This window comes from Sciurus vulgaris, assembly GCF_902686455.1.
Source record: "Sciurus vulgaris genome assembly, chromosome: 3".
Taxonomy (NCBI): domain Eukaryota; kingdom Metazoa; phylum Chordata; class Mammalia; order Rodentia; family Sciuridae; genus Sciurus; species Sciurus vulgaris.
In genome coordinates, this window is record NC_136463.1 from 58,789,022 (window position 1) to 58,860,474 (window position 71,453).

Sequence of the window (71,453 nt, forward strand, 5' to 3'; positions counted from 1 at the left end):
GAAGGAGCAGAGCTGGAGGTAAAGGCTGAGGAGAAGACAACTATCCCTCAAGTGACCCTTCCTGTGCCCTCAGGACACCTAGGATGGGGAAAGGCATAGGTAAAAATGAGCCTGCCCTAGTGTACCAGGTATGCTTCTGGCAATCTTTCAGCAGCATATCTGAACTTGACCCTGCAGTTTCTTTCAACTGCTAGCCATCTGCCAGCACCAATTCTAAAAGAATTTCTTCCATGACAGCTTCTACTCTTGCCTGCCTTTCCTTGGGATGTTGACCAACTCTTCCTCCCTGGAGGTCAGCCAATGGGCCTCACCCCCTGAGAGACAGCATCTGTAGTCACATAATGCCACCAACTTCAAGAACTCCTCTAGTTTGGGATGTCTGATGATTCTTGAGACTGTCAAAGTCATGAAAAGCAAGGGAAAAGTGAGAAACCATCACAGCCTAGAAGAGACTTAAGAAGACAAGACAACTCAGTGCAGTATGCAGCCCTGCCTGGGATTCTAGGACAGAAGGAAGACATTAGTAGAAAACCTGGTGAAATCCAAATAAAGTGTAGAGTGTAGTCAACAGCAGTGTACCAAGGTCAACCAATGTTTTGGTTTTGACACAAGTATCATAAAATGTTGGCCATGGGGAAAACCAATGAGTGGTATATGAGAATTTTGTTCTCTTTGCAACTTGTCCACAAACTTAAGTTTATACCAAGGTGAAAAGTTTATTGAAGTGAACCCCTGTCCTTTTGTATCAATGCTACGTGTATACTTGAGTTGCTTCAGTAGCTTGATTTAAATGACTTTCAAGTTCAAGGCTTTGGGTGAGTGACTTACAGAGAAATTCATAAAAATGGGGCAAAGACGAGGTGCTTCCTCCACTCGGCATCAGTGTCTGCCAGCTGGTGCACACCAGGTAGCAGGGGAAACAGAGCAGGGGCCACTTCTGCCATCCCCCTGCATCATGGCTTTCTTGCTACTCTTACCCCTTTCAGCTGATGACTAATTCCATTGGCTTCACATCTACCCCAACCCATTTTTGCACACTTGGCAGTCCTTCAGAGTTTTCTGCTCCTCAGTCCCAGCCAGTTGCCAGGTTGGTGCCAATGACAGTGGGGGGATTGGGCAGTTACAATTCCCAATATAACACCCCTTATCCAGCCACCTGCCATGTCAGACCCTATGCCAGGACTAGAAGTTAGAGCTAGAGGGATGATCACAGCTATCATTTATTAAATATATACTCTGTGCTAGAAACAATACCCTGGAAATGAAGCACTTTCCCTATTTTGCAGGGATGTAAAAAACTAAATCTTAGTATTTTACCCACAGTAGAACTTCCTTTGAAACCAGAGTCAATCCGCTCAAACCCCGCTTTATCGGCTGAGCTTATGTAACATCCTAAATCCTTCGTTGTCATTTCAATAACGTTCACAGCATCCACCAGAGTAGGTTCCGTCTCAAGAAACCACTTTCTTTGCTCATCCCTAAGAAGCAGCTCCTCGTCTGTTCAAATTTTATCATGAGATTGCAGCAATTCAGTCACACCTTCTAATTCTAATGCTCTTGCTATTTCCACCACATCTGCAGTTACTTCCTCCACTGAAGTCTTGAACTATTCTCAATGTCACCCAGGAGGGTTGGAATCAACTTCTTCCAAACTCTTGTTAATGCTAATATTTTGACCTTCTCTTCAATCACAAACGTTCTTTGTGACACCTAGAAGAGCAAATCCATTCCAGAAGGTTTTCAATTCACTTTGCCCAGATCCATCCGAGGAATCTCTATCTATGGTGGTTATAGTCTTACAAAAAGTGTTTCTTAAATAATAAGACTTGAAAGTTGAACCTTGATTCACAGATTGCAGAACGAACCTTATATTAGCGGGCATGAAAGCAAAACAAAACAAAGCAAAGCACCCCAAAACCAAACAAACAAACAAAAAAACCACCTCTGGGAGAAATGGCATAATTCGTCCAACTAGAGAAACAGACTGGGCCCCCAAAGCATTCTCTTCTTATTCTCCTGCTTCCCTTAATGAAGCTCTTCAATAGTAATCAACTGACCATTACAGTGAAGCAAACCAGGACTCAGATAAGTAAGTTTTGCATGAGACCACACAGCCTAGCCAGATCTGGTCAAAAAGGAACTCAGATTTTCTCACTGTCTCTTTCTTCCTTCCTCCCTTCCTCCCTTCCTTTCTCCCTCCCTCCCTTCCTTCTTTCCTTCCTCCCTCCCTACCTTCCTTCCTTCCTTCCTTCCTTCCTTCTCTCTCTCTCTCCTCTGCATTCCTAAAACTTTCTGAGTACCTCTGGTTCGTGCTTCTGGAGTCCAGCTGCTCCCAGATCAGTCCAGTGCTCAGGGAGGTTCTTCTACCCCAGGTAGATACAAATTCTTTGCTCTGCCTCACACCCCCCACCAGTCCCGTGTCTGCAGACCCAGCTCAGCAGGGGGTGCATTACCATCTGTGTCACTGGCATCTTTACAGAGGCATATTTAAGTCGCTGCAGCACTCACAGGAGAGAGCAAGTAAGTACACAGCCCAGCAAAGTGCTGAACCCGCCTCAGGTCTGACTGCATGGAGCAGACATCAAAGAGTTCATATGGAAAAAATGCAAAGGAAGAAAGAGGAAACTGCATCTCCCCTTCTGAGATGCTGCCAAAGGTTCTCTTAGTCTCTGAATCATGGATGCTCAGATGACACACAGAGCAAATGGCAACCTCCCAGAATATTCTAGAATGGTCAAGTCTATGTTACCCTGCAAGCCAGGGTAGTGGAGGAGCAACAGCCAAGAGCTGTGCAGGTAGAGATGGAGATGCTCAAATGCAGACCCTCCCCCCCACACACACATGCTGATGTGGTAGGCCACCTGCTTCTTCATCCCACCACAAGTCCTGGGCAGGGAGATGCATTGCAGTGAGCCCCACATTCTCCCTTGCGGTCCCTGGTGGCTGACAGAATCCTGTGGACAATAAGATGGCTCTTATTGTGACTAGAGTAAGAGCAAGCAGACTTTGGAGTTCTTGAAAAGAAACATGGTGTCCATTGGGAACCCGCCTGGGTTCATTAAAAATATTTCATGCCAGACACACTGCATCTTAAAAATCAATTATTTATTTAACAAATGTTTAGTGAGCATGCCTATGTGCCAAGAATTAAGCTTAGCACTAAGGATATAGCTCTAAATGAGATGGTAAGTTCCCTGGCTATGTGGAGGCTCAGATTTTAGTTGTGGAGGCTGTGAGGGCTGAGGAGGAGAAAACAGACAGTAAACCAGTATATGCACAAGGTGATGGTGGGTGACAAGTGCTAAGAGGACTGAGAACTGGACAGCATGGTGGAATGTCAGGGCAGACCCCTGGGGGAGGTGGCAGTTAGAGGAAGAGAAGGTATCACAAGCCTGGTAGATCAGAACGTGGTGTATGCAATGTCTGGATTTCAGAAAAGCCTTTAGAAAAATCCCTACATGTAATATTTACTAAAATAGGTGCTTGTTCTGTGGCAGATGCTGTTTTATTTATGTACTCATCAGCTCAGACTTTATTTCTGTTTTCTTGACCAGTTCTCCACACTGGGAACTCCTTACGGGTTCTGGTTCTTCTTATCAAGCATCTCCAGGGTTCACTTCAAAATCTGACACACAGTGGGTGCTTGCTCAGTGAACAGATGGGAAGATGACTGGAATAAAGGAAGGAGGGATGGAAGCAAAAAGAGAAGAAAGGAAGGAAGCAACAAGGGAGGGCAGGAAGACAGGCAGGCCAGCAGATGACCCGAAGTTAGGAGGCAGTGTAAATTCTTGGGATCCAACAATCAAGGTCCACAAAGAGAGGAAATGACAAAGTATAGAACCAAATGAAGAGATGAGAGTGAGGTAAGATCAGATCTGTCTGATTCTTAGACCCAGACTTGCAGGGAAGGCAGTGAGGGATGCATCACCCATCTATAACTGGATATAAGTCAGCACCATGGTGGGACCATTATAGAAGCCCCTGTGACATTAGAATCTCTTCCCACAACTGCTTTGGGGATATGGACAGGGGTAATATGCAAATGACCCCAATAGTCCTGGCTATGTATAGAAGAGGTGGGGTCAGGGAGATGGTGTGGTTTGGGAGCAAATCTGTTATCAGGCATGGCCCAGGTAGCCTCCTCACACCCTCTTACCTATCACCATTGCTAGGGAAGAGGGCTTCATCCCAATGCTGAAATGCTCCTGACCATTTTGACACCTACGCTGCCTTTTCCAAGCCCTTCTCAGCTAACCCATGGGTTCCTTCATGTGTTTTCTCTCTCCACATCCCTCCTTACAGTCAGCAGGTATGCCTACCTGTCTCCCACACAGAGGTCTGTGCAGGTGCTTTCCTGGAGGAATGTGTAATGCAGGTGCAGTGGGACATCAGGTTCTGTCCTTGATGCTCCTCTCCTTCCCTGGTGGCAACCCTAGGAACTCCTCAGCCTGAGTCCTCGGTCCCAGGGAGCTACTCAAGGTGACCTCCTCTCCCAAGTAACAGCGGTGGCAGCTGCACCTGGCCTCCCAGAGGAACTGGGCTTGAGTTTCCCTGGGCTTCTTTGGTGCAAGCCTTGGACTATCATCTACCGTTGGGTGTCAGGAGTTTCATCTGATAAGTTCACCAAGGAAGCTAATTGTGAGTTTTAAGTGGGACAATAGGTATAAAATGGTAGGGCTGGCTTCACAGGCATGGGACTATGCAAGGCACAGAAGTCTGTACTTGGAAGGACACAGCACTTGGTTTCATGTCCTGCCTTCATCTCTTGAAATTCTTGATAATTTTTCCATGTGGAGCCCACGTTTTTATTTGCACTGGGCCCTGAAAATTATGTAGTTGGTCCTAGAGATTTGAATACCCAAAAAGCATTGTGAAGCACAGTTAGTGTTGTTGATAACAATGATACAGATGTATCTGTAAGGATATGTATAATTATGGCGGGGGAGGGTGTGCTTTTCTGCAAGTCTGAAATGTTGGGATAGCATAGAATTTGTCTCTTGCTCACTGTGTCCTCACCCAGGTCCTCCAGGACTCCAGAAAGCTCAACATTCATTCCCAGGCTGTGCTCTAATTCTGGATTTGGATTGATTAGCTGTGCAAACTTAAGCAGTCTCTTCCCCCTCTGAATGTCACTGACCTGCACCAAGCCAGCTCCCACTGGTGCCCAGCTAATCCTCTCCCTTCTTCTCTGCACCTGTTGAAAGCCAGCTCTGAACCTGGCTGAGCAGCTCTGCCCCTAGTGGTAGTCGGAGGCATGAAACTCCCTTTCAGGAAGTGGGAGTTAGAGCCACCACCACCTGCTTCTGCACCTCTACTGTTTGTCCCCAGATTATGGAAACATCTTAACAGCCCGTCCTGGGTGAGATCTGGGCCCACTAATATAGCTGGCAGGGCAGGGTAGATGCTGTGACTTGATGGTTTTGGGGAGCAGAGGTGGGGCTCCTCATTGGAGGATATTCCTGAGGGTTGGATCTAGCCTTTATTTGAAGAGGAGGTTGTCTACAGAACTGTGTGAATGTTCCACATCTGTCAGTGTGTGTGTATGTGTGTGTGGGGGGGGGGGGGCAATGCCCCGTATGCAGTATGTCCCTTTATACAAGTGTGTCTGTTAATGGACTCCATCCAGTATGTGGCATTGCTTCTGTGGGTGACAATATCAAGGAGTGAGTTGGTCTGTCACTGTGTGTCAGTGTGGAGCAGTGTAATAATAAGCTGATTGCAGAGCCCTGAATGTGTATGGAGATGGTGTCAGTGATTTGTCTATGGGGCTATGATTCTGTGTGGGGCTGTTTCAGATCTTGTGGATGGGTGTGTTGTAACATGTGCTTGTTTCTGAGTTGGTGTGTGGCAGAATGTTCATATGTGTCTATGCGGGTGTCTATGCCTGAAGATGTGGTTATCAGTGTCCAGCTCTGCATGGGACAGTGATCCAGCTTGTGCCTGACTCTGTGTATTTGTATGGAAGTGCTACAAACTGCATAATTCTATGTGTGTGTGCATGCCTGTTACAGTGTCCTAGCTTTTTTCTGTGAGTGGAGCACAGCCCAGAGTGTGTGCGTATGTGTGAGTGTGGGTGTCAGTGTATCTGCCTGTGAAGCCGTGATTCAGTGTGTATTTGTATCAGACGGTGTGTGTCTGTCACCGTGTCTGCATCTGAGTGAGTTGTGGGGGTGTGCTCTTCTGTGCGACGGAGGACAGTGTGTTTGTGTGCGTGTCCTGTGAGCACCATGGTGTGTGTATTAGAGCCAACAGAGGCTCCGACACAAGGCTGTGACTGACTGAAAACGTGTATCAGTGAGTGTCACTGTCCTTGCTTGGCAGTGGCGTGTGTGGCTCGCCGCCTGTGCGTGTCTCGCAGGGCCAGGGCATGTGTGGGCCCTCGCCCGCGAAACCCAGACCCCTCCCGCAAGCTGAGCGACGGGCTTACGCGCCGGCGCCTCTAGGACCCGGCGGCGGCCCGCTGCTGTCCCCGGGCCGCGCGAGTGAGCATGTGCAGAGCCGGGTGCCCGCTCGCCCGCTCACCGCCCGCCGCCCGCTCCGCGCCCGCCACCGGCTCTGCGCCCGCAAGCCCGCTCCGTCGCCCGCTCCGCGGCGGCTTAGCCCGGACGTCCACAGCCCCAGGTTGCTGGGCGGCGGCGCCGTGCCGGGGCTAGTCAGTCAGCTTGCGGCGGGCGCCGGGGGCGTGCGGGCTCCAAGGGCGCCTCTGCTCCGGGCACTGCGGGGCTGCGGGCTCCGCGCCCCGGGAGGAGGGCGCGTGGCCGCCGGTGCGGACGCCCCAGCCGGCCGCGATCGCGGGGTGAGTCCTGTCTCTCGGGTGCCTCAGTCGGGACCCTCGCGCGGGCTGCAAGTCGGATTTTCCCCCGCCGTGGGCAAACAAGTTTGTGTAGCTGGGACAGGGAGCGCGCCGGGGCTGCACCTGCTCCGGTTTCGGGGCGGGTTTGCGTGGGGCGCCTTCCCGCGGGGTTGGGGCCGCTCGGCCGGGGAAGGAGAGCCGGAGCGTGTGCGTGTGGGGAGCGCTTCGCAACAGTCAGATTGGGGCGGTGGTGCGTTAGCCGGTTGCACAAGCCGTCCCCGCCAGGGTCTAGAGAGACCGTCCGTCTTCCAGGAGGGCGCCGCGGTCCGGGCACAGGGAGAGGGGCAAGGGCAGGATTTGGGGTGCGTACTGTCTCCCTTCTAGTCGGAGACGTTCACCAGGAGCAGCTCCCTCTCGTTCCGCTACCAAGCCAGGCTTCCGGTCAGCGGAGGGTCCCCCCCCCCACCCCCGTTTCTTGGTGAACTTGAATGGAGACCGAGGCAAATTCAATGGAAACGTAAGTATTGTTGTCCGAAAAATTACCTGGTTTGGAGCTTTGCATCTTCCTAGGTGTGGACGGAGACTCATGGCTGGACACTGTTTATTGCGTTTTTTCTTTGATACTCAGAAGCATCCCTGGCTGGGTCCCCTGTCTCAGAATAGCCCCAGTGACTGCTCTACTTGAGCATATGTACCCCGAGCTGACTCACCCGCGGGGAGGTGGGGGCAGGGAGTGGGACCTCTGTCCCTTCTTCTGACTGGACTGCTGTAGGGATTTCAGCCCCACAGCCCTGCCCTGTGATCCAGTCCCTGGCCATTCTTGCTGTCCCAGATGCTCCCGAATGAACAGACTCAAGACTCCACTGTACTTTTGTAACCCTAGATCTCTCAGCCCTCCTGTTGCTGGAAGAGGGAAGCATTTGGGCTATCTCATGTTGGGATCAGGAGTGGGGGCCTTTTCTCCAGTGAATTACTAGGTTTCCAGACACAGGAAGTGAGGGCTAGTGGGCAGTTCAAGAATTAGAGGAAACCTCAAGCTGGCAGGCCCTGCTCTGTCTGCAGCATCCCCCTTCTGGTGGTTGCAAGTGCTGGACAGAGGGCAAGAGGGGGTTTCCTTGGGGTAGGAAGAAGTTTATTTCTCCTAAGAATACTCCCCTGCAACCCCACCACCACACAGTTAGCTTGACCCTTGGTGTTCACATGGAGAAGATGTTTTTACAGAGTCCAGGGTTTCTGTAAAGAAGAGCAGGACCTTTCCAGAGCACAGTGATTGAAGGTAGCTTGGCAGGCCACTGGGCTGGTGGGCTGAGCCTGACTGTCCCATCTTCCCCACCAGAAGCCACCTCCTTCATCTGTATGCACCCTTCAGGTCTCAACAGGATGGTTCCCACAGCAACTCTGGAAGACATTGTTTTGGGGTGAGGGGGGTCCTTCTTTTCAGTGGGCAGTGGAGCCCTTGGTGTTATCATGCAGCCTGCTGCTCTTCTAGTCAGAAGTGAAGAGAGCCCGGATTGAGCAGAAGGCTGGAATCACCAAGCAGAGGGGTTATTATGGGTCACTAGTTGGCCTCCTGATAAGACTGAGCCTCCAGCCTAGCTGGTTCAGCCCAAGTACTGTAGAGCAATTCAGCAATTAGCAGAGCAGGATACCTTGTAGTGTCAGCTTGAACATGTGCCTCAGAACCTCCAAATTCGGAGCCTCCAGGCCCAGACGGAGTTGGGCATCTCAGGAAGGTATGTTTTTCTTTGTAGACACTCCCATCTTGCTTAGTCTTGTTGAGACCAGATCCTCCTGCTGCAGCTTCAAAGAGTTCAAGGCCAAGGACTTTGGGCCGTCCAGTATTTATATCTTCAGAGGTTTTATTCATAAGATGACAGTGATAATCATAAGAAACAGAAGGGGAAGAGCTGGGTCCTAATGTCTGAGACCAGGTTGGGTTGGAAGCTGTCCCTGCTCATTTGGGGAATGAATAGGTGAACATGGCCTTCCACTACTTCCTCCCTGGGCCTCACAGACATGCTTTCTCTCTGCTTCCTCTAATCTCTCCTCACCTCAGCTTTAATAGTCACCATGTAGATTCATGGCCTGTAAAAATATCACAAGTGTGCCACTTTGGGGGGAATATGGTCAGGGATGAGCTCTACTTATGCTCCATCTCCCTGTGTGAATGTGAGAAGTGGATGAAGAATGGGCTGGGTTTATTTTGTAAGTGAGACAATGTGGTGCACCTCTTGGTAGGTGTTAAGATTCTTTCCCTCCATTTTGCTTCCTTTCCCTTAGAAAGTCCTGGGGATGTGAACCCCTTGCATGAGGGGAATAGGGGATTTCTGAGGAAAAGAATGCCCAGCATTTCTTGGCCCCCCTCCCATAGCACAAGTCTCTATTCCAGGGGTGGGAATGGAGCCTGAGGAGGGCAAGGCTGACTTTGACTTGGTGCTCCACTCCCTGGCCCAGATTGATCCAAGTCACTCAAATACCTACTTACCTACTATACTCTGAACCAGAACCAAGACAGCCTTCAAGGTTCACCACCAGGTGGAAGAGACACAAATGAATAAATTAGAATACTAGTAAAGGAATAGTCCAGCAATATTCAGAAGAGATCATGATTGGCAGTTTTAAGAATGGACTGGACTCCAAAATCAATCAACTGAAAAGGGGAAATGCCAGCCCCCTCCCCCACAACTTTTGTCTTTCTTTGCAGCCCCTGCCCCTATTACAGTGCTTGGAAGGATCCCCATCTGGTATTGAGCAAATGAAGGCCCTGTGATATGGCAGATCGTACCAGACACTTGGAATCGGAAAACTTGAGTTCAGTCTAGCAATAGCTGTTTCTTTGTTCAGGTTAATTGGTTTGCTTTCTGTTTCAAATTCTGCATCTATAAAATGGGGATACTAATTTATATATTAACTGCATACTATTCATTTATTCTGCTCATTCATTCAACACACTTGATAGTACATGAAAATGCTTTGCACTTTTTAGTGTGGTATAAAAATTTTATTATTTATATGAACTTCAGCAGTAGGTTTACTGAAAGGGTTTTCCAATTTTTCATTAAATGTTTTGGCCTTCCTGTAATTTATATTTGTTTTTATTATTTGTGATTGACAAAGCATAATTATATGCACTAAGGGGGTGCAATTTGATGTTTAATATATGAGGAGTGATTACACTAATTGACTATGATGTTTTGCACCTTTTTAGTGACATTTTAAAATTTTTTGAACCCTTTCTACTAAGTTTTGAAGTTCAAAAGATCAAAGAATTGTCTCTTCAAAGACAGGGACCCCATACCATTTCCGTTTCCTAGAACTTGTTCTTTCCCAGGACCCTGCAGGTTTATGTTTAGTAGGTTCCTTGCTCCTTTTCTCAGCCTCTAAGACCCAGGGGTGTGGACCTAGAGTGAGGGCTGCATACACAGAGGAGAACAGAGGCACCACTGTGCCTGCAAGGGGCTGGCAGGCTGGGGAGGAAGTTGGGATGACAGCAGGTAGCCTAACTCAAGGGAGAACACAAAACCCTGGCATAGGACAGTATCCAGCCTTGCCAATAGCACTGGGGAATGGCTCTGCTCTGGGGACCAGGGGAGCTTCATGGAAGAGGTGGTATTGGGGCTGAGCCAAATAGAAAGCATTTTAGAGCTCTGAGATGAGGCACAGTCAGAGCTGGCTATAGGAAGAGCGTACTTAAGAGGACTTGAAGCATCTCAGGGAGGGAGCAGGAGCCTACAGCAGGTGGGACTCAGAAAACATGGGTCCCAGGGAGGAGGAGATTGCAGGAGGCAGTTGGTACCTGGACAATGTGAACAACACTGGTTGAGACACAGGGTTCTAGAAGGAATAGTCAGGGAAGGCTACTGAATACTGGACTAAGGAGCTTGGATTTGTTTATTCAAACCCTGGGGATCTAGTGGAGGCAATAGCATTATGATCTTTATATTAGAAAGATAATTTTCTTAGGCTGCTAGAAGGGGACAGTCTCTTGGGAGACAAGGTCTGATGACAGGCAGTGAGCTTGAGCAGGCACTGAGGCAGAGGTTGGAGATCCCTGAGCCCAGCTGGAGGCTCCCATATAGGACTTTACTGAGGTTCCAAGGCTGAAGACTCCCTGACTACTGGTCATGGAGGCTGGGGCTCTGAGCTATTGGGACATGGGTGCCTGTTTTCTTGTGTGGACAGCAACAGGTTGGGCCAAGTTCTTTGTCTTCAGAGTTCCTGTCCTGATCAGAGCTCATAGCTCTGAGTCTTATGAGGTTCAGAGCTATTATTGCAGTGGCCACAATGGCTGAGATCCTTCTGGGGGGCATGTCAGGAATGTTATCTCTGGCCAGGCAGTAGGGGAGTAGTCACATGCCTGAACTCTGATGGCCACTGGTCATCCAGCTGCAGAGACTGGCTCTTGTGCTGTCCTCTCTTCTCTTCCTGCTGCAACTGCTCAGTCTCAGTCCCCTCAGCTTGACTTGGAAGTAGGCATCACCAACTGCCATACCCCACCTCCTTCCTGGGGCTCAGGTTTTCTGAGACCCACTTGATCTAGGCTCCAGCTCACTCCTGAGACTTCCAGAAACTCCTCCATTTGATTATTCTTTCATGCCTGAGAGGGAACTCAGGGTCTCCCTCCTTAGGCACTGCTCTGCTCTAGAGTAACCTGAGGCCTCTACAAGGCACTAAGTGGGGTGGCAAGTGTGCATTTTTGTCCATCTTGGATGTCCCTTCCCAAAAGGACAAAGCCTCAGGCAGGGGGTACTGGGGAGAGTCCACCAACCTCCCACTGAAGCACTTTGCATGGTTCCAAGATGGGATTGCACCTGGAGAAGAATGATAGAGACTTCCAGAAGAGGGGGGGACTCTGAGACTGCCTCCCAGCCAAGCCAGAAGACTGGCACACTTACCCACACAGCAGTGTCTGGAAGATTTGGCTCTAGAGATGCCATGTGTAGCATCATCTCCAGGAGATTTGGCCTGGCATGATTTCAAAAAGGTGCTTATGGAGACACAATAAACTCCTTTCAAGAATAAATCTTGCCTGTGCAAAGCCAGACCCGAGGGGAGAAGACAGGTAGGAAGCTTAGTGGAACCAGGTAGGTTCTGGGAGCAGGTGTTCTGGGCCTGAATGCTGGCCCTGAATGTCTGACCTTAGGCATTGAGCTTCACCCAGTTGACATTCAGGGACAGATCTCAGCTCTCAAATGTGGAGAAGCAGAGCCTCTGCCTTGGCAAGCTGCAGGGAGGAAACGAGATGGTGCCGGTGAAGTACACAACCCATGTAACCTATTTATTAATGCTGCAAGGGCTTAATAAGTGATGACATCGAGAAATAAAGCAGTTGCTAACGGCAGTCTTAGTGTGAGATCAGCATCAAGCAAGAGTGGGATATTGGGCCCATCTCAGGGAGTAGGGGGGCTGAGAAGGAGTCTGCTGCTTGAGACTGATTCTACCAGTGACGGAGCTGCTGTAGGCCTGTCATCAAGCTGCTCCTTGTTTGCCTCTTTTGCATTCATAACCAGAACATGATATAGTCTGTAGGTGACAAAAGTGTCACATACACTCCCTGCTTCAGTCCCATAGTAATGCCATTTACCCCCATTTAACAGGTGAGAAGCCTGAGGTCCTGCCCTGGGCAATGATTTGCCCATGATGGATTTTCTCTCCTGGAGGGCCTACTGGCTCTGGGGTGCATTGGGCTCAGCTGATAGCCTCTTAGGCCCAATGCAGATAGGCAGTGGCTAGATACCTGCCCAGATATCAGCTGGTTCTGCTGTGGCTCACCTGTGAGCCCCTGTGCAGATGTTCTGAGTCTTCCAGGCCACCTGCAGCCTCTTTGGGATTCAGTCACTCAACAAACATTTCCCATCACTGTCCTGCTAGTTGTGTGCTGGGGTTTGGGGGCATTGGGGGCCCTAAGGGTGCTGTTATCCTTGTGGAGAGGTGAGCGTATGGAAAGTGGGGAACCATTGGCAAATATTGTTGGTCGAGGATGGCTAAAGTCCAGAGCAAGGGGCAAGTGTCTGACACTTTGGGTGGAACATCTTCCCAGCCCACCCTTAGCAAGTGTTCTGGCCTCAGACTCGGATTTGCAGTTTTAGAAGTTGAGAAAGGCAGTCCCAACCTCTTGGACTGTGGAACTCTGGCCTACAAGTGGCTGTCCACTCAGTACCCAGAAGCCCCTTCCCCAAGCCAGGGAAAAACCCTGTGGGATGGAGGAGTGCCAGGGAGGACTCTGTACATCGTGGGGAACTGGGTGAGAGTGACTCCTGATTGGTTCAACCTGGCAACCCCTGCTCCACAGCACCCCAGTCCTACTCAGTGTCCTGTATCCAAATTCTGTCTCTAAAATGCACGTGTAGGGCTGGGGTTGTGGCTCAGTGGTAGAGTGCTTACCTAGCATGTGTAAAGCACTGGGTTTGATTCTCAGCACTGCATATAAATAAGTAAAATAAAGGTCCATTGACAGAACAACAAATAAAAATAAATAAAATAAATAAAACATACGTGCACTGCACACCATACCTGGCCTTCAAAATTTTGACCCATTGCCCATTTTTCTGCTTCGTCTCCCCAGAAACTTGGTCTCCACTGCAAAAGTGCCACCTCCCACCTTTTATTTTAGTTGTGTGGGATTTTTCACTGATAGAATCCCAACCTCCTTTCACCAGAACCCTTTTGCAAACACATCTGGAAACACCTCTCTGTGAAATTATAGCACACAAAAGAACCGGGTACTCTTGTTAATATGCATGTAACCTCAACTCTGCAAAGCTGTATCCTTCGATGGCCCACACAACATTCCATCTCTCCCACTATGCAGCATTCACCCCTGGCTCTGGATGGGTGGAATGTGAGATTTGACTTCTCTAGGATCCTACAGGAACAAGTTTCTGGTAGGCTATCCATTCATCTAGCCTCTAGTTTATTTGCAAAAGTATATTCATAAACAAGATCACTGAACAGTTACACTGTGCCAGCCTTCCGGCTGGGGACCAGAGTTACAAAAATAAAGAGGAGATGGCTTCTAAACTTGCCATCCCTGAGGCTGATGGAAAGACAGATGAACAATGCTAATTGTCATGGGATGGTGAGTGCTAGGATAGAGATCAGCCCAGGCTAGGGGAACACCAAAGAATCTATGCCAGTGGCTGGGTGATGGGCAGGAAAGCTGCTTGGAGGGGGTGACACCTGGGGTGCACCCTGGGGGATATACAGGGATTCTACAAAGAGGGAGGAAAAGACAAGCAGCATGTGCAAAGGCACCGGGGCTCAGTGTGCTGTGGCTACAGTGACTCTGCTGGAAGGTGATTGTGTGTGTGTGTGTGTGTGTGTGTGTGTGTGTGTGTGTGTGTGTGGTGGGGAAGCAGAAGGAAAAGGCTTGGCAGAAGATGAGGCTGGGCAGGCTGAATCACGAAGGGGGTCTTGTATGTCATGCTAAGGAGCTTGGAGTTTATCCCCAAAGCCTCAGGGAGCTATTGAAAGGGGTTTTAAGCAGGGGAGTGCCATGATGAGATTTGTGAGTTAGGAGGATCACCCTGGTGGCCTTGTGGAAGATGGATTGGAGGGGACAAAGCTGGAGGCAGAGAGATCAGTCAGGATTTGGGGGGATTTTCTCTCTGGTTTTACAAATCTGAGGCGACTGGGTGGGGCGGGCCTAGCAGATATACCAGCTTACAGAGAAAAGAAAGGTTCTGGGGCCATCAGAATGGCTTCCTGACTCAGGGCCGATTCCACCTCCATTTGCTGGTTTGCTGCTTACCCCGCCCTCAGCACTCCATCAGGAAGGGCCATGCTGGTCTGGGGCCCTTTGAAGTTTCCCTGAACCTCCAGCCTCTCAGGGCCTGGAATGCCAGCCTCGGAGCCCAGACATTGTCTCTCTGCTCACACCGGCCAACTGTCCCAGGCACACAGATAGGCCATTGAGTGGTTGTGCGGACCTGGCAGGAGTCCCAGGCCATGTTAGTTATGGGCAGTGGCTTAGTCACGCTTCTAGGGGCCTTTCTTCTGGGACAAGCCTGTCCTTGTGCTGAGGGCCTTCCTCACACTGCAGCCCGACTTGGCAGCTGCAGAGCCCTCTGCCAACCCTAACAGTGCACTTCAGAGGTGCCGCCAAGGGGAATCAAAGCCCTTTGGGAGCGCTGTGTCCCTGGGAGTGGAAGGCACCTTGGAGGGCTGCTCAAAGGCCCCTCCACCTTCTCCACACCCAGTGCCCTGGCCTCTGGCTCTGTCCCCGCCCTTTGGCCCTGGCAGGAAGCTGACAAATCCACTCCCTCCTCTGAGCCCCCTTCTTCATGAGAGGCAATGACCAGCCTCTGCAGGAGCTCCTTCCAGAAAATAGCTCCTAGTCCCAACACACCCCTGGAAATCAGCTGAGTGCATGCATGTATTGAGTACTCACTGTATACACCTACCCAGGCTAGGTGCACTTGTATATGATGGTGTCTCATCACAGGCTGGACCATGTAGTAGTTGAGAGGGTAGGATCTGATTAGAGACTGATGTAAAGCTTGGCTCTTATGTTTGCCAACTGTGTGACTTTATGAAAATAGTTTTGCTTCCTATTGCCCATTTCCTTACCTGTAAAGTGGGGATGTAACAGTGTCTCCTCTATTGGATTGATGTGAGGTTAAATGAGATAATGCACAATGCACTTTGCTGAGTGCTTGGCACATAAGGACTCAGTGAAAAGCTGCCGTTATGTTTCCTCATGGTGTTTATCACTACTGCTATTATCACTGGATATTCACTGCTCCTCAAGAGCAGAGTGTATCCACACTTTATAGAGGAGGAAACTGAGGCCCGGAGAGGTTAAACAACGTGCCCAGCATCACACAGCTGGCCAGTGGCAGAGCTGAGATCTGAACCCAGCCCACTGTCCAGGGTGTCTGCAATACCAACAGCCCTTTTGATAAATCAGTCCTAGGGTTGGGAATACCCTGGACCCCAGAGAGGGTGGTGGCAGACATTCCTATTGCAACTAAGTACCCTTTCTCCACTCCACTTTTTCAGGTTTCCAAGCCAGGAGAGGAGGGTTGGTGGAGCTCTGGGATGGGGAAGATGGTGACACCCAGGCAGAAGCTACAACCTCAGGGCCCCGTGGCTGCCGGAGATAAGTGATGGCGCCATTTGAACGCCTGCTGGAAATGGTGCAGAAATAGTAGCCCCAGGAGAGCACCGGCAGGTACTGGGAGCTGGGATGCGAGGATGACGCCTCCGGGGGCCCCAGCCTCCCTCCTGCTCGGGCGCTAGGAGCCGTCCCCAGGCCCCAGCCGGGAGCCCAGCTGCCCAGGGGCATGGCCAAACCTTTCTTCCGACTCCAGAAGTTTCTCCGCAGAACGCAGTTCCTGCTCTTCTTCCTCACGGCCGCCTACTTGATGACCGGCAGCCTGCTGCTCCTGCAGCGGGTCCGAGTGGCCCTCCCACAGGGCCCCCGGGCGCCCGGCACCCTGCAGGCCTTGCCCGTGGCCACCGTGGCGCTGGGCGTGGGCCTGCTAGACAGCAGAGACTTGCGTGACCCCCGTGTCAGCCCGGACCCGCTGCTCGACGTGGATGCGCTGCGGAGCCCCCTGGCTCGGTTGCCCGCGGGACCCCTGCGCTGGCCCCGGAGGAACCGCAACTCAGAGCTGCGTCAGCTGCGGCGCCGCTGGTTCCACCACCAGGGGTCGCCCACCCTGGGCCCTGAGGCCCCTAGGCCAGCCGCCCTCAGCCGAGGTAGGTGCTCAGCTGCATCTCAGGGAGCTGCTCCCAGGAGCCCTGCTCTCAGGTTCACAAGTTTGATGTTGCCTTTATCTGGCCCGGTGGCAGCTGGAGAAATAGGCCCTATAGGCGCATAGCCTTCGCAGAATGTTCCTTCTCTCCTGCTCTGCGGGAGACAGCAAGGGGCTGTGATGTGAAGTCCTTTAGCATTTTGCTCACTTACCTGCTGGGATTTCATGTGGCTCAAAGTTGAGGTGTGAACCTAAGGCTCCAGCTTTGGGTTTGGACAAATCTTGTCTTAAATACTGGCTCAGCAGCAATCTTGCTGGGCGACCTTGGGCATAGCGCTTAACTTCTCTGGGTACCTCTGAAATGAAGATAGAGACACGCACCCCAGGTTTACTGTGAGGATTAAGTGTTTTAGTATAGAGTAGTGTGTCCCACACCGGCAGCCTCAAGCACCTGAAAACTTGTTACCAGGGCAGACTTTCAGGGTCTCCCATTCTCAGTGAGGCTGGAACTCTGGCATAGTAGCAGCCAGTCATCCGTGTATCAGCACTCTCTCCGGGGTTATTCTAATGCACGTTTAAACCAAGAGCCACTAAGAGAGGAGACCGAGTATATCATTTGGCACTCTAACTAGCAATTATTGCTGTTTAGTAAAACTAATTCATATAGCATTTTCTTGTGCATCTGTAAACCTACTATGTACAAGTACTGGCATTATTATTTCCAAATATTCTGGTGAAGAAATTGAGGCAAGGGAAGTTAAGTCACCAAAGTCATTCTCTTTGAGTTTCCTGGAAGCAAACCCTGAGACTAGGATTCAGATGCACACAGTAGATTTGGGGTGCCATCCCAGCAAACTTTGGGAGGGGAGTGGGAAAAAGACCAAGAAGAAAAACAGCCATAAAGGTGCATTATTGAGCAGGTTGCTACTGGCCAACCAGAACTTGACCAGAGTGGAAGCGTTTGGAGTCAGAATAGAATGCACAGCTTGTGGTGACCTGGAAGCAGCAGGCCTAGGAGACAGGGGAAGCACAGCAGGATTGGCCATGGTTACAGGGCTGGGTTTCCCTCATGGGGACATTAAGGTATGCAGACTCTCTGTGCAGGGCTCAGTCAATTATTTGGTGCTTACTGGTGAGTACTGAGTAAGTGCTGAAGTTGCTCTTGAATGTTGACTGAGCTCAGTCAGCTTCTCAGCATCCCTGACCTCTTCATTTGGTGCTGCGCCATGAGTCACAAGAGGAACTTCTTTATTGACTGTAAAAGGTCTAGTTGGAACATAGGGTCCTATGTGGAAATGTATAGGAGATCAGTCAAGATGGGTACCAAGTCTGAGTTAGGAGAGCTGCAAGTGCCAGGCCTTGGAGTTAGGCCATATTCTTGTGTGTGTGTGTGTGTGTGTGTGTGTGTGTGTGTGTGTGGTGCTGGGGTCTGAGGATGGTGAGAAGGGTCTAGGGAAGAGAAAGGAGCCCAAGCTTCTCTTGCCTTAGGATGATGACTCTGATAGCCCAACAGAATGAAAATTACAGGACTGTGGATTCTTGTCTTGGAAAGAAATTTTCTGAGAAATCATCTAGTTATGATGAGGAGTCCCCAGCAAGGCTTGCATATTAGAAGAGAGAAATGAGGTGCTGATGGTTTCTCATTAACTTATTTTACACAGGTGTGCTTTCTGTAAACTCACCCAACACACTGAGAAACTATCTCTAGGAAGTTTTCACTGGTGCAACTTGTTTAGACTAAAGTATAAATGACTGATAGACAGCAACATAGACTTCTTGAGAGGAAGTCATGATAAGAGCACAAGTTTTGAAAACAGACCTGGGTTCCTTTCTATTGCCATCTATTGACCCTGCAACCTATGACAAATTAGCCTCAGTTCCTCTTTTCATTTCTCTCTGCCCTCACTTACTGAGGATCTGCTGCATGGGTCTACACGTGTGCCCTTGAGAGGTGAGCCTGGTGGTAGAATCAGACTTCTGCCCGAGTGATTATTGGACAGCATGACCCAGGTATGATAGAGGCATGGCAAAGGGCTTGCAGACTCATTAGACAAAAGTGACCTCTGGACAGACATGGTGGCACACACCTGTAATCCTAGCAACTAGGGAGGCTGATGCAGGAGGATCGCAAGTTCAAAGCCAGTTTCAGAAACTTAGTGAGTCCTTAAACAACTTAGTGAGATCCTGACTCAGAAAAATAAATAAATAAATAAATAAATAAATAAATAAATGAAAGTTATTGACCAGCAGAGAAGAGGGCTCAGGGTGACAAGCTATGGCTCTGAGTATAGAATATGCATGTCCAAGAGAACTAATACGCATCCTTTAACTTACCTCCAGTAATAAAAACTGAAGAAATTGTGGTTAGATATAAGCGAGACTGATGATATTCAACTGTTATCCAAATATATGGTCTTATTGAGGGTTAAAAAAAAATTGAAATACACACCTGTTGATAGTTACTGCCCCTCAGCCTCTGGGGTGCCCTCTGTACTTTGGCTGCCTCTCCAGTGACCATCAAACCTCCCCATTATTCAGCAAGGAAAGGATTAACTCCTGAGGCAGCAGGGGGTATTCAGGATCCAGTGCCAGCTGGATAGTGACAATTCTGAGTGGTCTGTGCTCCCCCACCCCATAGGTTGTTAAATATTTTTAATATGCCTCGGGGTTTCAGGAAGAATTTGTTCTCCCTGTTGAATAACAGAATCATATGGGGTGGGGATGTTGCTTGGCTGAAGGTCTTCAGAGAAAGCAGGGCACTGGCCTGAAAGCCCTCTGGGAGCCCCCTGCCCCCTTCCCTTTGTGGGGCTGTGGGGGCCTGCATAGCTGGGCGGGCCTCACTGATGGAGAGTGGCCACAGTGCAGCCCTCTGGACAGCTGCTGGGGCCATAGACAAAGCAAGCATCTCTTTGTGGCCTGGGCATCCCGCCATCCTCCTGAAAGGGGATCCTGCAAGCCGAGGAAGCTGCAGGAGGCTCCATCAATCACTGAGCATTTCATTATACCTTGGACAACATCCATAATGGAATAAAATGTCAGTAAGTTTACTAGGGGAAAAATAGTAACTTCTCCATAGCCAGTTTGTTTTTTATTGATAGTAATTTCCAAAGACATTCCAATATCTCCAAAGCCATCGTTAATAGCCTCACGGCTTGTCCATTTTGATGTGCAAATGAACAGATGCGGAGTCACAGACAATAATGCATCGCCTCCATTTCAGCCGAAAGTAATAAATCCGCTGCAGGATGTGTCCCGGCACATCCCTCGAAAGTTCTTTTCTTTTCTGCACATCCTCGCCTCTGTCGGCGAGTTAGAGAAACCATTTGTTATGTTTTGGGATGAAAGAGCTCACCTGCTCCTCACAAACCAGAGTGGCCATCTGCATCTGAGGCCGGGGCTTCCTCTCCACATTGAGCAGGTCTATAAACACCCAGCTGGTAACTGCTAGCCACTCCTTGTTTTCAGAAGAACTATAACCTGATTGCTGGAAACCATTTTTTTCCTCCTTCTCTTTCAGTAGCATGCTAATTATTCAACTAATATTTACTGATCCGTTGTCACACTAGGTCCCAGGTTAGAGTTTAGGATCAGAACAATAATGGCTGTTACTTACTTGAACATCTGTCAAGTACGAGGTACAGTTCTGGGTAGACGTACATCTGTTTTCTCATTTAATTTAATCTTCACAGTCTTCTGATGTAAGTAGTGCTCTCACTATTTTAATGGTGAAGAATTTGGGTTTCAAAGAAGTAAAGTCATTGAGAAATTTTCATTATTAATAATGATCTAGAAACCATAAAAATAATCACTCCTGAGTAGTTCCTGTGTCAGGCTTTATATTTGATACTTCACACGTGTTATTGTAGGCAGTCCTCACAACCAGCTTGTGGAATTGGCACCCTGTCCCCATTTTACAGTTGGGGAAGCTGAGATTCAGAGAGGGAAACTGCACATCCCAGGTCACACAGCCAGGTAGTGGTGGAGCAGGGATTTGAGACTAAGTCAACCCATTGCCAAAGGCGGTCTCCATCCAGTTGCCCAGAAACATGTACATGCCCATCTCAGCTTTGGAAAGTCTTGAGACTGGCCATCTTTAGAACCTCACAGCTAATTTCCCAGCTACAGTGATAAATGTTTCACCCTCCCTGGGCTCATGTTTTGGATTTTTAATTGAAAGCTGTAATGGACTTTTTTCTTTGCTGAGTAATACATCAGAAATTTCTCAAATACTTGCTTTATTTTACTAAGTAGGTGGACAGAGGAGGAAAATTCATGCCTGCCTCCCTGGGTGAAAGTTCTCTGCAGTGGTGCATGATGGTTGCAGTCATTCTGAGGGCCAACAGGACCAAGAAGCTTGCAGGGCCTGGGTACCAGAGAAGCAGGAAGTACCAGGTGCCAGTGGGTGGCCTGCTGGGTGTGGCCTCATGTGCTGATGTTTATCCCTCTATGCAGGTGGCCTTGGAGGCTCCTGGCTTGGAAGAGAGCCATACCCTTTGGCAGACATCGAAGAAGGTGACTGCCAGCTTCTTCTCAGCCCTGTGTCCTTTGACCTGAGGCTCTTTGGGTCCTGTGGGTCCCGGTGTGGTGAGAAGTGCAGTCTCCTATTGTCTTGGTCATTCACTGCTTCATCCCTCTTAAACTAGAGCCCTGAGAATTGCACGTTGGTACAGTCAGCAGGACCATCCCTCTTTGCATCTGAGCTCTCTGTGCCTACTCTTGCACCCTTAGGCTACATCAGTGGATTTTTAGGGCCCATAACCCACTGTTCATAGTTTGTCATTGACACTGATGCTGCCTAACCCTGGTGAGTCAGGGTGGGTCAACAACGAGGGTAAAGGTCTGGCCCCAGCCCTCCAAAAGGCTTCAGTCATGTAGAGATGAGACCCACAGACTTGAAAGATGGTTAAGGGAAACAGCTAATGACAAGAATGTGGCTAATTGATGAGTTTTCCAGGTATAAAGTGTAAGAATCCAGAGAAGAGAGAAGCCACAGTGGGCTGGGAGTGCTCTTGGTCTTTAGGACAGGCAGGGAGAAGAGGGTGGATGTGACAGGGGAGCAGGCGTTGGATAGGGTAGGAGAAATGAGCTTGAACAGGGGTAGGCAGGGCAGGGTGGGTGTTTATCCATTTGACACTTGGGGAAACTGAGGCCCATTTGAAGTGATCCAACAAGGTCAGGACTAAATTAAGTGTGGCAACACTCGTGGACAGAAAAACTACTCTGTGCTTTATATGCCAGAAATGAGGTGGATGGACTGGACCCCCTTCTCCAGACCACTCAGCATGTGGACCCTGAGTCCCTGCTTTGGATCAGCTTCTTGACAGGAATTAAAAATGAGTCTCCCCTACTCTCAGGGAGCTCATGAAGCAGTGGACCATCATTATCTTCCTCCTCACTGAAAAGCCATCTAGGAGTTGGCATGCTAGGAGGCCTTGGGTATGCAGCTTCCAGAGAGCCTGATTTCTGTAGAGGCTGCAGCAGGTGCTGCAAGTGGCATTTCAGAGGCCTGGAGGAGCTGGATGCAGGTGTTCCTTAGGGAGATGTGCAGCATCTTTATCACAGGTGCCCCATCCAGATCTCAGCACAGCTATTGCGGGTGTGTATTCACAGCTTGGGGACCATGCGATGGCATGTTTGCAAATTTCCAGCGTTCTGTCCTTTAAAACCCTTGTGCGGTGCCTGTGGTGTTTACCTGCCCAGTGCTGCGTTTGCATCGTCCTTGTCATCTCTGGGTTGCCGTGTGCATCTCTGGGAGGCTTCTCCTTCCCTTAGGGAACAGGGCAGGCTGCTACGGACTCCCACTGGTGTGTGCAGAGATGACTTCTCATGGAGCTGTTCCCCAATGTCCCCATCCAGGGATGTGCTGGAGTGACCAGAGTAGGCTCTGTAGTCTCTTGGTCTCATGGATTGCCACACAGGACACTTATCTTACACTCTAACAGATACTGCTTACACCAGCCATGGATAGCAGATTTTATTTATTTTTTTTATTTCGTAGCCTTTTTGAAAACTCTTCTTTATGTAACTTAATGTCAGACTTTCCCTGACTACTGTCTCCTTTCTGGCTCACATGGAAGCAGCAAAACTTTCTCTTGGGACCTTTTGAAGGCAGAAAGGCCTCTCTAAGCCTAGACAAACTAAGGATGGGGAGAAGAGGGTAGGGGCCATGGGAGATCATTAAATTATCCAACTGTTACATGCAAATGTATACATTATATATGCATATTGAATTATCACACTATAATGTACAATTAAAATCATAATGATGAATAAAATACAAATCCACACGTGGGCATTTAAGGGTAGTAGAGAAAAGCAGTAATCAGGGTGATGCCAGGCTCCTCACAGGGCTGTCCTGGTGGACAGTGGGCCACTAAATAACAAGGGACAGGAAATGAATGAGATGGACATGTCCAGAGGCCCACTTGGCTCCTGCTCTGAGGGGAGGTTGGGCTGCAGCCCTCATCCCCTGCTTTTCCCTGGAGAGTGCCTGGGCCAGGCAGGGCTAGAGACCCCTTGGCTTTTCCTAAACTTGGGCCCATGGTTAGGACCCTCCCTTGCTGATCTCATCCTCCCTTCTGCAGGAACCTACCTTGGCTGCTTCCGTGACGAAGGCCAGGAGAGAACTCTGAAGGGGATGGTGTTTTATGACTTGAGGAAGATGACTGTCACCCACTGCCAGGACGCATGTGCTGAGCGGTAGGTGCTGGGATGCTGTGCTGTTGACTCCCCTGGAAATAAGGTCAGAAGAGAGTCCCAGAATGGGCGATGCTGTGGCTGCCAGTGACTGTCATAATGTAATTAGACCTCAATTTAGCAGGCCCCCATCATCCAGAAGAAAGGTCACTGGCAGATGGCATGGGTTCTGGGTCAGTGATCAGAGACCTGGCTTCTAATCCAGCTGTGCCGGGGACTTGCTGAGTGATTTTTTTTTCCTTCCCTGGGCCTCCATTTACCCATCTTTAAAAAATAAAATGAAAGGCTTTAATCTCTATTTCTCCAAGGACCTTTCCAGCTCTGTAAGCATAAGTGTTTCTATTTTGTGTTTATAACAAGTTTTGCTTTTTTGGATACTGCCAGCTCTCTTAGTAGTTACCAGACATCTGTCACGTGCCAGGGAGGGTTCTGACCATCAAGGCGGTCCCAGTCCACTGTGGGTGTGTGCATGTGCAAGTGTAGAGACAGGCAAGACGGCATGAGAGGACAACTTCATCTCTTTCTATCACCTGAGATCCTCTTACAATTTTTGTGTCAGGTAAAGCCCCACAATGCTCCACTAAGTAGTAATTATCCCCTTTTACACATGGAGGAGCTGAGACTGGAGAAAGACAGGACAAGGCCCTCCTGTGTGCCATGCATTTTGCAGCCTGGATAAAGCTGAAACTGAAGATGGCACAATCTCATTTTAGTCTCCTAACAATGAAAGAAACTGAGACTTGGAGGTAGGAAGTGATGTTCATCATCTCACAGCTACTAAGTGGCCAAAGGGGGACTAGATGATTCAGTCTGGGTTTTCCGTCTGGGGCTTTTACACCAGGATCCACTGAGAAGGGAGTGTGAAAACACTGACCACTTTTTGTAGTTGCAATCCAATATGAAACTTAATATATTTCATTTCTAATCTTTTTTTGTCTACAGCTGTAATTACAACTGAAGAAAAGTAGGTAAAGAAATGATGGTGCAGCAGTCCCATTTATAACATGACAAGTGGCAGGTGCTTCAGGCCAGTCTTATGTTGGGACTGGGGCGAATTTCAAAGTTTTTGAGTTGTTGGGCAACTATAACATTGGTAGCTTGACATTGTCTGTGGTGGGAGTATTTACACCACAGAAATGGGCAAGCACTGCATATCAAGGTGTTCCCTGTACCTTGTTAAGAACTGGGTTCCCAGCACATGGCTGATTCAGCTCCATTATATCTTATAATATGACGGTACTAAAGCTCAGGGTTGGGGCGAGACCAATGGGGCTCATTTCTTACAAAGCGAAAATTGTCCCCTAGACTTACCTAGATGATTTTTAATTCTGGATGAAGACTGGTTCCTAAGGCCAGCCATAGGCTGATGGCCATCACCCCTGCCTCCCCACCCAGATCTACCTCAGCTTCACGTCCAACCCTTGTCTTGGCTCAAGGCCCAGCTCTCATTGCCTGACCGAGACCTTCTTGCAGTTAGGGCTCTGGGCCAAGGTCTGGACTCAGCCAGACTCCATCTCCCTGCAGGTCCTATGTCTATGCAGGCTTGGAGGCTGGTGCAGACTGCTACTGTGGGAACCGCCTGCCAGCCCTGCGTGTCGGGCCAAAGGAGTGTAACCAGGAGTGCAAGGGGGAGAAGGGCACTGTGTGCGGGGCTGTGGACCGGCTCTCTGTGTACCGCGTGGATGCACTGCTGTCCAGCTCCAGGAAGCGTAAGTGTGCCCGCCTCTCCCTGAACTTTTCTTGTGCCACATGCTCCAATTGCCCCCTACCTGTAGCCCCTCAGCCTCACTATATGGGGCAGATCCTGTGTCCTCCCTTCTCTCTCATCTTCATTATATATGCTCCTGTCACAGTGGGCTTAAGCGTCCATTGAAGACTTAATTGCTTGAGTTCATGACTGAGACATGCCTTGAGGGAGAAAAGGATTAGGAGGCCTAGATATGTCTCATATGTGCTGTGTGACCTCAGATAGACATTTACCCTCTCTGGGTTCCAGTCTACTTTGTAAACTGCCTCTGAGGAGACCTAGATCTCTAGCAATAGGGTAGACCAGACAATCTGAAAGTTCCCTAGCTAGAAAACACCTAGAAATGTTGGATAAGATTAACGAACATCATTTTAAATGGATAGCTTAACTAGTAGGAAAGCAAGGCAATCCCTGGGACCACAAGTGAAGAGGAAACTAAGAACCACAGTGTAGGAGGAGGAGATGCTGTTGTAAAGCCCTGGGTCTCAGTGCCCTGGGTCATCAGTCTTGGTAGCCATAAGATCTAGGATTTTCCTAAGCAGAGCAGAAAATGAGGTCTTGGTCCTGTCATACAATAGGGAATTGGATTAAAACTTCTTCATAAAGTGAAACTCAATTTCCCTGAAGTACAAACCAGTGGAAGTTTAGATGAAAAAATAAATAATAAATCACCCTCCAGTTCAGGGAGCTAGAAAGAAAGTTTCTCTATTTTAACTTGAACTTCAGGTGAAAATAAACTTTTTCTACAAACTCATAACTATAGTCCTGCATTTGTGTAAGTTTTGGGGTTCAAATTTATTCTGTCTGTGTGTTCAAAAATTCTAATGTAAAAGTTGGTTCTGGGATGCATGGAGTATCTGGCAGAGGCAAATACAAAGTCTTGAAAAAGAGAGAGAGAGAGGGAGAGCACTAGGTCATCACTCAGAATTCCCAAGGTAAATTCTCATTGAAGATGAGTATATAATTCAGAATTACAGAACTCAAGAGGAAATAATCAACCATGAGGGAGAATAAGCTGATATACCAAACAATAAGAATTTTAAGTAGAGTGCTGTCAAGTAGAAATAATACATGAGGGGGCCCAACTAGATGAATTTGAATCTCAAGGTTGTCCTTATTGCAAGATGATGGGTCCCAAATCTACTTAATCTGATTACAAAAGACTCCTCTATAAAATAACAGGGTTGCGCACATTCACACATGCTGGGGATCATCCTTCCTATGACTGGAGGGCCAGGCTGGGAAGAAGTGAGCCTTCTCCCATAGCATGGGTGGAGACTTACCTTACCACTGGCCATGGTCTGCAGATCATAGTGGCACAGCCCAGCATCCAGACATGTTGACACTGACACCATCTGCCTCTGTCCCTAGTCCCAGGAGGCTGATGGATCAGTTCAGGAATGAATAGAACTCAGGAAATGAGGGGTCAAGTCAAAATCTAAGCCTATAGAGGGGTTACTGAGAGGATTCTCCTAGCAACAATTGAGTGTTCCAAGCAGTTCAGATGCCCATCCCTGAGAACCGTAGTGAGCTTAAAGACCAGCCCCAGACAGCTTGCATGGGATCAGAGCATAGGGACAGCAGCCCAGTGTTTGTCCCTGACAGCTGGAGGTACTCGGGTGCTTCTTGCATTCAGACAGGATGTATCTGGGAGCCAGGAGGGCCAGACAGAGCAATGGGCACAGGGCAGAAAAACTGACAACCTACTCTTTAGCTTAAGGCTCCACTAATGAGGTCATTAGCTCAACAGATGCTCACTGGCATCTACTCTGCACCAGGCCTTGACCTGGCACAGGGGTTTGCCCCATCACCTGGACATCCACATGGGCTTCCTGAGGATAATGCTGCCCTAGGCTGGCTTCTTGGATTTTATATCTTTGGGTTCAAACATTAGCCTGACCCCTTACCCTTCACCTCTGACCCCCAGCAGAACCAGACCTGTATGTGAACTCTGGGCTGTACCACCCACCCTCCTCTCTGCTGTCACTGTCTTTTCGAGACAGGCGTTTTATTTCTGTTGTCCATTGGCTAAGGGGCAGATGGCCCAGTCATTTGGGCCAGCCCCAGACCTTAAGTCGGCCAGAACTGCTGTCATGGTTCATGTTGAAAATGGTATCAACACCTCCCCTTTGGGAAGGCCGTGGAGCCTGTGTGGTTGACCCTTGCCTTCCCACTCCCTTTTTGAGAGGACAGGCTGACAGGATCTCCCTCACAGGTGATCAGGTAACCACCCATTATAACTTGCAGCTTCTGATTAGTGAGACCCATGGACCAGCTTCTGGGTTGGAATTAGGGTTTGGTCCTGAGAAATCATTCATGTCTCCCCCTTGGTGGCATCCTTCTGTCCTGAGTGGCCCTTGGGCTCTCACCTAGAGAGCAACAGAGAGTCTGTGGAACAGGCTGCACTAGGTGACAACCTACCTGATCAGAGTCGCATCTAGAGGCAGATGATGTGACCTTCTCCTGTGACCCATGTCTTGCTCTCCTGTCACAGTCCATTCAGTCCCTCATGTGCCTCATCCCACTCAGCTCATTCATTTACTCAGCTCTTCCTGGTCGCCTGCTCTATCAGAGTCAGCTGGCTACAGTGAGCTCAAGGCGACCAGAAGCAGTCTCCCTCCAGGAGCTCCATTCTGGAGCTCTTCTGGCCTGCCCCCTTGCTTCCCTGTCTGTGACCTGGGCACTCACTAGAATGCTGGTCACTCTGTCTCCCTGTGTCTTCCTCTCTTACTGACTCCCCTTACCACGTCCCTTGAGCCTGGCTCCCTGTGCCTGTCCCGCCCCAGCACCCAGTCAATCTAGCCGTTGGTTCCTTGGGGGCCAGCCATGCCACTGGACAGTCTTGTGGGTCCAGGGTGTGCCTCACCCTCAGCCTTGACATACCCAGGGCAGGCATGTGGGTGAGGGAAGACACAACCCAGCCATGTGGTGCACTGTGCTCCTGATAGCCAGCCTCAGCTCGGTGGATGTAGGCAAGGAAACAGTCTTCAAGCCTGTGACACAGCAGAGTTGCAGAGCTAGTCAGGAGCAGTGGCTGGCCATGAATCCATGCCTTTGGGACTCTAAAACCCTCTGCTTTCTCAGCATCAAGCCACTTAACTGTATCTGTGCCCTACTAGGTCCAGGTCCTGACTTTCTGACCACTGCTGCTGTGGTCAGCCAGGGTGGACTTCCAGATCCAGGGTTTGATCCTGCTTTGGCAGTTTTGCATGGAAAGAGCTCTCTGCCATGGCTAATGCTGATGAAAGGGTTTCTGCTACTGGTCAAGAGATGTGGCAGGTAGAGTAATCTGGGAGAGATACTGAACCCTGGGAGACCTTTTGTTAAAAGGAGTGTGGGATGAGAATCAGGATGTCTCCTAGAAAATTTTTGATGAGTTTGGAAGAAATAAGAACAGTTGGTGTCAGAACATTCCAGAAGGTTTGTTCAGCACCAAGGGAGCCAACAAAGGAGCTGGGCTTTTCCACCAGAAGGTCTAGAGAACAACTTGGCAGGAAGCTTTCTTTGTGACACAGGTTTTAGGAGTATTCCTAGAATTCGGGTGGGAGTTTAAGATCAGAGGGAGGCAAAGCTTGCTAAGAAGCAAAGCAGCTGTGTGACCCCAGTGGCTGGGGGGACCCAGCAGGATTTCACATTTCCAAATCTACTTTTTTTTTTTTTTTTTTTTTTTTTTTGGTGGTGCTGAGGATCGAATCCAGGGCCCTGTGCTTGCAAGGCAAGCACTCTACCAACTGAGCTATCTCCCCAGCCTTCTACTTTTCTTTTAATGCATGTACTCAGAGGGCTATGAGTTTTCCAGAATATGAGCTTCTTTTTTTTTTTTTTCTATTTTTTTTTTTATTGTAAACAAATGGGATACATGTTGTTTCTCTGTTTGTACATGGCGTAAAGGCATACCATTTGTGTAATCATAAATTTACATAGAGTAATGTTGTTTGATTCATTCTGTTATTTTTTCCCTTCCCCCCACCCCTCCCACCCCTCTTTACCCTCTATACAGTAGTTCCTTCCTCCATACTTGCCCCCCTCCCTACTCCTAACTCTAACCCTAACACTAACCCTAACACTAACCCTTCCCTCCCCCCCATTAATATGAGCTTCTTGGGTCACCTGTTGTAGATTCCAGCATTTAGTAAATTCCCAGCCCAAATGTGTTGAAGGAAGGAGAGAAGGAAGAAAAGACAGATGGACACCATCTGCAGAGATCTGGTAGAAGCAAAACCTGTGCTTAGCAGTTTCAGCCAAATGGTCCATTATCAGTGACCCTGGGCAACCAAGGTCCCACACCTGGTTTCTTTCAGGATCTTGGCTTTACCGCTTTCTATCCAGGACATTCTCTCTGCCTGACTTGCGGTCTGCCCCTCCTGAGTATGTCTACACCTTTCTCAGGATCCCAAGTCAGCATTTTCCTTTGTGACAGGCACCAGCAACTATGGACACCATTTCTCACCACAAACCCATTTCCTTTCCCACAGGGCGGACTGCCACCTACCGAGGGTGCTTCCGACTGCCAGAGAACATCACATATACCTTCCCCACCTCCCTGGTGGAGGCCAATGTAACCGTGGAGACGTGCTCTGGATTTTGTTCTCAGAAAGTAAGATCTGTCATAATGTCACAGCTCTTTAAAGATCCAGTATGTATGGTGGTCTGCAGAGAAAGAGCAGGTGCCGGTGCTGAGCTGCCCTTGTCGGCTGTGGCCCAGGTGGGAGCTGAGGAGCAGGGCGTGGGAGGGAGGCAGGCCATGCACATGATGTCATGGAGGATGCCGGCTGTTTGAGGCCAGGTAGGGAATTGTCAACAAAGGCTATAAAGCTGAACGGAATGTGTCTTTTTGGATGGGAGCTCTGCACAAGTGTCAGATGTTAAATTGACTTGGTTTGGATGCATGAAGACGCTGGCTCAGGACTTGGGGATAGCTGATGGGTTTTCTGTTGTTTGTGCCGATGATGTTGGGCTGCGAATCTGACTACAAGGATTATAGTCACATCTGCTTCTTTGGTTGAACCCAGATTGAGGAGCAGAGGCTGATTCTGCTAGCACTGGGCCAGGCACTAAAAGCCACTGTCCCCACATTGTGTGGTAGCTCAGGAGTAGGGGGAGTTGAACAAGGGCAAATGGGGCTTGCAAAAGGCAAGACCACAAGTGTGTGACAAAAAGCTGGGAGACTGTCCAAGAACACTAAGGTCTTGGACTGGGATCCAGGTGCTTCCAGATCAGGGTGGCTACTGTGGCTCTACAGTGGCTCTAATTGGTAGTGGGCTGGGAACCAGGGCTACACAGATGTGCTGGGGTTCAGTAGTCTTGACAGGACTGTGGTACTTTCTACATAATAGAATAGAGCTAAGGAGAGAGGAGGGCTGTTTTAGGCAACTTTTTCCTTGCTGTGAACTGAAAGATCTGATAAGAACAACATAGAAGAGGGAAAGTTTATTTGGGGCTTGTGGTTTCAGAGGTATCAGTCCATAGATGGCTGACTCCATAGCTCTGAGCCCGAGATGAGGCCCCACATCATGGAGGACAAGCACGGTGAAGAAAAGCAGTTCAGGACATGGCAGCACAGAGGCAGAGAGAGTGCTGTGCTCACCAGGGACAAAATATAAGACCCAAGGGCATGCCCCAGTGACCTACCTCCTCCAGCTCCACCCTGTCTGCCTACAGCTACTACTAGGTTAATCCATATCAGTGTATTGACCCCCTAATTAGGTTACAACTCTCATAACCCAGTCATTTCACCTCTGAATATTCTTTATTGTCTCACACATGAGCTTTTGGGGGACACCTCACATCCAAACCTAACAAGGGTCTTAACTAAGATGATGATGATGACAATGACAATCAAGAGAAGGTAACATTTACTGATCATTTATTTCATGTCAGGTACCATCCCAAGCACTTTATGTGGCTAACTCATTTAATCCTTGTAACAATCCTATGGGGTGGTACTAAGATTATCTACATTTTACAGGTGAGGAAACTGAGGCAGAGAGCTCAAGTAGCCTGTTCAAGGTCACACAGCCAGTAAGTGGTGGAGTCTGGGCCTGACATCAGCTAGCTTCACAGTCTGCTGGTGGTTCAGTGGTATAAGGGGTGGGCTTCAGTGAAGCAGATGTCATTGGACCTATATGAGCACATCCTCTGCTGCACCCTACCCCACCCACCCTGGGAGCTGCCCTCTTCCTACTTCCTATGTTCCTCAACTGTCTGGAGAGCTTCCCACTGAGGCTGGAGAACAAAACTTCCACTGGTGCTTCCCTCTTGTCCAAGAACATCCTTTGAAGCAGCTCTACTATGTCACCAGTGTTTCCAAAGCCACTGCCAAGGATGTCTTGGGCATCGGAGTCCACAGGACATAAAGCACCTGCCCCAAAGGCAGTTTATTGATTTGTAGACATCTGATCTGGGGACCTCTGGGATGCAGCATTCTGGGGGAGGCAGTAGGGAAGCATGCTCAGCTGCCAGCTCCTGCCTGTACCCACAGGGGAACAAACCACCCCCTCAAGGCGAACGTCATATCTGCAGTTCTGAGTAGTTCCCCAGAGAAAACCCTCCATTGGAATCAAGGAACTGCACTGGTCATGCAGGCTGAGGCTGGCCTCTCTCTGTTGGCAGCCCTGGAGGGTTCCTGCTGAGGTCCAGGTGCTCAGTCCTCCCAGTGGCTCTGCTGGGGAGACATTTTCCTCTCAGTTTGCTGCAGAAGACGGTGCAGCCTGCAGGGTGGGAGTGTTCACACACAGGCACAGAGTGACTGGCTTCACAGCCCCAGCTCCTTGCTGCCACTCTGCATAAGTGGCAGAAGTTATGAGAAGAAACAGGAGAGGGAATGGGCCGTCACCACGGCTGTGTGCCCTGAGCACTTCAGATGGTTTGAGTGGATAATCTGTTCAGTAACACAATGAAAAGATACCAGAGGGCTTAGTGGGGAAGCTCCTCACTCCTGAGTTCTTCCACTCACTTCCTTCCTTGCAGGCAGCCCACAGCTGTCCGCTTTCTGAGACTGAATATTCAAGCAGTTGCATCCTCTTCAGTTTCATTACAAACCCCCACAAACGATTCTGCAACAAACCCGTTCCACTGGACAATCCATCTTCAAGATTGTTCCATATCAGCAGAGAAAGTGATTTCTCAGTCTTTTTTTCCCATTACCCAGAAGGCCTATAATTTATTTAACCAGTCCCTGACTGTTAAACATTTAGGTTGTTTCTAGTCTTTTGCTATTACAAACAACACTGCGTTGACCATCCTTAGGTCATTTTGTCTGAGGATTCTGTAAGGAAAAAACAAAAAAATCAAAACAACCCTAGGAGATGCTGCATTCCGGAGTGTGCCTATCATTTTAGTCAACTTTGACAAGTTGCCCTTAGCAAAGGTTGTATTAATTGTATCCCCCTTCCAGTGATGTGTGAGGGGAAACATGCCGCTCTTATAACCCTCATCTTTGGGAAGGATGGATTCAGATCCTAGGCAGATGCCCAAGGAGCACCACCCATTGGGCAGCCCTTCAGAACCCAGAGAGTTCTGCCTTGTGGTTATAGACAAGAATTTAAAGATCTAAAACTCTTCAACTTCTATTTTCAGCCTTCCTTCCTATCTACTGGCACAAATCCAGATTGTACAATTTCACAGTGGAGCATGTGCCAAAAGATACCCGCAGGCTCTTGGGATCTTAAGCCATTTTGTACCTTAGCACCTTGTCCAACTCCCTTGTGATACATTTCAAGGTCCATTTACCTGCTCAGCTCTGGCACATGCGACCAGGAATCATTCAGGTCAGACTGTATGGAAAGGCATCCAGTGTTCTCCGAAGAGGCCTGTGCCCTCAGGGCGTGCAGCATTGGATTCTGTGTGATGGTTTCTCCCTCATCCGGCCCATCTGTATTGTCGGATGGGAGGGTGGGTGTTTCCTTGGGTCCCATTGTTTAGAGCTGCAGGATTTTGCAGCTGTAGGAAGAGTCACTGTTTCCAGTTTTAGAGTTGAAAGCCGGTCTTAGTAAAAGCACATTTAGTGAAATTTGGCAAAACACATATGCTGATGTTTACAGTGGGTGAAGCCAGGTGCTGGGTGCTGGCAGAGTCTAGTGATCAGTGATAACTGGCCCACTCATCACACCCGGCTCATGTCTAAGGAGGGGCTGAGACGGGAACTCAGGGACTCACTCATGGCAGAGTAAGACTGTGCTTGAAGCCAGTGAAGGAAGCTTAGAGGGAGGAGTACCTTGTGAGAGGTGGCACCTGTAGGGTGGGACCCTGGTGATGGGGAAGCAGCCCAGTCTTGCCAGAGTATAGGGTTACCTGGGGTGGTATGAAATGTAGGGTGGGAACAGGTTGCAGAGGACCTTAGATGTCTGCCTTAAAGAGGCTTTTTTTTTTTTTTTTCTTTTCCATTGGGAAAGAGGGAGCTACTGTTGGTGTGGCAGGGAGGGAGTGGTATGACTCACATGACACCTCACAGGTATAGGAAGATTATTCTGGAACAGGGAGAGGCATAGAGCTGATGAAGGAGGGAGTAGATGCTACAGGAGCAGAATCCACGTGAGATATAGGAACCACCTGGGAAGATGTGGAGGCATGAGGTGGGGTGGGAAAACAGATCTGGCCAGTGAAGAAGGGGAATTTCCCTTGGATCCCTCTAGAAGGCAGCATTCCTTAGAGACGCTTGACAAAGCTGCCATAGAATTCAACCAATGACCTGGCTGTAAAGTGAGGAATTCCAGGCAGGGCATGAAAGGTACCCAATATCCCATATCCCAGTATAATCACCATGGACCCAGTAGAATCAACCTTTGGTTCCCAGGCCAGTTGTCCCTGCTCCCTTGTCTAGACCTTGGGTGTTGGTATAACTCAGACTCAAGCCTTCTGGACTGTCAGCCCCTCAGCCCTGCAGATTCCTGGTGGGGCTTTACTTCACCCTAAGCAGGGTGGGGGCAAGACTGACATTTCAGGTTGGAGAATTCTTTATTTCAGGATCTACCTGTGCGTTGGAGGATACTTAACAGCATCCCTAGCCCTTACCCATCATATACCAATAGCAAATCTCCCTTCATTGGTGACAATTTAGACTCTAGACATTGCCAAAGGACCTTGGAGGGCAGAGCATCCCTAGTTGAGACCCATGGCCTGTTTGAATGTGTTGGTTAGCAATGCCCAGGCCTGGCCCACTTTCCCACAAGTCTGAATTCTGCCTCCAGCATTGCAGTTTGGGGATGTGAACTCAGTTGGAAGTTATTTGACCTTAGTCTCTGCAAGGAATTGTTTCCTCTCTTCCCTCCTGAATGTTGAGAATGGTTAAAGAGGTGCATTCTGGGATGGCTGGCTGTGCTTTCCTGTTCTGAGGGCCAAGTGCTTTTCTCCAGGAAGGTTGGTGGTCTGGAGGCTTCAGGACAGTCCCAGTGGAAGCATTATCTCATGCTCATTTGGCCAAAAAGCAGGCTCAGGTGCCCTATGAGGTAGGAATGGCTAAATTATGCCAGGGTCATACCATGGTCTATAATAGAGCCATTGAAAATGTTTCCAGAGACTTTTCTGAAGGAAATGTTCACAGCAGAATGTTCAGTGGGAGTGGGCATGGGGACCAGGGGCTTAATTGAGGCTGGCTGGGCAGTAGGGCTGCTGGGAGTGACAGATGCAGAGGTGGGACTTGGAAGCAGAAAAATGGGGAGCCCTCCTTACACCACCCCCATTTTTGAGCTACTCTCTGAGGCTTATTTGTGACCCCTTATAAAAATCTCTACCGTTTTTTTGCTCATTGGTGAAAATTGATTTGGGGAGTTCCAGGAGCATAGTTGAACAAAAAAAGGAACATTTGGGGGCAATATGAGCATCTTAATGATCTGATTCCCTGCCAGCAAGAGAGACTTGACCAGCATAACGTGTTTTTAAAGCCTCATGAAATGATCCTGTCTAATTTCCAGAAGATCATATTGGAGATGGGAGGAAATCTGCTCACCCTCATTCGCCTTCAAGATCCTATCATCTCCTTCATTGAGATGCAAAGTGCGAATGAGCAGAGGGGCAGGTAGATATTTGCATTGCTACCAGTTCCAATCTGGGGTAATTGATTTTGAAGCCTGATATTTGTCAGCAAGCAGATAGACCAGTTGCAGGAGTGGGTGCTCCAAAATGGAGCTGGTGGGTGAAATCTTGCACCCTTTGCAAACAGGTCACCAAGAAGGGAGGCTTTACTAGCTATTAGGCCTTGGGAGCTGAGCTTTGTTCTCCTGCTGTTGCTGGTGGCTATGTTGATAAAGGAATGGGGAAGGGAGGTAGAAAGGGGTCACATTTTTCTTTTACCCTCTTTTAGCCTCTTTTGGTATCTAGGTTCTGCTTGCAGAATATTAATCACCTGGTTGTTTTCCCATTGACATTTCTTCAGGGGTTTTTTTCTTTGGCCATTTAACGGTGGTGCTAACAGGGCCCCCTGTGAACTGGAAAGGCATGTGCTCATAGAAGCCTTCTCATTCTCCTCTAGATAGCTGCTCTTGCTAAATCTATGTGGATCTGGGCAGGTACAGTTCATGTGGGTAGATACGTAGTCTCTGAGGGGCACCCCATCTCACATCTTTGCCAAGCGGGGGGGCATTGAGAACTGATACCTTGATATGAAGAATTTTCCCTTGTCGAAAGGTTATCTTGCCAATAGGTGGCTGAAGTAGCACTTTGGATAAGTCCACAGGGAAGCTATCAATATTGAACCTTGGGTGTGCTTTTAAGAACAGTGGTTTGTTTTTTGGAATATCTATTTTAAGGAAATTTGGGAGTATAAAAATAAAATACAATTCACCTATAACTTTACCACATCAGAGAAAACAGCTACCATTTTACAGCCTTTTGGTCTTTTATTCTAGGTATATGTATAGGGAATTTGCTTTATGAACATTGACTCTTCCCTCCTTACATCTGTTCCTTTTTCTTGTTTTATATGTCCTGGACATTTTTTATTTTTCCACACTTTGCCTTCCATGACTGCATGCATTCTACTCTCTCCTGGCGGACATCTAGACATTTAGTTCATTTCCTCTTTTCTTTTCCTTTCCTTTTTTTTTTTTTTTAAATGTTCATTATTTATTATTTCCTTGGACTTTGCTAGCAGATATGGAATCATTGGGACTCAGGATATGTGTTTTATATGTATGCTTCTCAGACTTCAGATACATTTTTGGGGTAGGTCTCTTAGCTTCACCCTTCTTGAGTTGGTAGAAAGAAGGATTTGGAGTTATAGTATTCTGGGTTCATATCTCTGTCCTGAGCCTCAGTTTTCTCATCTGCTAGGTGGGATTGTCAGAGGTAAAACTGCCTCACCAGACTGTGGTGAGGACTTCGCAGGCCTGTGGTTTGTTCTTGAGTGTCTCTTGAGTAGCAAGTGTTCCAGGTGTTGGTCGTGATGTTTGCTGTCATTTAGCTTCCCCTGGTTCCTTTGCTGTGACAAGGATGTTTGAGAAACTGCCTGAGATGCAGAGCTGGTCCTTTCTCAGGTTGGTGGAAATCCACTTGTCCTGGATCCCGATGGTGTGGTGGCTCTATCACACAGCATTTCATGGACTTCTGTCTGATGCGGGGAGCTTTGATGGGAAGGTGTTGCCTGGAAGTGGAATTGGCAGATCTGCTGCCTGGGGATTCAGGTTTTCAGAAAGCTACCCACCCATATGGTGCCTGGATATTTGGACCTTTGCTCCAAACTGTCACACTTGGCCTTTTCTCATAGCCAAAGGACAGATAGTCCAGTGTCTGTTTACTTGAGGCTGGACACATGGAAGGGGGCCTGTGAGTCAGATCTTTACATGGAGAGAAGAGGTGGTGGGTTGTGGGGGTGAAGCCTCTGGCCCCATGCATTTAATCTCACCCACACTCAGACCATTTAAGTTGCTCAGCATCTACTATCTGAAAGGCACCCTGAGAGTATCTCAAGGCTCAAATCCCTCTTAGAAATGAAGAAATCAGCTCAAACCGTCTTAAACTCACACTTGCATTCCTCCAGAGCCCTCATCACTAATCCTGTCCCTTTTATGGATAATAGAACCAAGGGTCAGAGATGCCCAGTGGCCTTTCCAGAGTCCACAAATGGGATTCAGAGCCAGAGGTTCATGATGGGCTGTCTCCACCTCCCAGAGCCACCTCTTTGAACCCTGCAGCCCTGTTGTCACTCACAACATCACTGGATGTGTTTTCCTTCAACCTGTCATTTACCAAAAGCAGAAGACTGCCCGTCATCCCTCATCCCTGCAACCACCTGTGCAGGCATCTTCTTTCCTTCCCATATCTTGAATGTTCAGAGCTGCCTCCCGAATGAAGGGAATACTATGGGTTGAGACTGGCTCACAGATTTCTCTGGGAATCCTCTGCCCAGCTGTCCTTGGTTTGCCCTGCAGGAGTTGAGTCCTGGTGGTTAGGCGAGGTGCTGGGCTTGGAATCCAGAAGGTGGCTCTGTGCCCACTCACCTGATAGGCTGGAGATCTTGGGCTGTTGGTGCCCTGCCTTTGGGCCTCAGTTTTCCTTCTGTGATCTCTCAAATCTCTACACTACTGTGCAGTTCTGGAGATCCTGAGAATGGTGCTCAGAGAAGGAGTGGTTGGAGGAGGCAAGATCTGGAGATGCCTGCTGGGACCCTGGCTCCTCGTGTGATGAAATTCCACTTCTTGATCCCTTGGCCATGGACCAGGCTTTTGCATGTGGACCCCCTTGAACTACAGAACCCAGCCCGTGCTGTTTCATGTTTCCAAGCAGAATGCCCACCCTCCTGTCAGGCTCAGCGACAGACCTCCCACATCCCCCAGCTGAGCCCCCATCCTTCCCCTTGTCCTGATTATCAAGACACACCTCTGCCCTGCTCAAGACAGGCAAGGCTGCTTCCATTGAACCCCATCTTTTGTTTGATTGAAACAACCCCACATGCATGCTTTCCTTCTCTGCCTGTCTTTCTCCCATCCTCTTCTCCTTTTCCTCTCTGCCCTTTCTCTCTCACTGAAGCTTGGAATGGTGGCGGGGTGGGGGGAATGCGAAGTTGGCAGAGAGATAAGATTCATCAATATTTAATTTTTATGGAAATCATGTCCTCGAAATCCCCAAGGGGCTGAAAATTGTTCTGTGTTTTCAGAAACCAGTGATGTTGCTGAAGTGGTTATGTTGTAAATAAAACCACATTACTGTCTGCAGTTCTCCCGCCGCTCTGCAAACACCCGGAAACTTGACAGTTTAATCCACTCAGGGAAGCAAAAAGGTTTGGGTCACTGATGGGGGCAGCTCATTCTGCAGCCCTGGGATATAAGATTGTGAGGCATCAGTGTTGGCAGTGCTGGTGCTTCTGGGGAGGGAGACAGAGCCAGCGTGTGCAGAGCAAATTTACCACACCTGCTTCTGAACAGGAATCCTAGGACAGCACAGCCCCTCAAGGGTTCCTGAGCTTAGGGACGGTTTGCTTAGGGGTAGCAGGCTTCTTTTCCTCCTTCATGCCCAGTCATGCTGTTGGCCTAACAACCAGCAGCAGGATCATGTCCAAGTTTGTTGGTATGACTTTTGAGAGACTTGGGATCTGGAAAGGAGCTTGTTCATCCATCCATCCATCCATTCATTCATTCATTCATCCATACATTCATTCATTTGTTCATGCATACATCAAACATTTATTGAGTGTCTGCCACATGCCAGACACTATTTTAGGTATTGAAGATACAACAAAGCTCACAAGAAACTCTTCCCTGCTTACATCCTCCTGGATAGAGGCAGGCAGTCAACCAGATAAATATGTAAAGTACATAGTATGTTGTGTTGATAAGTTCAGGAAAGAAAAATGAGGCAAGCTTTGTAGGTGTTTACTCATGAGAAATAAAAACATCTATCCACTAAAAGCCTTGTACAAGGATATTTAATGCAGCTTTATTCACAATAGCTAAAAGCTGGAAACGGCCCAGATGTCCATCAACAAGTGCATGAATCAACACACTGGTCCATCTATGCATAGAGTACTATGTGCCAATGAAAAGGAGCCACCTATGGACATGTAAAACCACATGGACAAATTTGACAAACACTTTTCTGATTGAAAGAAGCCAGGCACTCAAAAATATGTACGGGGTGATTCTATTTATATATTTTAGAACAGCTAAAATTAATCTGTGGTGATAGTAATCAGAGAAGTGGTTGCTTTGGATAAGAGAGGGATGATGGCAAAGGGGCAGGAGAACTTCTGGTGTGATGGTAATACTGTTGGTCTTAACATGTGTTCACCAAAACTTATGGAGTGGTACTCCTGGGATCAGAGCATTTCACCCAGGAGGTTATTAAACAAAATTAGAAAGCAGAGCAAAGGAACAGGGTGTGTTGAGGAAGATAGGAGGGGCACTACAACTTGAAAAAGGGTGACGTGACTTGAAGACAGTGAGGAAGAGAAAGCCACAAGGTTATCTGGGGAAGAACATTCCAGAAAGTTAGAGTAGTACATGTAAATGTCCTGAGGTGGGAGCCAGAATAGGAACAGTAAGAAAGCTGTTGTCTGGGTGTGCACAGGCTGTTCTGACACAGGCTGGGTGGCTTAAATGACACACATTTACCTTCATAGTTCTGGAGGCTGAAACTCTAAGATTGAGGTGTCAGCAGGGCTGGTTTCTTCTGAGGCCTCTCTCCTTGGCCTGCAGGTGATCATTTCTCACTGTTTCCTCAGGTGATTATCCCTAAGTCTGTGTGACTAACCTCTTCTTTTTATAAGGACACTAGTCATATTGGATTAGGGCCCATCCTAATGGCTTCATCTTAATTATCTCCATAAAGCTCCTCTTTTCAAATAAGGTCATATTTTGAGGTACTAGGGTTAGGGCTTCAGTGCTGAAATTTGGGGGACACAGTTCCACCCATCACAGCCAATATAGACGGAAGTGTAGGAGGCAGAGCCAGCTCCTGTGTGAGCTCTCTAGTTACGCCCTGGGAGTTGGGCTGCTGTTTTCTGCAGCTCCCTGGGAAGAAGGTGTCAATGTGGGACAAGGTGGGATATGGACTTTGTGTTTTGTCGTTTTGGGTTTTTTGACCTGTTTTTGTTTTTAATACTAGCAATAAACTCCAACGCCTCACACATGCTAGGCAGGCCTCCTCCACTGAGCTCCATTCCCAGCTCTCAACTAGGACTTTAGAGAGAGGTCAGAGTTTGGAATTCTTGAGATCTCTTTTCATGAATTCACATCAAAATGAAGACTTGCATCCAGAAAAACCAGTGGTGTTCTGATTGAGGGTCCGGTCCCAGATCGCGCTTTCTGCTGGGAAGTGGCAAGGGGCCTGTGGCCCTGGAGTCTAGTGAGGGAGGCAGGAGGGGCGCGTCAGCCACAAGAGGCCTCCTCAGTTTAAGGACAGGTGAGGGCTGTGGGGGACCTTGGCTAGGATCTGATGGGCCTGCAGTTCAAGGACCACCGCTCCGCTGCTTCTCTCCCTGCTCACTCCGGGAGCTCTGCCCTGCCCTCCCTGGGCTGCAGCCTTCCCTGTTGTCTTAGGGAGTGCTGAGATCCTCAGCTTTACCAAGCCATGCATCGTGAACACTATTGATTTTCTTTTATTTATTTATTTATGAGATTTCTTGCTGTGGGCAAAATATAAAAAGGTTTGCGCAGTGTTTCCCTCAGCAGTGAGCAGTTCCTTCCACCCACGGCCTCCCTCCCTCACACATGCTCATCCCTCCAGGACTCTCTCATTCCTCCACGCTCCAGGAGACCTGGCATCCCCAATTGAAAGACACACGAAGGAGTGGAGAGGAAATGGGGCTGTGTCCTACCCAGTGTCTGCTACATAGTAGGTGCTCAAAAAAAATATGTGGAGGAGGTGGGTAGATGCACTTTTGAGTGAGCTGTGTCAGGTGCCCAAAGGTGTGAGGCTGAGGATGGCTCATTCCTCTGAGAAGAAGCTCCTGGGCCCGACCCAGTGCTGGGCAGTTTGCATCTGTCCCATCTAGCCATCACTGAACACCTACAAGATGGATTTTATTACCTTTTCTCATGGTGAGATTCAGAGAGGTTAAGTTCCTTACCCAAGTTGCCCAGCGAGTGTGCCAGCAGCCCTCCCATTCCAGTCTTCAAGAGACCACACCAAAGAGGAAGAAGAACCCCTTGAGAGACCTCTAGGAGCTGACTGGTCCCCACAGTGAGACACTTTCTCTCTCCTAAGCTGGAAGGGCCACTTCATTTTCAGGAAACCCCCATCACATGGACAAGGAACAAGGACCGTGCCTCCCCATCTGTTCCATCTTTGGAAAGATGAGTGTGTGAAAATATGTTCCCACACTGCAGGCACAGGGCTGGCTTCAGTTTCTTTCTAGGGAATTGATTGGCCAAGGTGTGACATGTTGAGCCCGGAGCTCATGTGATGCCCCCTCCCTGAACCATCCTTTCCTTCCCTGCACTCCTGGCAACACCTGGCCACTTCCAGGCCCTGCTTCCTGCCCTTTGCCCACCCCTCTGCTCAGTGCCACTTATACTGTGGTAACTGTTGTCTTGTCACCAACTCAGAGCTCCTGGAGGGCAGAAGTCATGTCTTATTGAGTTTGTCTCCCAGGATTTAAGCACAGAACCTGTTCATGGAAGGATGACAGGCACTCCTGTTGACCCTTGCATCTGACAGTCCCTCCATCTGTCCTGCCTAGATCCTGAGCTACAGGGGGCATGTCCCTCATGTTCACCATGGTTCCTCCTCTTCTCCTTCCCTGGCAGGAGTTCCCCTTGGCTGTCCTCCGGGGCTGGGAATGCTACTGTGCTTACCCCACCTCAGAGTTCAATCTGCGGGACGCTGTGGACAGCTCACTGTGTGGCCAGGTCCCCAAGGCTCAGAGGCTGGCGGATTACTGCGAGGTCTACCAAACACCTGTGCAAGGTGAGATCTGCAGCCACCAGTGGGTGTGGCTTTTAGTCTGGGATTGAGGAGTGTTTGCAGGATTGGAGATGCTGATGATATCCAGGCCTGGGGTGGAGAAGGTGTCTGTGTTACGTCTCCACATCTTAACCAGCGAGAGAGAGAAGTGGGGTGAAGCCTCCACCCTCCCTGGAGGCTGAATGCCAGGCTTCGTTTCAGGAACCCCTGCCTGAGTTTATCTGAGTTTCTCTGGGGATGATGATGTTACAGGAGGAGAAGAGTGGAGAAAGACAGGCCCAGAGGGATAGCAATGGCAGGTGGTGGGGTTGGGAGGCCTGAAAAGAAGAGAGGTCAATCTCTAAGTCCTCTAGACCTTGGCATCATCCTTGGTGTGAGCATCACGTCTGCCCCTGCTGACCTTAAGAACTGAGAGGGGACAAGCAGGTGGAGAGGATGATTCCCACCTTTCTGGAGCATCAGCTCTGACCAGCTCAGCCCTGAGGACCTGGGGCTTTCCTCTGGCCATTTCCTATGCTTCTTTTAGCAGCCTTAGAAAAGGAAGATGAGCCCCAGAGAATTGCTTGCCTGAAATTAGGCCAGGCCTGGTTCACTGTGGTATGTGACATTGCTCAGGCCAGCTAGAACTCATGTTACCTCTGCTATTAGAATCTGGAGTCATCTGTGCAATGCTGGAAGCCAGAGTTTGACTGTGGCCAAAGAGATGAAGTTGGGTGAAGGTCCACAGAGCGGCCTTGTCATGGGGCTTTCTTTGACCAGCTATAGACCTGTGCAACAAAGGTTCAGGTGGTAAATCCCTTCACCTCTTTGGGCCTTGGTTTTCCCATCTGTTAAATGGAAATCTTGGATCATCCTGGGGAATCTGGAAGAGCATCTGTGACTCCTAATAGAAGTAAGTTACCCTGTGATGACTTCTGGACTTTCAGATACTCGGTGCACAGACAGGAGGTTCCTGCCCAACAAATCCAAGGTGTTTGTGGCTTTGTCGAGCTTCCCAGGAGCTGGGAACACATGGGCGAGGCACCTGATCGAGCATGCCACTGGCTTCTATACAGGGAGCTACTACTTTGACGGGACGCTCTACAACAAAGGCAAGTCAAAGCTGCCAGGGAGGGTGAAGGAGTTCCCAGAGGTTGGACTGTCCCCTCCTGGGGCATGAGAGCAGTGAGTCTCAACCTTGAACATGCATAAGTATCACCTGAATGCCTTTCTAGAATATAGATTCCTGGGCCATACCCCACGGTTTGACTCAGTTTGTCTGAGGTGAGGCCTGGGAATGTGCATTTCCAACCAGCTTCCAGGGAAGCTCATGCAGCCAATCATGGGACCACTTAAAGTGGAACTTCATGAGACAGTGCCTTGTCCAGATTCAAAGGGTCAGCCTAGCAGCTTGGATTCCCTCTCTATAAACATTTTTTGAATTTCCCTTAATATATATGTATTTTTTAGGCAAGGGGTAGCTCATCAAAATGCAATTTTCTTTAAATAGGTCCAAAATTTTCCTAGAGTTTTATGATTTCTAATCTTTCCCTCATAGAAATAAGAGGCCTCATTATGCCAAGTAAATTAACTTAAATGGCTCAAGACTGTGTGCTGTTTAAGAATGAGGAGCTTCAGACAAGTCAAGTGGCATCTAAATTTGGCAAAATGTATTTATATGTTGTCAAGTGTTATGGTATTTTTGCTGGGTTTCTTAACCAGAGTTTGGTTTAGGAAAAGATGATACTATCAATAACATCCTAGAGAAACAGAAACATCCTGAGCTTAGCAATAGGTTCTGGAGTCACTCATAACAATCTTTGTCTGGTTGGGGAAAAGCCACAGTTGTCCATATAATCCAGCCTCAGGAGTGCTAGGAGCACCTCCAGATGGGGAAAGAAGTGGCCAGAGAAGCATGCAATCCTTCCCACTCTGGCCTGTCACTCACACTCAGGCTGCTGTTACCCAAGTGTTCATCTAGAAGGCCTTGACTTACTCAAGCACCTGTATGTTTTGGTCTACCTATGACCTACAACTGGAATAGCCAGCTATAAGGGTTGGTGTAATATTGAGTCAAAGATAACTTTTGAGCCTTGCAGGACTAGATGTAGCCACTGACCTCCGAGCACTGACAGAGTGGTGACACACATACGCTTGAAATTCATAAGGCCAATGCTGAAATGCCCACCTGTTGTGGCAGGTGAATGTGGTCTGAACTATAAGGTAGAATAGCTGCTGATGGAATGGGCTGAAGCCCTGTGGAAGGCACCCAGGGGCTCAGGATTATCAAAGACAAGAGCTCAAGCTTATTCAGCTGGTGTTTTAATTTTTCCTTTCATGTCATTTCCAAGCTGTTTGAGAAAATGAACCAAAGCAAAGGCTTTTGACCCATGGCTATAATGAGTTTGAAATATGCATTAGGTTTCATGGATAAACCCAGACTTCCATATTTGGGAGATTTACCTTTCCCTGGCATCAGAGAAACGTTTGTTTCTCACTGTAGGTGTAAGTGCTTCCCAGCCATTCATGAAGCGTGGGCAGGTGGAAGGACTCATTTAATTTCTAAGAGCCCAAGATAAGCTCATGAACATTTATGGAGCTTGTTCCCAGAGCTGGTTGTCATGGGTTACATTAAGCTATGGCCAGGAGACCAGGTTCAGGTGAGATCTTTCTAGGAATTCTTCTATGACATCCTGCTATTTGGTCTTCCTTTCTCCCCTACTCTTTTTTTCACCATAAGCCCCTGTGCTTTGTGCTTGGACCATTTCACCTACTAAAGTGTAAACTAAAAGATGGGCTGAGTCTTATCACTATATCATAGGGTAAAAGGCCAACACAGTGAGTACACAAGACCCCTCATGGAGTCATGTGACCCTCTGTGGATGGATGGGTAGAGGCTTGTTTTCTCAGCCAGTTGTCATTCAGACTTTGAGCACCCAAGTGGCCCCAGAGAGGTTGGTCAATGGGAGTAAGTCTCCATTTCTAGAAACTGGGCCTTGGGTTCCTCTGGGCTAGGCGTAAACACCGTGGATGAGACCTGACCAGACCTGCTTTGAAACCCAAGCTGGAGAATCTTACATCGAAGGCTGGACTCTGTTACAGTATATGGTATTATGTTAGAGGGTGAGACTACAATCGCTTACAGTAATTAAGCCTGATGATATGAATCCTGCCCCTACTCTGGGGTGGTAGGTGGAAACTGCGGCCCTCACAGAGACACATAAAGGCATGTGGAGAGAGCCCTGGCACTGGTTTCCTGTACTGTGTGATCTTGAGTTCATCATATACCCACTCTGAGCCTGAATTTCTTCATCCAGCTCTGCCTGAAACTATGACTAACTCTTAAGGTTGTTTACAACACTCATGTGATGTTATCTCCGTGAAAAACCCCATGTGTTTGGGTGCATCTGAGACTCCATAAGGGGTCATGGTTAGGCCTTCTGCCTCCTGACCCCTGGGGGCTACAAGAGATGACTTCTTTATTTTTCAAGCATGTATCATCATTTTCTACTCTTCAATGCCTCCTGCTCCCTCCTTCCCTGGGATAGGGCTGCTCCTGTGGAGTCCTTTCCCATTCCCATCCATAGGTCCTCCCAGGGGCCCCTGTGATGCCACCCATGTGTCTCTCTTGCCCCTGATGCTGGCTTTCCCTCAGGAAAGACCTTTCCTAGTATCAGACCTTCTGCCGCAGCGTAAGTATGGCACCACATGTGGGAGCAAAGGTGCCTCTCTCTACCTATGCTCTCGTGTTTGTCCTGGGCAGGGTTCAAGGGTGAGAAGGACCACTGGCGTAGCCGGCGCACCATCTGTGTGAAGACCCATGAGAGTGGAAAGAGGGAGATTGAGATGTTTGACTCAGCCATCCTGCTAATCCGAAATCCCTACAGGTCCCTGGTGGCCGAATTTAACAGGAAATGTGCTGGGCACCTGGGCTATGCCCCTGACCGCAACTGGAAGAGCAAAGGTAAGCAGGGGGCTGGTCAGGCGGGGGTCTCAGAGGTATGGACAGGATGCCTGTGGGGATGCAGGATCAGTATACACAGTCCTGGGGACTTATTGCAGCTGTGCCTGGCTTTGAACTGACCCCCTCCCTGTTCCTTCTGAGCCTGCTCAGTTGATATATCACAGTGTTTTAAATGGATGTCAACTGAATGTCCAAGAAATGTCCTCTGTTCACCCCTGGGTGGTTAGTGGGGCGATCTGCACTCCTTTTCTACTCCTACTCATATACTGAAGACTTCATACAGATCTGGGAGAAGAATATTGACTTTGGAGCCACCTAGGCCTGATGTGTGCCCTCCTCTAATTCTAGAACCAGGGTCCTCCATCATAAACTGAGGCCATAACCCACAGCTCACAGGGCATTTGGGGATCAGTGAGATAGACCCAGTCTGTGGTCAGTGTTCAGCATACCAATTGCCTCGTAGACTGCCCCCATGACTCTTCACAATGTCCTAGAGGGGAATAACCACCCATGTGACTTTCCAGATGAGCCCTGAAAATGTGGCTATGTGACTTGCCCAGCTAACCTGAGTGGCAGGTGGCAGAGACAGGTCACAAGCCCTGTATCTTTGTCAGCTTGGACTGCCATAACAGTACCACAGACTAGATAGCTGAAGCAACAGACATTTGTTTCTCATGGTTCTGGAGACTGGAAGTCCAGAGGCAGAGTGCCTGCTGATTCAGTGCTGAGGCCACTCTTCCTGGCTTGTGGACAGCCACCCTCTCCCTATGTCCTCACACAGCAGAGATGAAAGCTCTCTGGAGTCTCTTCTTATAAAGCCCTAGTCTCATCACGAGGGCTGTACCCTCATGACCTCATCTAACCTAGACTACCTCCCAAAGTCCCATCTTCAATTACTGACATATTAGGGATTAAGGCTTCAACGTATGAATTTGGGGAAACTGCAAACATTCTGTCTGTGGCACCCAGGTTTTCTAATTCTGGATCAGATTGACTTGTTCCTCCTGGATTCAGTCTGTCAACCCATGGTTACTGAGGTTGTACTATACTAGACCCTGGGCAGTGCCCTGGGGCCCAGACTAAAGGAATTAGGGTCTCTTCCCTGCCTTGAGGCTAACATAGTCCAGCCTTTGAGCAGTGAATAATACAGATGCTGGTCCAATGGTAAATGATGTAAATTTAGCCAGAAATAAAAGTGACAGTCCTGCAGGCTGAGCTCAGATCCCTTCTCTGCCTCTCGCAAGCCATTTGACCCTAGGCAAGCTGCATACATTGTCTTCAGAACTGTTTTCTCATCTTAGAAACTAGGTTAGTCCCTCTATCATAAGGTCACTGTAAAAATGAGAGAAAGCAAGCCACAATATTCAAGGTGTATCAGTAACCCAATTATGGAAATTTTTTATTGTGATGATTATTGAAATTTGTATTCTGGCCCCCCTCCAAGAAAATTAATTTCTTACTTTTCTGGAAAAGACATCTCACAGAGTATGTCATCTGAAGAAGTTTGAGGCCACCACCTTCTTTGGTGTCATTGTATGTGCTACTTCCCAGAAGGGTCACGGGTTCAAATTGGCAAACAAATTCACTAGACACCATACTCATCCATCAAACACCACGTTAACTTAGCTTTACAGGAGGACCAGGCACAGGATCCTGAGCTGCCTCTCACCAGGAGGCCCAGCAGCTCCCTGATGCTGCTCAGTCATCAAAAGGCTCTTCCTCCATGGGAGACCTGGCAGGTTGGCCCTGGGAAGTGGGTGGTGGAAAAATCTGGTTGCCTCTTTCTCCTTAATGTTGGATGTGCATAGCAGCTGAAGACAAGGTCAGGGTATTTGTTCATGTGGACAGAGATGCCCTGCTCAGGTTCCCAATCGGTCTTTTTTCTTTTTCTTTGTAGTTATACATGACAGTAGAAGGTACTTTGACATATACATACATGGAGTATTGCTGTGTCGTGATGGCCTGAGACCTGTGGGTTCACCCACATCCCTCCCTGTTCAGATACAGTCCCAAAGGTTAAGGAGCTCATAGTACAATAGAAGAAAACCAGTTCCTGGCACGCAGGAGGCCACATTTGTCTTAACTTGGTATGTTTCCAAGGAAATGCTGCTGAGGGAAGGCATACTCAAGGTCACTATCCCCCAGGTAGCTGGGACTCCTCCCTCAGAGCCCAGCCTGATATTAACCCTTCATTCATGCAAGGTCACCAAAGGATCTTGCTCAGACAGGTCAGCCCTGGGCAGCGGGCAATGGAAAATCCTGGCTACATCTCTCTCTTAAGTAAGCCCAGTGGAGTCAGCCTCCCCTGGCAGTGCAGCTTCTGACTGTGTCCCTTCTCTCCCCACCCTAGAGTGGCCCGACTTCGTGAACAGCTATGCCTCATGGTGGTCCTCACATGTCCTGGATTGGCTCAAGTACGGGAAGCGGCTGCTGGTGGTGCACTATGAGGAGCTGCGGCGCAGCCTGGTGCCCACACTGAGGGAGATGGTGGCCTTCCTCAACGTGTCTGTCAGCGAGGAGCGGCTGCTCTGCGTGGAGAACAATAAAGAGGGCAGCTTCCGGCGGCATGGCCGGCGCCCACAGGACCCAGAGCCCTTCACCCCCGAGATGAAGGACTTGATCAATGGCTACATCCGGACAGTGGATCAGGCCCTGCGTGATCACAACTGGGCAGGGCTGCCCAGGGAGTATGTGCCCAGATGATAGAACCCAGCCCCAGCTGCCTGCCACTGCTGTGAGAGACTGTCACACCATGGGGGCTCACCACTGCTCTGATGCCCAGGCTGAAGGACCCCTGGGACCCATGGCTGCTGTACAGTCAGCAGGGAGGCCCACTTGGGTGCTGCCCTACATGCAGGGAGTCCTGGGCACAAAGTCTGTCCAGACAGACACACCTCACAAGACAAACAAAAATGGACACACTGCTAGCCAGACACGTTCTCAGACACATTTAGACATTACTCCACGCTCACAGTGCCTGTTTTGATGCAACTAAACCACCCATGCAGGGTGTGCCAGACACTCCCAGCCTTGCAAATGCAGCCACAGATGTGTGCATAGATGTGCCAGGGTGTGTGCTACCAGAGGCTGTCCGTTTCTCTGTCTCACACACCCACATGCACACGTGTATATCCTGGGCTATAGGAGACCTCAGCTTCCTGTGTGCAGCCCCAGCACAGACTTGTCTGCCACGTCCCTGACTGTGGAATGCCAGGTTGGGCAGGTATTAGTGCTCAGAGCAGAATGGACCATTGGGATGGAGGTGGGCATACAGACCATTGCTGTTGGGCCATGTAGACCTGACCATATGTCTGACATCCCATAAATGTGTGTGCTGTGACTACCAGGCACCCCAAACTGCACCTCTGCCTTTCTCTTCTCTGTGGGTGGGCTGGCGGCACTGTGGTCAGAGTAGATCTGCCCCTATCCCTGCCAGGGTACACACTACCTCAGGATAGCTGCAATAGCTCCATGCACAGCCTGCCACCCACTTTCAGCTCACCCAAGTCAGTGCACCTTGGAATCTTGGAGTGGGGCCCCCTTGCCAGACTTCCGTCTCTGGGGAAGCTGGGGATTCATCCTGCCCTGGAAGCAGGGTCTGAGGGTCAGGGGGCAGGGCAGGGCAGGGCTGGACCTCTAAGGGAGCCTGAGACCAAGAGGGTCCATGTGCCAACAGAAAGGGGATGGTGGCAGGCATGGGGGACTTCTGGGGTGTATCTTGGGAACCCCTGGAATTGGTTACCCACATTTATTGACTAACTCCTGCTCTCTATGGTGATCATAAGGAAGGTGTGCTATGTGACCCTTGGGGGAGAGGCTGTGACATGGCTTCTGCTTAGCCCTCCCTGTCACTTTTCTTCACTCTGACACTTCCTGTCACTGCTGCATTGTCACTTAGCATCTTCACCACACCCTCTGTCTGTTTCTGTGAAGCTGACATTGTTCCCACTGTTCATCCATGTCCTCCAAAAGGAAAGGAAGTCAGACACACTGACGCCTGTTTTGTGCTGTCCACAGGGTAAGATGGATGCAGAAGGCCCCTCTTGCCCCTCCTGCCCATCTCATGATCTAACAGGTCAGAGGAGGGTCTGTCACAAGAAAATAGAGCACTCTGTCACAGAGCAGCATGTGTGCTGTGTGGCTCAGAGGGGACTCAGCCCTTGTACCTGGGGTCTTTGGGAAGTGCCTCATAGCCACTTTAAAGTGGTCTTGAGGAATCTGTAGGAATTATCCGGACCAAAGAGAAGGGAAGGACTGGCCAGGCAGAGAGAGCAACAGGTACAAAGTCTCAGCGGCTGGTGCAACCCTGGCATGCTGCATGCGAAATAGGTGCATGGTTGAGCGTGGGGTTCCCACGTGTCTCTCACAATTGTAGTGGGGAAGGCGGGTGGTGAGGACAGAGGTGGGGCACTCTTTCCTCACAGCCACTCAGTGTTGTGCCCTGTCAGCCTGAGACCAGGACAGCTACTGATGCTAATGACCTTCATGGGTCAACCTCTGCTACATGTCGTGGGCTCAGAGATCAGGAGAGACTAGTGACTGGGTGCAAGGCATGGGGTGGTCAAGGTGCAGGCAGGAGTGTGGAGATTTGGTCACACTCTGGCCCTGGCAGGGGGAGGATGGTGGGTGGGCCTAAACTCGGGCAGCCCTTGTGGCCTATCCTGGGAAGGCCATCTGGGAGACCTCTCTCAGCCTATGCCAAGCTGCATGAGGAGGAGGTTCAGGATGAGGAGTTTGGAAGAACTGGGTACTGGAACACCCCAAGCCTTTGTTCCCTGGCCCTGATCCCTCCCAGTGAGTACAAGATGGGGTGCAGGGCCCAGGGGAGCTCCCTCCCCAGCTGGCAGGAGCGTCTGGTCCGGGTGGCCTCTAGGTCTTTCTTGATGTCAGGCTGTATTTGGCCCCCTCTCAGCACCACTCAGTTCATCTTAAAGCTGGGAACAGCAAGATCTTTCATTATCAGTGCAGAATGACTCCGTCAGTCTGGTCTGTGAAGGCTCCTCCTGAGGTCGTTTCCCCTGGGTCAGAGGAGCACTTGAGGTCCACTGGAAGTTTCCATGGTTCCTTGGAGGGCGGCCAGGGCATATCTACATTCCAGAGCAAACTTCAAGTCACAAAAGGAAGTAGGCATAGCATGGGACTGCTGGGGAATAGGAAAGATGGCCTCTACCCAAAATGGGCTTCCTGACTTGAACTTGGGCCCTCATGTCCTGGGTCATCTGGATGGCTGAAGACATGGAGGCTGGGAAGGGCAAAGGTGTATTGAGAACACTTAAACTGAGCCTTTAGCCAGGGCATGGCCCTCTGGGTGTCTCCCACCACCTCAGGTGTCTGGAAAAAGCAAAAGCCCCACCAGTTTTCCTGGTGGTTGAGTTGGTACATTCACTGCTGCCACATGCCTGCCCCGAAGCCTCATCTCCTTTCAGGTGGCATGCTACCAGCTCATATTGCTTTGTGGTACAATGTGCACCATAGTTTAGGTAAGTAGAGCAATGAGGTTCTGGGTCCATCCAGTTCACATTGAATCACTCCACATAACAAAGCACCGGACACTTGATAGATGCTTCTGGATGTTGGATGAACAAGGAAGGAAGCGCAAAGGCCTAGTGGCTGCTGCTGGTCTTCAGCATCCTTCATCATTAACAGGATGGGGGATTTGCCCATCCTTTTGGGAAAGTTCATTTGCCTCCAAGTTAAATCTGATCTTCAGCTCAGTAAAAAGGACACCATCCCAACCAGCCAAGGGTAAAAGCCTGACCTATTTATTGGGCAGAAGTGTGGCAAATACATGGGGATCCAATTAGAACAGAACAGAAAAACCCTGTCTACAGATTCCATCTTTAATAGCAAAGCTATGGAGTGACACAAACCTGTGTTAAAACATGTAATTTTCATGGATTTTATCTCCTGTTGTGGATCAATTTGGAAAAACCAAAATATATAATTTTAAAAAACTAAAACACATTCTGATAATCCCAGTGATGTGTAAATGAGGGAGAAGAATAGACAGAATCCCAAACCCTGGGAAGAAAGCTGCTTAATTATGTGAGCATCTTATAATGAAGCTTCTTGCAGCTAAAATTAGATTTTGAGTGCATGAATATGTGATAATGTTTGCACATCAGAATGCAGTTTTTCCTCTCAAAAGTAGCAAGAGCTAGTTGGCTCTGAGGGGGCCCCAAGAGGGAAGAAGGAAGTGCTGAGGTTGATCCTTATGTGGGCAAGAGTCTTTGGAGCTCAGGTTTGTTTTCTTTGATCTGGAAACTTGGTGGAGGCATTTGAAATTCAGTGATTTCAAGGCAGTTCATGAGGGTTAGGGAGAAATCAATTGGTTTGACCTCATACTAGTCCTCACTCAATCTTGGGTGTATTGGATGGAATGAGAGTAAAGTGTGATGGGAATAGCAGAGAATCTGTAATGACTGGGTGGAGTAGTGGTCTTAGCTCAGCTGCCATCTTGGACAAGGCCTTTTCCATCTTTGTTCTCAGCCCCTCACCCACAAACCAAGGGATGTGGTAGATATTGGTTGCATCCCCAGCATCCATTCCCCTACTTCCTAATTTATGCTGGAATTTCATGTGATCTGGTGGAGCTGGCTCTCACCACTTTGGGGGAGGAACACTTGACCTGGGATAAGCCAACAGTTCATTCCATCTCCCTGGCTAAAGAACAGGTCCAAATATGACCATGTGAGTTAAGTCTATGCAGCTGAAGGGAATTTTGAGATGTTTCTGGGGATGTTGGATAGCAACTCTTTAAATGCCCTTGCTGGATGTGAAAAAGGAAGCTGGTAATCCTGGGTTGAAATAGTGCCCATCTCGGGACCATGATGAATCACACTCAGCTTGAAGCTGGCACCATAGGAGGGAGAATCAAGAGGCAAAAATAAACCAAGTCCTTGGTGATGCTATTCACATACAAGGTCAAGCCTTGCCTGAGAGTGGCCCTACCTCTGGACTTTATTGATACTTGATCCAATAAACTCTTTATTGTTTAACAGGGGTTGAGTGGGTTTCTGTGGTTCAAAACTGAGAGTATTGTACAAATATCTTGGATTGAGAATCCCTGAGGTGCTGACTTTCTCTGACTCTAGAGCTAATGTAGATAACACCTGAAACTCAGACCAGCGAGAGGGGGTAGGATTGGGAAGTTACTTTCACAGGAATGGAGCTGGGTGTGAAATGCTCAATAAAAAGCTGTGCTCAGTCAGCCAAGTCATGTAAAAAATTTTAAGTCAGTATATGAATGTCACCCCAGAGACTCTCAGGAAATAATTCCTCTTGGGTGCTCAGCCCCCAACCATCACTTGTCTCATTCACTTCTTATCAACCCATTGGTTGCTGAATATCTTTGCTGGGCAGAGAGAGGACTAGAATGCCAATCTTTAATGGTTATACAAGTATGACCCTTCTGTACTCACCATAACTCCTTTCATGAAGGATAAAATGTGGTGTTGGAAGGAGTTCTTTGATAAGCTACTTGGATTGGGGATGAGGCCTACTTCAGGGGATAGCAGATAACAATGACAGCAGATGGTCAACAAACTGCCTTCTAAGGAGGGCAGTTGCAGTGAACCATACAACTATGATTTTGCTGAATGGGACATGAAAGCTTGGGGCACAGCAGAATTGTCACTTGGGGGAAAGCTGAAGTGGTGCTACCAAGGAGTCCCCTCCTGTCTTTGCCTTTTAAACCCACTATGTGCCAGAAATTAGAGGAACAAAGGGAGTTAGTTATATGTGGTCCCTATCTTCAAGGCCTCCTTGGATTGACTGTCATGTTGTATGACAGGTGGAGGTCTGTAGAATACAGAGAGAAAGATGAGGATCCCAGGACATCAGTGTATGTGTATTTGTCTAGTTACACCAATTACGGCTAAAGATAGGTTTCTAAGGCTCCTCTTGAGAACTTCAACTGTTCAGAAACATTGCAGAAGTCCAGGTCCCTGCCATGGGAAATATGATCAGACCCACTTTAAATTTTAAACAAATTGCTCCTCTAGTGTGAGGAATATTGATGTCAAACAAAAATAAGAAGAATTTCAGCATAAGCACAAGCTGAATGAATTAACTTTCTATCTTCAATACCTGAGACACCTTTTTTTTTTTTTTCATATCCAGGCATCAGTTGTGACAATCCATACCTTAAACGTGTGGCCACTGATGATCAGTTACAGTACACAGTGTTCCTATAGGTCATGAAGTTCCTTGAACATCATTCCCTATGTGTCTTGGTGAGGTAGATATAATTATTTCCACAGGGGAGAAAAGAAAATTTAGTTTTTGAGATTGAGTTGGCCAAAGTTTAGCACTTTGTTTTACAGATTATAAAAATAGGACTCAGCATGTGGAGGATCTTGTTCAATGGCATGCTGTAAGAATAGGTGATGGAGCTAGGAGTGGAATATTGGCTCTACTAGATCTGATCGCTTCCACTCTGCATCCCTCTAACTCTTCATGAAATTGCTGAAAATGAGACAAATGTGAATGTTTGGCTCATTTGGAAATGACTCCATTCGTTTCACTGCTAATTCTTTGGCAAAATAATATTTGGTAGACCCTTGAGTTCTTTTTTAATGATCATTTATGAAGCAACCTTTACTTGGAAACCTGAACAGAGGAAGCATCTCTCTTGAGGTGAAGTCAAAGAGATGGACCATATCTTGCTGTTAGTCAACTTTCTGTTACTATGAAAAAACACGAGATAACTTTTAAAAAGAAAAGTTTTATTTATTTTTGTTTTTTACTTTTCAAAAATCTTTAATAACATAACATCCAAATGGGCACTTGGTTCCCATTTTCTACTAATAGTCCTTGTACCTAAAGCTCCCACCTTCAGAGAAAGGAGGCTAAAATGCTGACAGAAAAGACTTCACATGGACACATGGAAACAGTTCATCCCATGGCCAGTGTGGGAAGGGAATAGAAGTGGACATTCCCTTCAAGACAGATGGCCAAGGGGTAGGAGGCAGAGTGGTTCAGCATGGGAGGTAGGTTGTGGGGGGCAAGGGGCAAAGGGTATCTCCTGAAAGATGGGAATTGGGAATAGGGATCTGGTCCGGAGCTGCAGCATCCAAAGTAGATAGGGGCTGCTGTGGGACAACCGGAGCAGGTCAGTGAGGAACAGGGGACTCTGCCTTGGTGCTGCTGCCTCTGAGGGCATAATCCCTGCCTTCAGAGGTGTCTGACTCCCACAGAGAATCTGGAATCTGGACTTTAATCTCAGTGTCGGTAACAGCTGCAGGAGGGCCTATGCTGATAGCTGCATTTATACCGTACTGCCTCCGCTTGTTTATCCAGTACAAGAGTGGACTGTAAGTGAAGCTGGCAGCATTCATCACTTCCACCCACTGCTGGGCATGCATCTCCTGCCGCAGCTTCTTCTCTCCAATGAAGAAAGATCCATGCAGCCGCCAGTTGTCACAAAAAGCCCCATGAATACAAAGTATAATACGACCCATGTGCCAGGAAGGCCCAGGTCCTCCTTTTGGGAATCCATAGGTTGAGTCTTGTTACCAGGCCTATGGCTCTGGAAAGAAGGAACTCACCCACTAATCTGCCCACCAATGGGAGGCCCAAGTCCCATTGTTCCCTAAGAAGAAGTCACCGGGTTCTGAGCACTGGGAATTCCCGGAGTGGTGCTTGTGGAGTGAGTCTGATTTGGTGGAAGGAAGGGACTCCATCTGGTGGCATCTCATGAGTATAGTTGTCTTCCATCAAATACTGGCCCACCACAGAATTGGCTGTTCCCAACTTCTTATGGAGAAGTCACAAAACAGCCCCCAGGAAAGGGCACTCCCACCCTCAGGAGCTTATATTTATGTTGTTGGTTGTTAGGGAGCCATGTCTGGATACATTTTCCAGTGGGCAGTTGGGCAGGGAGCACAGTAAACATCGGGCAGACCTGACCTCAAGAAGTTTCTCACCAAGTTGTCAGGGAAAAAAACTGTTCAGGGGGACCTAGTGGTCAAAACCCCCTTCTTTGGCTCCTACAATTTCTCTTTGTTTCTTCAACAAGGGCTGGCAGTGTGTTTTCTGAGCAGCGGGGCCCTGTGGGAGCTCCTCCCTAAGTGCTCCTGCATCTCTTTCCAGTTTCATCTCCTTCCCCATCCTTCATGTACCTTTCCCTTCTGGTCATGCCAAAGACCCTGTTTATTAACCTCTGCAGTTTGGTGAATGCTGCTTCAGGAGTGCCTCTCCCCACATTTCTACCACTGAACACCTCGTTATCTTCCCAGATGACCAACCACCCCTGCTTTGAGTCAAATAGTCCTTTCAGTTGATTTCCCAGAACCACATCATCTCCAGCTTGAAGAGACTTGGAGAGTTGTCTAATCCAATTCCCATCAGATGCATGAGTACTGAGGGCAGAACTTCCCTACCAGCAGCCAGTCCCCCAGGGCTTCTTTGACTCAGGGACTTGCTTACCATCTCCTGAGGCAGCGGGCTTCATTTATGATCAGCTCAGTTAGAAAGCCATCTCCTAATATAGGTTAGCTCAGCCTCCAAGTAGGTTGTGCCACTGCTCCTGGCTTGGATCCTTGGCATTCAATTTAGTTACTCCCATCTTTATCAGTAGCCAGAATGATCCTTTTAAGAATAGATAGTGTTACTCTGCTCAAACATACAGTGGCTTCCCCTGTCACTCAGATTGCTTCCTGCAGGCTGCAGGTGGGCCCTGGTAATGTTTTAGTCTCTCACTCTGGGGTATTGAAGACCAGGTGTCCTCTCCCTTTAGAGTGATTGATAAATTTTTAATGGCCTGATTAGGACCATATTACTTTGCAGCAATTCCGTGGTTTCCTTGTGTTCATCCAGTTTTCTGTATTGCCTCCACAGCTGGATGGACACTGTTTAAAGTATGCTAATGGAAGCTACACTCTGTTGATGGATGTTTAGGTTGTTTTTAGTATGTGACTATTACAAAAAGCTGCCATAAACATTCATGTATAAGTCTTTATGTGAACTTATATCTTCATTCTCTTCATCATAAGCTTTTTCATCATGATTCGAAAGTCCCTTTACAGTAGTAGGCAGGCTAATTAAGTCTCCACCTGACTTAACATTGGCTTTAAGGTGGTTTACTGCAGAAGTCAATAGAGAAATCTTGAATAATATGAAGTTTTAAAGTGAGTTCCAACAACACTCCTGCTGTTTTAGCTTCTGGAAAACAGGGCCATTCTTTATAAGCTTTATAAGACTCTCTATCATCCAGAACTGACTGAAGATGGTGGTGGTGGGCACCTGTAAGAACTTCTCGGGTGATATATTTTATGAGTATACTGTTCCTCTCCTCCATCCTTCTCTTAAGGTTCATTCTTCAAGACTTCAATTCCTTCTCCACCACTACTCTCATTCTAGTAACTTCTGCAACAGAGTACAACTGCCCAACCATATAAATTCCTTAATCAACACCATCTCTCTGGAACTCCCTTGGAAAGGTTTATTTTGGTTCACAATTTTGGAAGTTTCAGTCTATGGTAGGTTTGCCCCGTTGCTTTTGGGCCTGTGATGAGGCATCACATCATGGCAGAAGTGTGTGGCAGAACAAGCCCATTCATCTTATAGCCAGGAATTAAAGAGAAGAAGAAGGAGCTGGGGTGCTAATAGCCCTTTTGAAGTCAGGCACATGAGGACCAGAAGACCTCCCAGTAGGCCCCACCTCTTAAAGGTTCCACCACTTCCCAATAGTACTGTGGGCTGGGGACCAAGCCTTTAACACATGGGACTCGGAAGAACCCTTATCCAAATAATTGCACTTGCCCCGAGACACAAATGTCCCAGGTGGCATAAAGCCCTATTAGTCCAAGATATTAATAAGCAAACATCTTTGATGGAGCTGAGTCCAGGAGCATGCATGTGTTTAAGGGTATGTGGGCAGTCTGGTGTGAGCGCCGGTTGCCGACAAACAAATGCCCTTTGAATCACATGCCAGTCATCCTGAGCATTACAAGTGCTTTGGAATCAAGTTACTTAGATACCTACTCATCCCACAGTTGGTTGTGTCATATGACATAGTAATCCACTCCCACTCTGGAAGGCAGGGCACATACTTAGTGTGTTTGGAGGAAGTCAATGAGAGCAGAACAGTGAAACAAAGTGCAAGTACTTCTTCAGTGTTCAACCAGTCAATTGTAACATGGAATTGCCAAAGGTTGGAATCTCCTGCACTAGTTTTCTCTTGCTGCCTAACAAATGACCACAGATTAAACAACTTAAAACAACACCCACTGATCATCCCATAGTCTCCGTGGGCAGGAGTCTGAACATGGCTTAGCTGTGTTCTCTGCTTCAGGATCTCACCAGACTGCAAACAAGGTATCAGTCAGACTGAGTTTTCATCTAGAGGTTTGACAAGGAAGGGTCCACTTTCAAGTTCACTCATAACCAAGTCACATGAGGTTGTAGGTCTGAGGCTCTGGGGTCTGACAGGCTGCCCACCGATCCTTGACAAGTGGTTTTCTCCATTGGCAATCAGTCACATGGTTGTTTACTTCTTCGAGGCCAACCAAGAGTGAGACAGTTTTTATATACATTAAAAAACCATGGGAATGAGAACCCTTCCCTTTTGCCATATTCTGCTGGTTGGAAGCCAGTCACAGGATTCACTCATATAGAAGTGGACAGAATGACACAAAAGCACCAATGCCAGTAGATGAAGATATTTAGGGATCTCCTTGGTCTATCTACCACAACACCAATAAGGAAAAAGTCCAGAAATCAGGATATGCTTTATGGTCACTGACCACAGGACTATTGAATGTATTGAGTATTTTGAAGCACCATCCAAGAGGATCAGGTTATAGCCGAGTCATAATTATGAGTCCCCAATCTACTGCATCAACATTACCAGAACCATCAATCTGTGATGCTAAAGGGACACCCCCAATTCATATCAGCCACTAAATATTGCTTTTTCTTTTTCTTTTCTTTTCTTTTTTTAATAAAATTAAACCTGTTCAGCTCATAGTGCCCATTTCCATGTTTGAATTCCTTTCTTCAATTTCAGGACATTATTAATTATTACTTCTTTGAATATTGCCATTTCTTTTCTACTCTCATCTCCCATTCTGACATTCCTCCACACTGATGTTGAAACATAGAAGTCTAGTTGCCATGTATTGGCTCTTTTCTCATATGTTCCCCTCTCTCAATCCCATTGCTCTGGGTTCTTAGAGAAGCCTTCACTTTGATAGTCAAGTATTATAATTTGCTCTGTGCTGTGTACATTCATTCCAGACTTCAACCAATCTTTTGGTTTCTTTAATGGTGTGAGGTTTTTACTCCTGAAACTGCTAGTTGATTTTTTGGTAACAATCAGAACTTGTTTCATAGATAGATAGATACCCTTCCTTACCTCTCTGAGGTTACTAAATATTCTCATGTTAATATTCTGTGCTGCTTGCTCTGTTAACTCAGTTTCCTTAAGTGTACATTTTTCCATTTGTTGATTCTGCTTGTCTCTTCTGTGTTTTGGATGTTTTTAATTTAAAGAAAATGGTGACTGTGTATTGATGAAAGGTGAAGAAAATTATGCAGGTCCAATCATCCCAACTGTCTTAAGTGGGATACCTTAATTAATGACTTTGTTAATTACCGTGGGCCATTCCCAGCTCCACAATTCTACCAACTCTCTGCAGAAGGCCATAATATTTCTGAGGCAGAATTCCCACCTACATCCATGGTGCTGACTTTCTCCTAATTTTGCTCAGTTAGGGGTTCAACCTTCCTCATTTTCAAGCATGATTACGTCATTGCTTAGATTTGATTCAGGACACAAAGGGAATACTTGCTTTACCTACCATCATGAAAAACACACCCTTGGTGATTAACCTGTCACATAGTCTTTGAACACAAAAATCAGATCTTCAATGCTCTCAATGCTGGATTAGAGCAAGAACTAGGTTCTCTTCTGGAAGTGTAACTTACTCACTAGGTAACCTTAGGCAAATATCCCTCTCTGATCTCAATTTCTTCACTAAACATTCAAAATTTAAAGTAAGAATTGTCTGAATCCTCCTCAATGATCTAGCTTGGTCAGTCTAAAATTTTTCTGATCTCAACCATGTAATGTCATGAAGACAAATGATTATTGTACCTACTCCAAACAGGCCCTCACCAATGATATCATAGCAGACAAAATTTCATGTCACAAAGGTTGTCTTCCCAGTGTTAGATGTGTTTCCCCCACCTTCTGAATGAGTAGTGTCCTGAGAAAAATAAAAAGCCCTGAAAATAATTTCTGTTTATTCTGTCCATCCTTGGTCATTTTTAAAAATTCAAAGAACAGTTCCCCACTATTTTTCATCCACTTGAAAAACTATATTTATATATTTCTTTCATTAGAATTTTAGGTCAGTGGAGGCAGAGACAGTAAGGTATGTGTATTTACCTGGATAAGAAGTCTCAAACATAGGGCCTGGAATATAGGAGGCACAAGAGATGTCAGCAAAATAGGAGGACTGGAGAATTCCAAATTACCTGGCTTTTAAAGTTTTCCAAGAAAATAATATTATCCTGGGACATTAATGCCATGCTTTTTCAATTTAGGAAATGTTGAAAACACTTGCTTGTGTTTTTCCATTCGCTGTTTATTGAATAGCTCAGGGACTGAGTTCAGCTATACATGTTTAGTATTGCAGGTATAGAAGGGGAAGAAATGTGACAATCACCAAGTTCTGCTAGAGAGTTATCTGAGCTACCACTCCAGTTCTCGATTGACCGTCTTTTTCCAACTCTTAAAAGAAGAACAGGATACAACCTGGCAGAATATCTGTCAAAATCCCTGTTTGTGGATGTTCAGAAGAGTAGTTTAGTGGTGCAATCCATACCTTGACACCATATCAAAGTCTCCACTAAAGAAGAGCACTATTGTTTTTGCCTTGGGGTTAGGTTAGCAACAACAGATCCCCTGCATCCCCTGACTCTGTAACTCCTTACCTAAAGCTAACTATTAAGTCTATACTGAAACTTGTTTCTTTTAATATAACCCATCCTTCCGTGTTAGGGTCAAAGGTGAAACACAGACTGCACTCCCAGGTTTGGTGCAGAAGGAACCTTTCTTTCCATGGGAGAGCAAGTGTCAGAACACAGAGACACTGCCAGGCAAACCTGCCTAATGGTCAGCCTGGGGCCTTCCACTCCACGAGCATCTAAACCTTCCAAACCATTGATGTGTACCAAGTAACCCCATAACTAAAAGAAACGCTTATTAACTGAGATTCTCTGTAGGTGGAGTCCAGGCACAGGGTCCTCTGTCTCAAGGACTCTCCCAGGCTGCAGTCAAGAGTCTGGGCTGGGCTACAATCTCATTACAAAGCTTGACTCAGGGACACCCCATCCCAAGCTCATGTAAGATAGCTGCAGGATTCACTTCCTGGTGGGCTGTTGGACTGAAGCTATAATCTCTTGCTGGCTGTTGATGGGAAGCCACCCTCAGTGTCTTGCCATCTGGGTCTCTCCACAGAGCATGTCCCAACATGGCTGTTTGTTTCATTGAAGTGAGCAAGTGCCAAGAGCTAGAGAGTGTGTGAGCGAGATAGAAGTCACAGGTTTTTGTAACCTAATCCTGAAAGTGATGTCACTGTTGTATTTGTTAGAAGCAGGTCACTCAGTCCAGCCCACATTTAAGGGAAGAGGGTAACTCAAGATGAATCCTTAAAGGCAGGCGGCATCATGAGCTTTCATAGCTGCCTTCCACATGCCATTGAGGGTCTCCTATGCTAGAGTAGCAGTCTTCCTGCAGCTACCTGCTTCACTCACCCGAGCCTGTATGCAGCTCCACCACAGCCTTCTGCATCCCCAGCAAAGCTTCTCTGGAACTGTAATGTGGCTGGGCTTCTGCCTACATCATTACCATAGGTGAGGGCTCATTTCCTGCAGTTTCCTCCCTTACAGTTGTGCCATCTTCTCACCAAGGACACTGTTCTGGTCCCCACATGCAGCCCACAACCAGGAACATAGGAAAACTCTGGCCAGATGTCCTAGTAGAATGGTGCACTCCATGGCCCACCCATGAAACCTGTTCTTAACAGAATCCATTATTCCCTCTTATGCCCAGGCTTTCCCTGTTCCATGACCACATTAACCTCCATCAAATAATTAAGGGCTTGACTTACCATGAGAGACCTTAAATGTCACCTTTCTGCCACCCAATATGTCTTTAAATGACATAGACTCTAATGAGATGTTCAAATATAGAAAACTGAATGACTCCTTGCTTTCACTGTGACATTTATTCAGCCGGAGTGATCTGACTACACCACTACATTACTTATAATTTCTACCTGACCTTGGGTGGTGAAGTGTAATCTTTAAGGAAACTATCCATTTAATCTCACTTGCCTTATTAGCATTTAATTAATATGACATATTTCCAGATGTACAAAGGATGTTAGGATTATAATTCAATTTTCCCCTCAAATGGCCAGTAGCCAAGGGCAGTGAGGCCATCTCTGGCACTGTTGAGTTCTGATCTGGGAAGTTGCCCGGATCTGGTGCTGCCTCCTGCCCCTCTGAGCACTGAGCAGGGACCATTCCAACTTTCACTCCAGAGGGAACAGCCAGACCCTCTGCCAGGACCTGCTCTCCCACTGACTCTCTTGCCCTGACCCCTCTCTTAGAGGTCTGAGTTTTGCCATACTGCTCAAGGTCAGTCTAAGGCATGGGACTAGAAAGAGGCTCTTTTATGCACTGGATACCAGCAAACTCTCAGGTCTGAGAGCTACACTGACATGTAGACATCATATGCAAAATGCTTTATGCAGATTTTCAATTGTAAAAGAACAACAGATGGAAATAATCCAGAGATCTCCCCATCTATAGTCACATTAAGCTCTGTAATTTACTCTCCCATTTTCCCACAGAGATGCCCCATTTTGATGTCTCTAGCTTGTCCTAATCCCATAAGTCACTGAGCAAGTCTTTCTTAAACTGACCAGTCCTTAGGCATAGAGAATAATGCAACTCCAAGGAATGGAAAGAACATGCAATCTGGGATCAGGGAGACTCAGGTTTCAGAATTGACTCTACCAATAATTGGCTGTGCATCTTAAGCTGGCACCTGAATATGACCTCATGACTTTGTCTCCCTTGCTAGAGCTCATTGGACCATTGGAGTCCTGTGACCTAAGCTGAGGCAATAAGAATCCCTGTTTTGGTCACTAGGATTTGGGCCTACGAGCCCCTGATCTGTCTGCTGAGTGTGTGGAATGAAGACACATGAATGTGGGGCCCATACAGCATGTACCATGGCATGCTGGGGTCTCTGCAAACAGCAACAGATGGCATCACTGTACTGAGAAAAGGAGGACCAAGAAGCAAATAATTCAGAGAGAATGAGATAGTGTTTGTCAATATTAATGTTATAAGGACAACCAAAATCTAAGATGGAAATTCTACACCTAATCAAATCAGTTCCCTCAGTGGTCTCTGCTATCTCTAGTCTCTTTTCATGCTAATTTACTTTTTTGGGGGAGGTGGGGAGTACTGAGTATTGAACTCAGGGGCACTTAACTACTGAGCCACATCCCCAACCCTAGTCTGTATTTTATTTAGAGACAGGGTCTCACTGATTTGCTTAGCATCTCACTTTTGCTGAGGCTGGCTTTGAACTAGAGATCCTCCTGCCTCAGCCTCCCAAACTGCTGGGATTACAGGCATGTGCCATGATGTCTGGCATGCTAATTTACTTTTTAAATTACATAAATGAATCGACTTTCATTTTTTTTTAATTTTTCTTTTGTTCAAATTAGCTACACATGACAGTAGAATGCATTAACTCACTTTGGTATATCATATATAAATGTACAATTTCTCCTTTTTCTGATTGTACATGTTGTAGAATCACATTGGTCATGCAGTCATTTATGTACATGAGGTAATAATGTCTGTTTCATTCTACTATCCTTCCTATCCCCATAACCCCTCCCCTCCCATCACTCCCCTCTACCTAATCCAAAGTAACTCTATTCTTCCCTAGCCCTAGTGCCCCTCCATTGTGAATTAGCATCTGCATATCAGAGAAAACATTTGACCTTTGGTTATTTAGGACTGGCTTATTTCACTTAGCATGATATTCTCCAACTCCACCCATTTACCGAAAAATGCCATAATTTCATTCTTCTTTAAGGCTGAATAATATTCCATTGTGTATATGTACCACATTTTCTTTATCCATTCATCTGTTGAAGGGCACCTATGTTGGTTCCATAGTTTAGCTATTGTGCATTGAACTGCTATAAACATTGACATGGCCATATCACTATAATATGCTGATTTTAAGTCCTTTGGATAGAAACCACGGAGTGAGATAGTCAAGTGGTGGTTCTATTCCAAATTTTCTGAGGAATCTCCATATTGCTTTCCATAGTGGTTGCACCAATTTGCAGTTCCACCAGCAATGTATGAGTGTATCTTTTCCCCACATCCTCACCAACATTTATTGTTGCCTGTATTCTTGATGATTGTTTTCCCATTTTTATAGTCTTTTTAATACATTTTCCCTCAATTCCGCTCCTTTTTTAACTTTCCTTCCCAGGTCCCTGATATTGTAACCAGTGGTGACAGTCATTTACAGTATTCTCTAAACTCACATAAATATATAAATGATTTTATATATACACACACATATGATTGTGTGGGGATATGTGTATCTCTATCTTTATCTCTGTACCTGAACACATGGATATAAAAATGTAGGGGACAATCATTTATTTTTACAAAAAATGTGATCATACAATGCACAGTTTTTGTTGTTGTTTTTAAAAAATGCCTTTATAGTACATAATGCACTGTATTCATTCCTTTAGAATGTAGCATAATACTATCCAGTAGGGAACTCTAAAATGGGTGAATACACCCCACTGGCCCAGGAAAAACATATTCAAACATCTGTCTCTGCTTATCTCATCTCTTTTAAATTTCTATCTTGTATTTATTTATTCTATGCTTAAAATATTAATATTTTCAAATAAATATCTATATTTTGGAGTAGATGCTATTTTTAAATGAGCAATCAAAATGCCTGGAGATTACTAGTCCACAAACTCAGGGAACAATTTATTCATACATTTTCCTCTTGATGGAGATCCAGGATTTTTGTAGATGCTAAAACAAGTATCTCTACAAATCATGACACAAGAAGTATCACTCTACATGGATACTTGGTGCTTTGAATTCTATAGGACAGATTTCCAGAAGTAAAATTTCTTATTTAAAGGGCATGCATAGTTTTAATGTCAATCAATATTTCTGATCTGCTCTCCGATACATCTGTAACAATTCAAATTTCCACCAGCAAAGGGAATATGAGTTCGGTTGAAATTCATATTTCCATGAAATATGAATGCTTATTCTTCTGCATCTTTACAGACTTCAGGAGTTATTACTTTTTTCAACTTTTGCCAATTCAATAGGAGAGTGAAAAAACAGCATGCAATTTGAGAGCATCTTTAAGAGTATCTTCATCTATGAGAAAGGGCATTAGACAAGATGACCTCCCTCCTAGCTGAAATAGTCATGATTCTCTAATTGCCTGTTTTCTGAGCTCACCTATTAGCAGGTGTGTATTAGACCCCTTCACCAGGTGTTTGTGGATCCCAGAGACATCCTTGGAAAAATTGCTTGAAACTTAACAAATCCAGGGCTAGAAAGAAAGTTGAATGTGGTCCAGAAGATCATCTTGCCAATACTGCTCAGTTTGTAAAAAATCATTGAGGCCAAATCCTGTGATTTCATCCAGAACAAATAATAAAAAACAGTGTGTAAAATTTCCAGGATGAGCATATTCATAGTAAATATTTTAAGATCAATGGCTGCACAAAATGCATTTTCCTTGGAGGTTCGCTTTTCAAATAGCTTTGCATTAGAAGTGATATTTCAATAAATATTCATGGGGAATTCATTGATGTGTTTTATTGACACTTAGAGCTAAAATTTCAAAGGTCCAGGAAAAAAAGATGCATGATACACTTCTTACCCTCTTAGGAGAAGTGATGAAAACATAATATGCTTTGGGTTTATCATTATAAATTCCCCCAGGAAGGGCTCTGCACTTTTCATTCCTACTCTTTCCTAGCTCATCCTGGGGCAGATTACAGCCTGGTCAGGACAGAATTTGGCAAGAAGCACTGAGGGAGGAAGAGGAGATGAGAGGCTGGGGAGGTCTATGCACTGAGCCTTTTCAGTGTCTCCAGAGTTGTTCCTAACAGTTACCATTTAGCAAGTACCTCCAGCATCCTGCTTGAATCCTTCTGTGTGTTCTCTTCCTGCGTCTTCCTAGAGCCATGTGGTATAAGCACCACTATTATTTCTATTTTGCAGATGAGGAAACCAGGCTTCTGAAAAGTTCAGCTGTTTTCCCCCAATATTACACAGCTAGTTAAGTGGAAGAAAGATTGAGAGCCATGCCCATACAGCTCCAATTCACTGTTATTAGTCCCTATGCAACCATCTACAATTCCCCAGGTCTCTAGGTGTTCACTGGACCTGAAGAGTTTGGAGAAAGCTTGGTGTGGTACTGAATGCTTTCCTTTTTTTAATTTTTAAATTTGTTTTAATTAGCTATACATGATAGTAGAATGCACTTTGATACATCATACATAATAGAGTACAATTTCTCATTCTTCTGGTTATATGTGATGTACACTACCATCAGTCTTATAGCCATATGAGTAATAATGTCTGAGTCATTCTACTATTCTTCCTATCCCCATACATATTCCCCTCCCTTCACTCCCCTCTACCTAATCTAAAGTAACTCTATTCTTACCTAACCCACACCCCATTGTGAATTAGCATCCCTATGTCAGAAAAAACATTCGGCTTTTGATTTGCAGGGTTTGGTTTATGCTTTCTTCTTTGTCTCCCCTGCTTCATGCCTACTCTGGACATGAGGCATCCCACAGTCCCAGTGACATCATTCTTCTTGGCCCTTTTGCCTGTGGCAGGAAACAAATCCACACAGCTAAAGAATTAGAAATCTGGCCACTTATTCCTGCCAATGTTTTTCAGTCTTGAGTAAATGTATTTATTTTTACAATTGCAAGCTTTACCCTTGGCAATGATCAGATCCAATTGTTCCCTTGCTTAAGATGCTGAAACCACTTCCAGTGCCAAAAGAATAAAACCCAAAGGTTTTGGCTTGGCTTTCAGGGTCCTTTGCATCTTGCCCATACAACCCTCCTTTCCATAGCTATAATCCTCCATTTATGCTTCAGCCACTGTATATGATAGCTATTTCGTCTGCCTAGAATGTCTTTTCCCTCTCTGACTCTTCGAGTCTTAAATTGCCTTCAAGGCCAATTTGAATGGACACCTTGCCTAGGGAGTCTTCGTCATTCTCCCAGGCAAAATTAGTGGGTTTCTCCTCTGGAATTCCCACGGTGCCATCTCTCTCCTTCTACTTGAGCCATCTTTGGTAATTCTTCATATCTGCCTTTGCAACTGGACTGTGAGTTCCTTAGGGAAGGGGCTGTGTTATTTCTTTTTCTACAGCGCCCCACTTGTCAATTGGCTCCAATTAGTAGCAACAGTGACATCAACAGCAGTAATAATAGTTAACTTTTACAGAGGATTTAAAAAGTGATTTTACTCAATCCTCAGAATAATCTCATGAGGTAGATTAACAGATAAGGAAACGGGGTTTCTGAGAGATGTGGAAAAATGGCAGTTCCTGAGCTAACCACTCCGACCCACTGGCTTTAATGGTACTCATTAAATGTCTGTGGAATTAATAAGTAAACACATTAATGATTAAATGAGTCGTAAGGAGAAAAAGTCACATGGTTCCAGAAAACTCATCCATTCCATTGACTAAAATAAGGCATTTTCTTAGGTTAGAGTCCAAGAAATGATAGCATCCTCTTCCATCAATCAGTGGTTGCCTTCCTCCTGCTCAGGAAAACCTCCATGGTACACTTATTATAGAAACCATGCCAATGGGTGTCATTCCAAACACATTTCCAAGAGATGTGGGACACCCTGAATGGTGTCCAAGACAAACTCTGACTACCTTTGGGAGGACAGGGTCTTAAAACTGCACCCAAGCCAGTGGAAGTGAGTGACCAGGCTCATTTGCTGGGTCAAACACTAATCCTGAGGCCACTTAGTGCCAGAGAGCAGTATAGGCAGGAGAAGTTTGGAAGAAAGCCAGTGAATGTAGGAAAGAAGAGAAAAGGTGGAGTGAGCAGGCCATGACAGGTGGACGCCAGGCTGCAACTGCAGGAATCACAGGTTCAGACAGAACCAAGGACATGGGCCTGAAAATATGAGAGGTTCAGCTATAACCAAGTCTCTGTCCTGGAGAAGCCATGGTGCTAGAAGAGCATAAGGCAGACATGCTTAGCTCAGGGAGATGATGCATCACTAGGGGCTCAGCCAGGGGTAAACAAACATGGTGCAGCCCACCCCGGTGCTGGTGACCACCCAATCCTTCTAGTGCGCTGAAGAGGGAGAGAGTCCTGCAGCATCCCCTGAGCTCCCTCTTCCCATTTGACCTTCATAGGGAAGATTCTGGGGACATAGGAACATACACATAAACACACTTTCTCAGACACACACAAACACTCATACATATACACAATTTCACATGCACACTCACACTTATGTACACACACTTCATCTCACACCTAAATACATGCATTCATTTGTTCATAATTTCTCAAACACACAAACATACACACATAGATATATACATTTCCGTACAAGAATATACATAAGTATATAAACATGTACACACATATGAAAATGCAGGTACACAATTTCTATCTCACACATACACATATTTACACATGAACACACACACATGCACACAGGCACATGGACACACACATATCATACATGTATGCACACATATTCACATACTCCACCCTCTTGACAGTTTGTCAGGTTTCCTAAGCACAGGTAAATGGATGGATTTCATTTCTGGAAAGAAACCTGCTGCTCTGAAGGTCAGTGAACTAGGTTCTCCCCCCCCCCCCCCGCCCCCCAGGGGCTGCCATTAGCTCCTTAATCCTCATTTTCATTCTTGATGACTTGCTGGCCTTGCACATGATAGGAAAGTTGACCTTGAGGTCAGCAGTCAGCAAGGGGCCAGAGAAAAGAGTTACAAGGCCAAAAGGAGCATGAAGAAAAAGAAAATGCATTTCATGCAGAGGATTTAATTTTCAGTTAGGAAGATTGAAATAATTTCCTAGTTTTTGGAAACACATGAAAGTATTTTTCTTTCTGAACTCAAGAGGCAGCTCTGGAGGCTGTTAACCACCTTGCAGGGTGTTCAAGAATCTGGTCCTCCCTTCAGAAAAACCGAGAACCAGTGGGGTCTAAAGTCTCTGCCAGAATCTCAAGGCATAGCATAGAGAAGTTCCATCCAATTCAACTGAATCCATCCATCCATCCATCCATCCATCCATCCATCCATCCATCCACCTATCCATCTATCCATTATCCCATGCATCTGTCCATCCATCCATCTATCCATCATCCATCCATCTAACCATTCATTCATTCATGCATATAGCCTCTGTTCATTCATTCATGTAATTAACATTTATTATCCTTTAGCGTGGCCTTGGAGTTCAGGTCCCCTGAAAGGACTTTCAGCATCCTCTGAATTGTCCATGAAAAGGGAGGGCTGCTGGCTCATCCTTTCCTAATTCAAATGCAAACCAGAGGATAAAGCCTCTCAGGTGTGAAACTCCCCTAGCTTGAGAATAATGCAGCAGTTAGCATTGGGCCTGGCCCAGTCAGACTGTCTGGAAAGACCTGCTGATTCAGGATAACAGGGGCCCCATGTTTAAATGCCCGCAACAAACTTCATACTTTCTGTCTTTGAAAGTCTTTCATGATGGAAGTGAGGTTGAACGATTATGTAAGAGTGCTTTCTGTGACAAGTTTATGGGTGTATTCTGAAAGAAGCAAACATATGCCTATTAAGCTTGGGGAGAATTATCAGTGAATGTTTTTAAATGACCAATAAAAATGAAATTATTGCTCATAGTTTTTTATGGATCATAATGTGTTTTTTTTTTTTTTTTTGTTATGGAACTATCTAAAAAACTTCTCTCCTAGACACAGGCCCCTAATTACATAGTTAACACACAGTAATCCATGCAAGTGGATTCTTACCTGTCATAATTCATCTTCATAAATGTAATTGGCCCAATGAAAGGGACCACAAAATAATTCTGTAAAGAAGAGATGGATTCAATTAAAAAAAAAAAAAGTTTATTCTTCTCTTTTCCAAAACTATATCTTGGGATAGGAATTTTTTAAGAACATACCAGATTTTTCCCCCCAGATTGGCACCCCAACCCCAATTTATTTCTCCACTATTTATTGATTTATTAAGGCCCATTCTATTCAAATCATTGGCTAAACACTGGAGTAAATCAAAACTTGAAACAAACACTCTGTGCATGGAATTGGCAATCAATTGGGGAAGTAGGTATGTAGCAGTAGGCAGAAATGATGGTGATACAAGGTCAATAGCAAGAGATTCAGAGTAAGGCTAAAAGAGTTCAGAGGCAATGTGAAGCCATGATGGGAGAAGTGGAATCTGAGCTTAACTGTGAACAATGAAGGGCTGGGTGGCAAGTAGGAAGGTAAATGGTCACTTTGAGGAGCTGAAGTAGAGGTGAGCTCACTCAAGACTAACGTGGCAATGATTTTAGCACAGTGCAGGCAGGTAAGAGGTGGTAAAAGATGGAGTGGAAAGAGGTTGAAGGTTGCTATGAAGTGAGGGAAATATTTTTTAACAAGTTTTAGCTCAAGACTGTGCTCACCTTCCCTTCCACATATACAATGAAGATTAATGGATGCTTTCGGTAGAGCACACCCTCTTGCCAGACCCTGTGCTGGGGCTATGTAGAGATCCAGATGATTTTAGGTACCAAGCCTACCCCCAGCAACTCAGAAGGGAAGTAGAAATGATGATGTGACCAGCACTGGCTTGAACTTGTATCTGTGTTTATTGGGGGATGGAGGATGTCACTGTTTAAATGTGGTTATTCATCCCAGATAAGCTCACCCATCCATAGTCTCTATCACAGTAGGCATCGTTAGCATGAAGCTCTAGTTGTTTCCAAGGTAAAGCGTTTTGGACCATTTACAGCCAAATACTTCTTTTTTCTCTAACTCAGTCACCAACATTTTCTTCCTTGAAAATCAGAATGAGCCTAGTAAAGATGCTGAGAAGAAATTCTCAGGGAGACAGGAGGGGAATGCCAATGAGAATCACAAAACAGAATCTAGGAGGATGAGAAATTTCAGGAAGAAAGTAGTTGACAGTGTAACAAGCTGTAGACAATTAAAATAAGAGAAGGGTTGAGAAGTGTCCATTGGATTTAGTATGGAGAAAATCATTAATGACTGGATGAGAACCAGGGGTCAGAGGTCAAGGGCAATACCATGAACAATGAGTGGGCCTAGAGAGGCTAAGCCACACAACTGGTGCATGGACCTAGTCAATGCCTGCTGTTTACACCTCTGCTTACTGGTTTTAATCTTTATTCTTATCAATGGACCTAATAACTCTTGGGAAATTATATCAGTTTTGTAAATGTGTATATTGTGTGCTACTATGGCATTTTTACATTGGAGGAGTTTTGTGATGGCTTGGTGATTCCTAGCCTTTCATGGGACAAAAACTCCAACTCAGTAACTTGAATGCAGTGACTTTCCTTCTCTCTTTGCCCCACAATGTCTGCTTATTCTTTCTGCTTATCTCACTTTTTGGTTCCC

At 47.1% G+C, this 71,453-nt stretch overlaps 1 protein-coding gene and 1 pseudogene across 3 annotated transcripts; one reads left to right on the forward strand and one right to left on the reverse strand.

Moving 5' to 3' along the window:
* The first annotated feature begins 6,503 nt into the window (after window positions 1-6,503).
* On the forward strand, window positions 6,504-52,711 carry WSCD1 (WSC domain containing 1). 2 transcript variants are annotated; one of them, XM_079135005.1, is made up of 10 exons: window positions 6,504-6,796; window positions 15,794-16,495; window positions 20,944-21,003; window positions 23,076-23,190; window positions 24,712-24,896; window positions 29,410-29,531; window positions 41,614-41,773; window positions 42,697-42,861; window positions 45,513-45,713; window positions 48,064-52,711. In XM_079135005.1, exons 2-10 carry the CDS (start codon window positions 16,078-16,080, stop codon window positions 48,414-48,416), a joined length of 1,779 nt encoding a protein of 592 aa, XP_078991131.1. In that variant the 5' UTR covers window positions 6,504-6,796; window positions 15,794-16,077; the 3' UTR covers window positions 48,417-52,711. The 2 variants fall into 2 exon arrangements, with proteins under 2 accessions (XP_078991131.1, XP_078991132.1); XM_079135006.1 differs by lacking the exon at window positions 20,944-21,003.
* Window positions 52,712-52,861: 150 nt separating this feature from the next.
* Window positions 52,862-56,622, reverse strand: LOC306658242 (testis-expressed protein 38-like; annotated as a pseudogene). The gene has a single exon. The product of its transcript is annotated as a testis-expressed protein 38-like (transcript).
* Between the last annotated feature and the right edge of the window lie 14,831 nt (window positions 56,623-71,453).

Bases quoted from the DNA above. Each gene is read 5' to 3' on its own strand.
- WSCD1 (XM_079135005.1), top strand. From the start codon at position 16,078: ATGGCCAAACCTTTCTTCCGACTCCAGAAGTTTCTCCGCAGAACGCAG. The intron at 21,004-23,075 runs GTGACTGCCAGC...TCCCTTCTGCAG, and splicing joins TTTGGCAGACATCGAAGAAG to GAACCTACCTTGGCTGCTTC. The intron at 45,714-48,063 runs GTAAGCAGGGGG...TCCCCACCCTAG, and splicing joins CCGCAACTGGAAGAGCAAAG to AGTGGCCCGACTTCGTGAAC.